Source organism: Dipteris shenzhenensis, chromosome 17, assembly GCF_047967505.1.
Source record: "Dipteris shenzhenensis isolate YYH24624 ecotype China chromosome 17, Dip_SZ_1.0, whole genome shotgun sequence".
Taxonomy (NCBI): Eukaryota; Viridiplantae; Streptophyta; class Polypodiopsida; order Gleicheniales; family Dipteridaceae; genus Dipteris; species Dipteris shenzhenensis.
The window spans coordinates 41,795,057-41,867,145 of NC_141612.1; the positions used below are offsets into that span (position 1 = coordinate 41,795,057).

General features: G+C 42.1%; 1 protein-coding gene across 3 annotated transcripts; it reads left to right on the forward strand.

Moving 5' to 3' along the window:
• The first annotated feature begins 20,799 nt into the window (after positions 1 to 20,799).
• On the forward strand, positions 20,800 to 60,250 carry LOC147892136 (splicing factor PWI domain-containing protein). Of its 3 annotated transcripts, XM_087387860.1 has the most exons (11): positions 20,800 to 21,084; positions 21,243 to 21,332; positions 21,478 to 21,600; positions 21,695 to 21,862; positions 21,991 to 22,074; positions 22,163 to 22,287; positions 24,217 to 24,282; positions 24,491 to 24,559; positions 54,780 to 55,571; positions 55,716 to 55,823; positions 59,395 to 60,250. In XM_087387860.1, the coding sequence occupies exons 1-11, from the start codon at positions 21,064 to 21,066 to the stop codon at positions 60,005 to 60,007; spliced, it is 2,259 nt and encodes a 752-aa protein (XP_087243986.1). In that variant the 5' UTR covers positions 20,800 to 21,063; the 3' UTR covers positions 60,008 to 60,250. The 3 variants fall into 3 exon arrangements, with proteins under 3 accessions (XP_087243986.1, XP_087243987.1, XP_087243988.1); XM_087387861.1 differs by lacking the exon at positions 55,716 to 55,823; XM_087387862.1 differs by lacking the exons at positions 20,800 to 21,084; positions 21,243 to 21,332; positions 21,478 to 21,600; ... (1 more) ...; positions 21,991 to 22,074; positions 22,163 to 22,287 and adding exons at positions 23,327 to 23,722; positions 23,954 to 24,057.
• The last annotated feature ends 11,839 nt before the right edge of the window (positions 60,251 to 72,089 follow it).

The window sequence follows — 72,089 nt, forward strand, 5'->3', positions numbered from 1 at the left end:
AATCTAGAATGTGCATCTCTCTACTCTAGTCCCTTGTGGATCTAAAAACGACTACAACTCCACCTAAACCTCGAATTCCCCTTGTATCCCTCATCTCTGTAGGCAAACTCCCATGTATATTCGCAGACTCTACACTTGAAATGGGTGCTCTAGACTCTGATGTGTCTCTGTATAAAAGACTATGTCGTGACCTGTATAGGATTCCGAGAAGTTCCCTGGTTTTGACCATAAGGTCCCATTATAGTTCCAAATGGTGCAAGATAGGGTCTCGGATATTTGAGTCTCATAGACCATGCTTCTCTATGTAGGGGAGGGGAAAGGTGCCCTATGGGGGCCTGCTGTAAGAAGTCGTCCCTCTCGTACCACTATCCACTTCCCCTCCTTCCAGGCATGAGCCACTGCTACAGCAAAGAGTGCCTCTCCTCAACTTGTAGAAGTGTGAGGTCCTCATCCATAGAGATCACTGGTTGATCTCGAAGGACTAACCTACATCATAGAGCTCAAAGTCGTGCCTGAGTGTCTCGGAACCGTATGATCAGGGGTTGCTCTCAGTTGGTATCTCTCCCCACCCACCATGCCCTCTCTATCCTGTGCTCAGCCACACCTAGGGTAGCGGCCATGAAAGTAGTCGCGTCTGCCATCGGTGCAGCCTCAATGTGTGGGATCCCACGTACGCTGATGTTGAGAGCCATACTGGCTCTCTGCCTGCTACTCCATGAGGGTAGCCAAAATGATTACCATTGTGGGTTCCCATTTGGCCACTTCAACCCATTTGGATGTCTCCTTAATAGCAGATTGCATGCTCGCAATATGTGCCTCGACCACTGGGGTACTCCCTGGTACTATGTGTATGGTTGTGACCTCCTGCCAGAGCTACAAGATATCTTGTCTGAGTCTTGAATGAGACCAGTCTAGTCCCAAATGGCCCGAGCCTACTCCTATATGATGCGGCTCTACTCCTAGTGGTTGAAGCAAACCAACTCCCATGTGAAGTGAGTCAGCTCCATCTCACGCTCATGGAAACTATGTATGTCCATGAGCAAGGTCTCCCAGGCCTCTAGTGTATCAGCCCACCCATGTCCAAGCTGAAACTATGATGGATGTGGCATGAAAGTGTGGAACTAAGTCTAGAAGCTGGATGGTGACTAGGTGAAGTGGGTGAGGAACGGAGATGACAATGGAATGGATGAGGTAGTCCCAATGGGGTGTGGGAGCGTGGGCTGACTAAGAGGGAGAGGGGAGAGTGAAGCATAATGTGGAACAGCGTATGACACCTCTGAAGTATGTGTCATAAGTGGTGCGAGAGCTATAACAGGAGAGGAAGGGAAAGAAACAACCAGCGCCATAAGCATGAGTATGTCACTGATCATGGATGTAGCTGTAGCTAAGGATGTGGGCTGTGGCTATAACTAGTGATGAAGTATAAGTTGAAGTCGAAAGTGGGGATGTAGAGGGAGCTGAGACTAGAACTGGAGCTGAGACTGAAGCGGGATTGAAGTCAAAGTAGAGATAGAGAGAGCTGAGGCTGGAGAGTTGAGGCTGGAACTGAAACTGAAACTGTAGCGGGGCCTGAGGTCAAGGTAGAGATAGAGGCTAAAGCTGAGGCTGAGGCAGGTCCTACCTTTGCTTTGCTATCTACCCCGAGTCCACTTTGGTTGTAACGTGTGTTCACATCCCCAAGTTTCAGTTGTGTCGTTTGCTTTTTTTTTTTGTCGTCTTTCTTGGCTTTTGTCGCCCATTTCTCTTAACTGATTTTTTATCTTCTTTGGTGCAGGTCTTAGTGTCTGATCAGGAGCAGGAGCACCGGCTACCCCCCCCCATGATGGGAGGCACACCCAGTGCGAGGGGGTGTAGTTGGAGGTGGTGAGCTAGGGTGGCAGCCTAAGGTGGAGAGGTAACCAAGAGGTGGAGAAGCTAAGGTGGCATAAGGGGGGGGAGGCTAAGACAAATAAGGGCAGAGGGCCTAGGCCTAGGCAAGGAGCCTAGCCTAGGAGCCCAAGTGGAGGGAGGTTGCAAGCGAGAGGGCCAACGTGCAGCAGCAGCAAAGGGGGAGGCATAGTAGGAGCAGCAGTAGGAGCTACAATAGGAGCGACAGCAGGAATGGTAGCAGGACCTACATCAGCTCTCTGGGAGGAGCTGGAGCAGGGGAAGCAATGCTAGCAGAGGGGCAGTGCCTACGAGCAGGGCAAAGTGGAGGTGGGTAGAGCAGCGTGGGTAAGGTAGGCTGAGCGAAGGGAGGCTAAGCGAAGCAGAGGGGTCTATGTAAGTAGAAAGATGTAGAAAGAGCTAATTTTAATTATATGGTACAGGGGCAGAAACTATGGAAGTAGAAAATTATAGATATCAAAGTGGTTCATAGTGTGTTGTATTGAAGAATGTTAAGGATGAGCATGGGTAATGGATTCTCTAGCTCTACAAGAAATATTCTTGGATCACAATGCAACCCATAAAGTGGGTTAGAAGGATACAATGGACATAATTAAACATTAGAAGGGAAGGATCTTAGCTTTTGAAATTTATCTTTGCAGTAACATATTGACAGAGGTATATATTAAGAATGTCTTCACCTATGCAAACATATACATGCATTCGAATGCAGGACTTCCATATCATAGGCCCAATTGTAAGTTTTTCAAAGTGTACTCGTACTTCATTTGCATTTTAGAGTATTTGCATTTATTTGGGGACTTTGACACAACTGTCTTTTGCCTTGTATTTGTTTTGTGGATTTATATCCATCTGCTTACAAAGAGTGGGAGCCTGCAGCATGTGTAACTAGGGTGTTGCATGCCCTCAATGTTGAGATTGGGAGTCTTCAGTATGAAGGTAGCACACCATCAGAATTAAAAAGGATGGGATCTTCTTCTATTACTCAATGTTCATTGTGTCAGATGAAGAAGGACAATATAGTAGATTATAATCTCTTCCCTTGCCTTCTTTTGATAGTCCAGAATGGCCACTTCCAAACATGGAGATAAGTGAATCATATAGAAATAGAATGTTTACTGATGTGAGAAATGTTATGAAGCCAACTACTACTAGTGGAAGAAATGCTAGGTTGAGTTGGTTCCTTCCATTTCCATTCTTTGTTGATTTCTTTGCAAGTTGTAGGCAATTAAGGAAAACAAAGATTACTTACGCTTGCAAGAGCTTAGAATCGGACTGGCTATCTGAGCTATTTGACAATGTATGGACAACAATAACATGTCATGCTGAAGGTACAATGTTGATTGAACACTTCAGATGTAACATTTCGGTGAGCACATCTTGCAATTCTTGTTTGTATAAAAAATGATTAGGATTGTAAGTATTGATGGATCCCAAATTTTATAGGTATTTCATTGGAAGGAAAAATCTATGCATGACTTTCACATATAGAAGGTTTAGATGGAAGAACCGGAAATGGGAAGCAATGGATGATGATATGCGCAATGGGACTCACAGTCCTGTTGTCAAGGTATTAATTTATTGGCAAGGACATCCTGATCTAATGTTGGAATTGGAAGAGGAGTGGACCATGCGATTTATCAGGGAAGAATTGCAGTTGGCAACAGCAAGCCCTCCCCAAGACTATTATTTTAGACTTAATGATCGCAAAGTTAGATATATAGGGATGAGACAAGTATCCTTTGTAAGAATTGTTGTCCCCCCCATACTCTAGATATAGTAGACATGATGACAAGTATTTCATAATATCCAGTTGCTTGGATCATTAGTGTTTCAACAATGCACTTGGCAATGAGGCGTTGTTACATGTATGAACAAAAATCATAAATAATACAAAGTGTTGTTTCATTTATTGTTAAGATTCTATTTATTAAGTTTGCACCTCTAGATTGATGGATCTCTGTGGTCTATGAATGATAAAGCGATAAATATTTGTAATTTTAAATCTATGGATATTTGTATTGTGCAAGAGAGAGAGAGAGAGAGAAAGAGTGTGTGTGTGTGTGAGAGAGAGAGAGAGAGAGATATAGATTATGCAATTAGAGTGTGCAAGAGAGACTGAGTTAGAGAGAGAGAGAGAGCAATCAGGGAAACAAAGGGAGGGAAAGAGACAGAGGGAGGGGGAGGGAAAGATGGAGATGGAGACAGGGACAGAAAGAGGGAGATGGAGAGTGGGACAGAGACAGAGAGAGAGGGAGAGAGGGAGAGAGGGGGAGAGAGAGAGTTAAGATCCCATTTATTCATTTGCACCTCTAAGCTAAGAAAGAGAAAAATAAGAAAGTTAGTTAAGGTCTTCGAGAGACTATGAGACTGAAAAAAACTGATCCAAAGGGTGGAGCTCTAACAAAATACAAAAAATGCACTCGCTCAAATGATGATATCATCGATGAAGAATTCACTGCCTAAATGGAATTGAGTTTGGATTTTGTTTTGTAATTCGTTTCTTTGAAATTCATTTCTTTAGAATCTATTTCTTTGAAATTCTCGACTTGCATGCTCTTAATTAGAATTCACTTCGAAAATCTATGAATCTCTTTTGGTATTTCTTATATGTGTATATTTTGATAGCTTTTTACAACAATTTGCAAAAAATATATCTTCTCATGCTTCAAAATGTAAGGCTATTTGGTTGCCTTGCAAGATTCATTATCATATTTTTGTGTTTTTAGACCATGTTAATTGTTTTTGTGAGCTTTTTGGCTTATATTCTATCTATTGATGGAAATATTTGAAACTATTTGGACAAATAATTCCAAATTCTTGATTCATTCACTTGCATCTTCATATTTTTTTTAAATATGAAGGTTCTATCTCATTTTGAATGTAGTTCAATGTGGCTTGTGTAGAAGCACTTTCACAAAGAAATTGTGAGCTTCCACAAATCATTAAAAGTATTGAGGTTAGCACTTGTTAATGCATGAGCCCCAATTTGTAGAGGTATTTAAACTGATTTTAGGAGGCAAGTGAGCTATCTGGCACTTGGGCGAAGGAGGTAGAGAAAGAGAAGGCAAGTGAGACACCAATGGAAGAAGCCCAGACTGAAGAGGTTCTCACAAAAGACTTGGAATCCCAAACTAAGAAGGTTCTTGTAGCAGATGGCTTAGATGTTGTGTATGGTAGAATTGAATAGATAGAAATATTTGGATTTCTGTTGAGTGTTTTGTAAATATGTATGCTGTGAATATAGTTTTTTGAGACATTGAACTTGGCCAATGTTTTTAAGAAAGGAGCCAATTTGTTTACTTTGATTAAAATTTTTATTCTTTCTTTATTCATGAACAAAAGTTTTCTATTCTTTCTTTAGGTGATCAAAAGTTTGTTAATCTGTCCTTATGAGATTTCAAAGAGAGTGAAAAGTCCCATTTGGACAACAATGAGTAGAACATGTTAGTATGTGCAACAACTTAAGATAATGAAAGTTTTTTTATGAGAGAGAAATACAAAGGTCAAAGGGAAGGAAAATACTTTTAGACTTTCAGAATACAGAAAATATAAGATATTTCAAGATGTAGTGGAGGTCCCTATTACTTTGCAGGCATGATGTTCGAAAAATGCATGAATTCAACAAGTTTCTAATTTTTGACTATGCAAAATATAGCATTGTTTTGAAAAAGTTGTGATTTTAATGAGTTTTTTAGGGAATCTTAAGATGGGTACCAATGTTACATACCCAAAATAGATGTTACATTTTTTTGGATTGAAGCATGTTCCCAGCCACCCTTTAGAACCATCTAGGCCTTAATAAATATCTAGCACATGCTCGGAGAGATACCAATCGTATGTAGCCAGGAGAGAAGGGCACCTATGCCAAGGCAGAAGAAGCTAGCAGGATTTGGCCAACCAAAAAACTAGAATGATCACAGCCAGGAATGGATGATTGATGAGAACCAATGATGCAAGTGGCACAAGGCCCCTAGTAGTCGAGAGCTCAAGGATGGAGAATGCCTAGTGAGAGTGCTCTCAACAGAAGCGGAATGAAAGAGGGTGAGAAAGAGAGAAATAGAATAGAGCACACAAGTTTTGGTGGGTGCAAAACACCCTAATCTTCTTTGTCATTCATTTATTTATGTGTTTGAGTATTGTACATAATTGAGGTTAAGGCACAGTGTCCTTTAACCCCCACAACCTCCCACTTAAAGGCCAATGTCCTTTAAGGGAGAACAACTAGTGAGCATGCTATCCAATGCCAATCAATACATGACAATACTCAAACCGCTGACTAGGTAGACTCTTCGTCAGCATATCTGCAAGGTTATCATCAATATGAACCTTGAAAATCTCTATGTGCTTGTCCTCAAGTACCTATCTAATGAAATGGTACATGACCTTAATGTATTTGGTCTTTGCATGAAAGACTGGATTCCGTGCTAGCTGAATAGCACTCATGGAATCACTATGCAATGTCAATACATCTGTATCAATCCCCAAATCTCCCACTAGCCAATTAGGCCATATAGCCTCCTTGTACCACTCTGTCAAGCTTCAACATACTTGGCCTCTGTGGTAGAAAAAGAAACACACTTTTGTATGCGAGACATCCACAACATTGCACCACCTGCAAAGGTGAACACAACCAAAAGTGGATCTCTTACTATCAACATGCCTAGCATAGTCTAATCTGTGTACCCAAGTACATGCATCTTTTCTATTCCAAAGTAGATGCACATCTCTTTGGTACCCTTCATGTACCTCATGATGCACTTAACTGCCTCCCAATGCCTCTTTCTTGGATTAGCCATATATCAGCTACTAACAGCTCCCACTGTAAATGCAATGTCTGGACTAGTATCGATCATAGCATACATAAGACTCCCAACTACTGATGCATAAGGAGCCTTGGCCATCATGGCCCTCTCCTCATCTGATTTGGGACTATCTGTGTGACTCTATTTCACATATGGAGGCAATGGAATACTTATTTCCTTCCCCCCCTCCATATTGAAATGGTACAACACTTTTGTAACATACTCCTTCTCTGAAAGCCAAAGGAGTTGGTCATGCGTGATGCGCATACCAAGAATATGACGTGCAGGTTCCAAATCCTTCATGTCAAAGGCCTTAAGCAACTTGTCCTTTAATGCATCCATCTCGTAAGTGTCGTTGCTAGCCAATAGCATATCATCCACGTAAAGTGCTAGGAGTATCAAGTTGTTATCCTTAGCCCTTATATTGTAGAGGCAGTGATGAATCTCACTAAAACCCTGGGACCGAATGAAAGCATCAAACTTATGATACCATTCTCTAGGCGCTTGCTTAAGGCCATAGACACTCTTTTTCATCTTTCAAACCAAATTCTTTTTACCCTTTTCTTCAAAGCCTTTTGGCTGTACCATGTGAATTTCCTCATGCAAGAAAGCTGTCTTGACATCCATTTGCATAAGCTTCATATCCTTTACTCCCACAAGTCGAAGTATGAATCTAAGTGTGGTCATCTTCACAATCGGAGAGAAGATCTCATCAAAATCCACATCCTTCTCTTGCTTGAACCCTTTAGCAACCAAACGGGCCTTGTACTTATGCACATCGTCACTTGTGACCATCTTATGGACCCATTTACATGGCAATGTTTTCTTTCCATGTGGCAAAGAAACCAAGTCCCAAGTCTTATTCTTCATGAGTGAATTCATCTCTGATTGCATATCATACTCCCACTTGTGCTGATCCTCGTGCATCATAGCCTCCTTGTAACAAGAACGCTCCCCGCAATCAGTAAGCATCACACAGTCTTCCCCTGGAACAAATCTATCAAGTGGTCTAGACACTCTAGCTGATCTTCTCAAGGGCATTTCAGCTTTGGCTCATTATCTTTACCAATAGATGATCCATCATTTTCCCTTGATTGTGCACCTAAGGGAGTACTTGGGGGCACCATTTCCTGCACATTTGGTGCACAGACAGCTTGTTGGCTATCAACATATGCGAGTGGATTAACATCCTAGAAAGTAATTCTCCTCATTTCCACATCCCTCATGGGTGTCTTATGCATCTTCTTTTCATTAAAGACTGCATCATGGCTATGTTTGATCTTCTTTGTTTTTGGATCCCAAAGACAATAGCCCCTCTCCACTTTCACCATAACCCAAAAAGATGCATTTCCTAGACTTAGGATCTAGGTTCTTCCAAAGCTCTTTTGGCACATGTGCATATGCCTCACACCCAAATATATGCAAATGAGAGTAAGAGGGATAATTGCTACTCCATGCCTCTTCAAGAATACCACCATCCAAACTCTTACTAGGTGATCTATCAATGATCACATGCACTACATTCTTCATTGCCTCAACCCAAAAACCCCCAGAAAGACTTGCATTGGAAAGCCTGCATTACAACATTTCTTGAATGGTGCGGTTCATCTTCTCTATAATTGGATTTTGCTCTGGAGTATGAGGGGACGTGAGCTCCCTTTTGATCCCACGTGTATTACAGAATTACTAAAAGTCATGAGATATACTCTCCATCATTATCAGTCCGTAGGCATTAAGCATTCTACTTGACTGATTTTCAACCAAAGCCAGCCATTTCTAAAATACCTGGAACACATTGCTCTTCTGAGCAATACATAAGTCTACACTTTCCTAGTTGCATTATCAATTAATGTCACATAGTATTCAGCCCCGTCTAATGACCATGTAGACATGGGACCACATACATCTGAATGCACTAGATCAAGCTTTTAAATCTTTTTCTTTCCCTTTCTTTTATGGGCTGATTTAGTCTGCTTTCTATAGAGACAGTGCTCTTAAAATTCAAAGTCAAAAAAACTCAAATGCAGTACATAACCCAGACGGCATAAGAGTGTGGTCTATTTTTATCTCATTTCCAAGGTATGAGGATGTTGGTAACCTACAATCATGTCATCACTCATTGTAGCATAGGTGTGCACAAGTGTAGCATAGATCCTTTGGCCGTATTTCACTGAGACGTGTAGGCTAAAGCATAGAAAGCAGTTCTTGCATTCGCTAGACAAGGAAGAAGAGTTAATCACATGGATTGATGGAGGTTCTCACCTCCATGGGAGTTCAAGGGTTTAGAAGAAGGATAGGGTTGAGAAAGCTAACTAGGGTTCTAGGGTTGAGAAGGGAGTTCCAAGGTTTAGGAGGAGTTACAGGGTTGAGGAGTGGAGAGCTAGTCTCCTTCATGCATTCAAGGGGTTTAAGGAGGAGGGAGAGAGGAGGATGAGGAGAAGGAAGGAGAACGAGGAGAGAGGACGAATAAAAGGGAGGAGGAGGAGAATAAGGACAAGGAAAAGGGAGGAGGAGGAGGAGAGAGGGGGAGGAGATGAGATTGGAGGAGAAGATGGAGGTAGGAGGATGAGAGATTGCAAGGTTAGAGCATGCTATCACATTGAGGGAGCATGGACCCAAAGGAGAACAAGGATATGAACACCAAAGTGAACTGAACACTGAACCCCAAAGAGTGGGAGCTTCTTTCCATTATGAGATATTTATAATTTTGGCCTCTACACAATTTGTAGGAGACTTCTTGGTGGGACCTCTTTTGTAGGAGATCTCAAGGGTAAGACCTCTTTTGTAGGGGAGTTCTTGGTGGGAGAGCTCTTTTGTAGGGGACCTTGAGGACGGGCCCTCTTTTATAGGGGACTTCAAGGGTGGATCCTCTTTTGTAGGGGACTTTGAGGATGGGTCCTCTTTTGTAGGAGACCTTAAGGGTAGGTCCTTTTTTGTAGGGTACTGTGATGACAAAAATTGATATTTTTTAATTTGGCATTGGTATTGTTTCCCTCTATGTTTGATAAGAGTTTGAGTATCAAGTAATAGCCTAGCAGCTCTCACTTATTTCTTTTTTCCAAGATATTGTATGGGATTGAGAGGATGAGTGGAATGGATCATTGTAAGTACCATAGGTATGAATTATAAATACCTTGGTATGGGGTGAGAGTTATTTGTCTATGGGATATTATGGGGTTTTTAGGAAAATAGTAAGAGTGAGTCATATAAAGAGGTGGGCTCATGTCCATGTGTTCCAATAATATAAGAGAGGCCACATGCCAAGCGTGTGGAAGGCATGTGGAGGAGTGTGGAGTCAAGAGGAATCCTTCTAGAATTCCTATGTGGAATAAGGAGGATGTGGACATATGGAAAACAGAGGGTCCTTATGGGCTCCTTGTGGGGAGACTCTTGACTTTCTTAATATTTTAAGAGTCTTGAGCATCTTTTGATGGGACACATGGCAAGAGTACCCAAAAAGGACATGGATGGTGACATACGGGGTTACGTGATTGATGGGGAGAGGAATCTATAGGCAACAATTGTAACTGGGTGAAAGAGGGTGACAAAATCTCTATAAAAGGAGCCCTCCTCTCCCTTGTTCATTATCTCTTCCACCATTAGGCCTCATATTTATGTAGCTCTAGTCTCCTCAAGCCTCTTCCATGAGCCTTTTCTCCCTCTTGTAGATATTGTCTTATGTAGACTTTTGAGTCCATCTCTCTCTAGTTCACATTCTCTCTCTATGAGTAGTCTTGAAGAATCCGCTCCCTCTTGTATGTATGAAACCTCTTCTTCTCCCTTGTGTTTGTAGTATTTTGAGTTGCATTGGAGTGGAGTCTCACTCTATTAGTAATGAAGGTCACTTCGAGTTCTCTCTCTCTTGAGTGTCTCTTCCCTTTTTCCTTTGTTTTCTCTTTGAAAGTGCTCAAAAGTATTGTCTATTTGGCCACTCATTGCACATACATGCTTTATATATTTCCCAAGCCACAAATGGAGCTCTTCCTTCCCTCCTAAGCGACCTCTATGGGACTTGGATCTCTGATGAAGTCTAAGCATGGAGGTAGTATTCTCCCATGTCGGCACCAGTAGAAGGAGTAGGTATTTTTCATGACAGTTTGACCCCCTGTCAGTATTTTGCTCATAACTTTTTGCTCGATGGTCCGATTTGAACGAAATTATATCAGTGTGAATCTCTCTTCAAGGAGCATAATTCTTGTCTTCAGGTATTGTATTAGATGTCAAACCAAAAATCTATGACTCTCTATGTGTGACTATTTCTTTTTCAAATAGCTTTTACCCCGTCCAGTAAACTGCCCATATCTTTCCGACTGCTTCTCTATTTCTTTTGAAACTTATATCAGAGCGAAGCCCATTTCAAGCTGCATCTAGATATGTGTTTGAATATTTTATATCATGTCTCTGTTAAAAGTTATGGGTCTTTGTGTCTTATGATAGTTTGGAAAGTGTTTTGAGCTATGTAAAGGTGTCTATGAAGGAGGTGCAATGTTTCCTCGGAACTACCCATCCGACCCAATCAGCCCCTTTAAACTCCTCGATATATATCAATTCATGTCATGTTGAGCTGCAATATCTTCTTTCAACAACGTATCACTTTTCTCTTTGGCGCAAACCACTGGCTTGCTAAGATTATGGCCTCCGCTAATCCTTTCCTTCTCCCTATGCTTGACTACAACATCACTTGGGATGTTTCCATCTTTATTCTCATCTAAGGGAGGAAATTATGGTGTGGTCTCCTAGTATAAAAGCTTCTTTTTAATGTCCCTTTCCCAATGATAACTATCTCTATCACTCAGTTCAAAAGTAGTAGGAAGTGAAGAGGTGCATGAAGTTTATTACCCCCAACTTCATGTCAGATCTTTTGGTGGAGACGCCGAGTATGTTTGGTATTGGATTCATCCCACCTTACTAAATGGTCTAGGGTGTACTTGATTGCATGTTATGCCTAGTATAGGCATATGTGTGCCTAGAAGAACTCCGTTAGAAGAGATTGCATCCCATTTAAGAGAAATAAAAGATTGTGAAGGTGATGCTCAAGCTATTCACACAGTCATCATGATCATATCCTTTATGTTTGCACTCTTGAATATGTTGGTGAATCAACAACACTGTCAACAGGCACAATGATAGATTGGGGATTATTTCATGCACAAGCAGCTTGATGTGAAGAAGAGTTGAGTCTTTTGGTAGTTTTTGACTATAACAATGGAGTGGTGATTCTCAATGCTTTCAACTTCTTTTGCTATGCAAATGACGAAGAGTACAATATCTTAAATTTGTTATGTGCACTTCCGATTGTGACAAGGGTGATTCTTGAATGCATGTATACACAATGTTTTCATGGTGCTGGTTGGTCACTTATTTTTTAAGATTTTGTTGAGGATCACATTGTGGAGGGTTTTCAACAAGTGGTTATGCATAATAAGTTGGTCTTGGTATACTAAGGCTCTGTGGGATCTTGTTTGGATCTTGTTTGGGATATTATTTGAATCTTGGTGTTTCCTTTTTGTGTTTCATCATGGTGAAGATTCCAATGTATTGAGGGACCCGAAGGGGAAGACCCAGAGTCTTATCTTCAGGATTTTGTTTGAGGATGCCAGCTTTCTAGATGGTCCATGAAGGATCGAGTGGAGATTTTGCCTAATTTTCTTGAAGGTGTAGCCTTGAGTTGGCATGAGGCCTTGCCGGGGGGCAATGGAGTTGCCAAATGCTTTGATGTTACAGTTGGACCGGTTCTATCAAGGAGAGGGTGAGATGGTCTCTATGTTGGCAATCCGATATGAAACTTTATGAACAAAGTATGAAAGCGCAGCTTTGCGAGCTATGGCATCCTCATCATCAGCCCCTCAAAGTCTCTCAGGGATGGAGCACTTAAAGATGAGCAAATTTGTTATGGCTATGGAGCCTCGTCTTCGCTCAAAAGTAATGAGTAAAGATCCAACAACATCGTAGCGGCACTTCACATTGCGACCAAGAAAGAAGCTTCTCTAAAGATCGAATCCTCTTTTGTGTCTTCAACAACTTCAACTTCTAAGGTAGAGGTAATGGGCACTCCTCGGGTACCAAAGAACTCTGAGTTAGATTATAATATCTCCTAATTGATGGCAGAGTTTGCTGATTTGAAATTGCATTTGGTTAATGCATGACAACCTAGAGCACCAAAGAGTGAAGATAGGCCTCGAGATAAGAGTGGGGTCACTTGCTATGAATGTAATGAAAAAGGTCACTTTCGCCCCAAGTGTCCTAGATTGAGAAATAAAGAAGAAAAACAAGTATCCTTATTAGAAGCTTCTTCAGGGGATGAGGAAAGAGTGGTAATGATGGCTAAATAGGGACGTGGTAAAGCAAAAGAAGAAGAAGAAAGCAACGAAGAAGTAGATGAGGAACATCAAGAAGAGGAATGCCGTATTAAGAAAAAGAGGGCACTTAGAAGGAGAATTAGTCAGTCATACTTTCTTTTAGGACAAGGCATTGGAAGCTATGACTTGTTGTCCAACCTTAAAGAAAAGGAAAATCATATCACCTTTGGTCAATTACTTGCTTTGTCTCCAAAACTACGGAAGGAATGGGGAAAGCTAGCAAGCACAAGAGTGTTAAAAGCATCCCTTTCTCTTTTGGATGGATATAGTAGGTCCTATCCCCCTTTCTCTTCTGTCAATGCATGATGACCATCGGATGCATTGAAAGCTTCTAGCTCCACTTCCCCCTTAAGTTCACTTGTTGACACAAAATCAAGAGCCTTTCTATCTCTATTTTGAACAGTCGGCTTCACAACAATGCGACAGTCTAGGTCTCCTCAACGGCTTTTGCCTAAGCTACTAATCAGTTGGCCAATGTTGGTCCTTTGCCCCGTTGTTGGGTAGATCTATGTTGATTGTCACACTATGTACTTAGAGATGCGCGTATTGCTTTGCCTGCATACGAAAACTCACCCCTTTTGCTTGTTAATTTGCCTTGCCTATTGCCTCATTGATGTATTGTTACATCACACAATCTTAATTATGTAGCCCACGAATATGCAGCCCGAATTGTTGCATTTGCTACGATGATAGTCATCACTTTTACTAATGCTAGATTTATTTTTTGGCATTATGTTTTCATTCCTATCAGTGCTCATGTTTTCACTAGGCTACTCTATTGGAGACTAACTCTCTTTGTGTCTTGATTGCACAAACCTTCAAAAACTTTGGTGGAATCTCTCAAAGCTTCTTCTTCAAGCTTCCGTTTTTCACATTCCTATTGGTAGCATTACCACATTCTATAGACAGAAAAACAAAAGGTCATAATTATACTTCAACTCTTCTTCTTGATGTTCTTCGTTGCCTTATTCTAGGTAGGTTTCTCTTCTCCATCACATACATACATCTTCTCTCAGTCAACGTCGTTACTTATTGAGTTAAAATAGCAATTTGTTCGTTACACCATGTGAAGATACCAATAGAACCATCATCTACCAGTTGGTGATTGTCTTTGTGGTCCTCCTAAGAATGAAGATCAGACCCCTTGACCACCACTGATCCTCTATTCAACCACCTATCAACTTTGGTTTCCACTATATTGAAGTCTCCTACAAGAACTAAGTTGCCAATTAAATCTTTTAATGACTCCCAAGTGTCTAAATTCTAGTAGGGGCATAGATAGAAACCTAAGTGAAAAGAACTTTAATTATTTTGCACTCTAGAGCTATCCACTTATTTGCATCATCTTTAATATCATTCAAAATACCTTCCTTAAAGTGAGAGAGAATGCCTACAGCACAGCCGTACCCCCTTTACCTTCTTCATGTCTTGTGTAGAGTCACACTCTTCTTCTATCCATTGTCGACAACCTCTTTTAAACAACAGCTAGTACAACCTCTGTCCATTGTCAACAACCTTTGTTCTAAACAAAGGCTAGTAAGTTTTAACATCCTGAAAGGAAAGGAAAGTTGGAGAAAGTGCCTTGGACTCTTAACCAACTAGCAACTTCTAACCCTTTTGAAGGGTCAATTAGCCATACATGTTTAGTAGAGATGGGCTTACTTACCATTTTGTTCTTCCCCTTTTTATTCTTGGGGGTAGGGCTCTTAGGTAAAACTGAAGGACCCTTGACATGCAAGATCTTTCTTTTGCTCTAAATGGTGGCAAGAGCTTTCCCTTGCACTAGGAAGTCGTCCTCTTGATGTCTTTCTTAAAATCTTTTGACCAACATGTCTGAGCTCCTCAGTTTTGTCCATATTATCCTAAATCCATTCTTCAGTTTCTATATGAACAAGAGCTTCGAAATGTATTATGGGAAAGAATATTAGTGGGCTTCAAGATTTCTTGGTGCAATAGGGTCTTGACTTTCTTTCTCTCGTTTGTTAAAGGAGCTAAGCTAGTAGAGGCTTGACGCTTGCTCTCCTTTACAATCCATTTGGTTTTATCAGTAGGAGGAGGGGGCTGGGGGGTCTTTAGCTACTTTAGTCTTTCCGTGTCTGCGTGGACAATCTTTGACAATATGGATTGCCACGGCAGCCCACAAAGAAATAGGAATTAGGGAGGTTTTTGTAAACCAATGGTTGCTCCTTGTAAATTTCCCACATTTCTTGTCATAATCATCAAGGTCTCATGTTATTCCTCAGCCAAATCCAACTGGACACAAAATTGAGGATTGCCTCGAGGGTTAAAATTGTTCTTTTTTTACCTCTACTACCTCACCTAGGCTATAATAATGCTTGTCATGTTGATTACAAAGAGAGAGAGGAAAATCAAAAAGCTCAACCCACACAAGGATCTTAGTGGACCTAGGTTTATCAAGGGAAAAATTTGGAGACCACCTCTCAAGGTATAAAGCTTTTATAATAGCAGACGGGCCAAAATTTTTACTGAAGACACCATTACTACCAGAATTAATAATTAAAGCATATGGGCATTTCAATTACCCCAAAATTTGTTTAAATCTTCCAATACAAACAATAAATGCAACACAAACATTAATATTAGTTAGAGTGCCTATGTAGCATAGCGTGTTAAGGTCACAGTATGTCAGGTGGTAGTATACCACATGATAAATGATGTGAAAGTGAACTTTCTAGCACAAGCTATAGATTTGTCTCTCTCTCGCTAGAAGTATGTCTAGATCTTTTTTAGAGAGTACTTTAGCTATCCCTATGCTATTAGATTCACCAAATCTACCTTCCATCTTAAGATATTACAAGCAAAACTTTGTTGCTACTCCACACACACAATGATCTTGTCTTGGTTGGTTTGGCTATGCTTTTGCCATAAGATCAACATTGACATAAAGTATGATGACAAAAAATTTTGCTTTGGTCTTTCTAACATAGAGAGTATTCTCATTTGGACTATTCCAGAAGCCATGTGCAACAAAGAAGTGTATACCATACCCTAGGTCCCTACTTAAGACCATCCAGAGCTTTCTTTAGCCAATAGACCTTATGTCCTTGCCCCTTCAACACAAAACCATGAGGCTAATACTCATACCTCCTCAAGAAAATACTTATACCTCCTCCTCCCCTAAATACTCCATTATGCCTTGGGCTGACTCAAACATGTGAAAGTCTCTGACATGTCATGATGTCTAATGTAGCGCTGTCCCCTATGCAATGCATCATCACTTCTTGTTATCCGATCTGTCTCATTAGGGGTCTCTCTCTATCATTCCATGTTAATTAGGAAAATACAAATATAAACCTGATCATGAAAGTGGATAAACCGAGAAAGGTGCTCGGAATCATGTAACTCCTGAAACAAGCAGTGGTATCATCCACAAAATCTCGTGCTACACTTGCAAGAAATGCTCCTTTGTCTCTACCTCCTCCACTATGCATAGCTTGCAGATCCATTGCTCTCTAGGTGTGCATGTGGCTCTCCCTATCTCGATCCTCAATTGATGGCAGAGACCAATAGCTACCCAATGACAAATCTCAATGAATGTGAGACTCCTATATCCTTTAGGTACCGTGATCTAATAATCATTTCATCCTTTGATACTATCAAGAAGTCATCATGATAGAATTGGATCTTGGTGGGAATCTCCTAGTGCCCCCCCCCCCAAGTCCATGACGTATAGATCTAGAGTAGATTCAAAAATATGAAAGGATTGATCTCATCTCATGGGACCAAGTTGGATGGGAATTCAAACTATACTAAAGGGGTGACCAATCCATGTTAATACCCTAATTGACACAACATCTAGATATACATGCATACCAGGCCATGCTAATCCTACTATCTCCTAGTCATCCGCATAAGGCGAGTTCCAACCTTGGTAGCCTCTAGCTAGGAAAAGCCCAAACCCTATGAACGTATGTCACTTACAAAAAAATGGTATTGTTTTGGACTGGTGACATGGTAGACTCAACCTATTTTACCTGATGAGGGACTCAAGAATTACTCCAAATCATCGACATCCCATAATCACTTGTAGCCACTCAAATCTCCTCCAATAAGTTACCGAGGGATCACCCCCAAAAACTAGCTACATACATGGCTGTCGATCTCACTAGTGTATCAAGTAGTCACCCCTTTGGTGGGGTCTTGGAAGTGCACCTAGAACTAATGTTGCTCTAATCAGACCAAAGCTCCCTAACCTCTCATAGGTTGTGCCTTGGTTGCATGATCATGAAAACTAGTCCCATGAAGACCACCCTAGGTAAGTGTAGGATTGCACAACCTCCATTGGCTCCCCTTGGTAAGTGAGGTTATGTCAATGTAGTAGTGACCGTGGAGTGTGAAAGATCATGAACTTGGTCTTACCAAGGTTTACTAATCAAGTCTCTCTCCCCGCAAAACACCTCTAGAGGCTCTAGGTGTCTCTGCAAGCCTATTATTGTTGAGGAGGATATGAGGGCTATATCATCGGATATAATAATATATGTATCATTAGGTCCACAAGTAGTGAACCCATACCTCCTAGACAGTCAATGAAGGTCATGATCTAATCAAATGTAAAGCTCAAAAAGTGTTGATGAGAGGGGGCGTCCTTGCTTCACTTTGATCGTGCTCTCATCCAATCTCATAGGCCTCCTACTGCATGTACACTCCCTCTAAGTGACTCATATAGGCTCATCACCCCCCAAATCATGACTCGTAAGATCTACGGCTCAAGCATTGAAACCATCATTATCCATGGCCTAAGCTATATATTGGCATGAGGGCTCCGACCATAGATCAATAGCAGGATCGTCAATCATCGGCCATAGGTATGGTAGGTTGGCAAATTACTTTGATGCCTTTCTAGTGGAGGGGGCATCTATGGTATGTGCATGGATGTCTACTAGACTAGGACTACACCATGGACCTTACTCATGATCTCTATGTGCTAAGCTCTATGGTTGTGTTGTCATTTCCAAATGTTGCTTTATGAAGTTTGTTTCCTAATCTTCGGTTCAATGAAGACGATCATGGTTAATTGAGTTGGATTGAGTGTTGTCTCACCTAGGCTACCTATACATACTAGTTATAGTATTAAGCATTGAAAGTACGGACTCAAACTATAAGCTTAGCTCTTGAAGTCAAGTAACATTCTATTCTTCCTCTTAGACTATCATACTTTAAAGGGAAAAAACTTTTAGTAACTTCTTCCTCATAGGTTCTTTGCACTATGTTGACCTTTGACAAGAGCTCTCAAGTCATATGGGCTATTGCTAACCTACCTAACTAGAGTACAATAAGGGTACATGCAAGCACAACCTTTAGTTTCCAAGCAAGACATAAAAAGCATGCTTAAAAATCATGCAATAAGCATTTAACATTTGGAAGAAGATTTCAAGCTTAGAAACATTATGTCCCCCTACTCAACTTCTATTCAAAACTCAACTAATTAGTCTCTCCCCAGATGAAAACTTAATCATATTAAGTTAACTTAGAAGACCCCTCCCCCAAAAGAAGATAAATTTGATTATCCTAAGGTAGTATGGCTCCCGCTCCCCTCGAAGCAAAGTTAGTCCCCCCCCCCCCCCCCCCGGATCACCAAAAAGCGAGCAAGCAAAAAAAAGCGAGGGGTACAAAACAATAAAAGATTTATGAATCCCTTATTTGAGTAGCAAAAAAATATGATTTAATATGTTTCCTCAATGCGCATATAACTTTAAAGTCATAAACACTAATTTCACATCCCCCATAAGAGAGGTGGTATGTTTCACTGCCAAGTCATCATTAGTATCAAAGGCAAGCCCTACTACAATCAAGTTCTCTCTTTCTACCATAGCAATTGAGATCATCAATGCACCATTCCACACAAGCGGGGCGTTTCTATAAGGACACCTTGAATGGATTAGTCTACATTCCATGCATATGTAAATGCTTAGCCCTTTTAACTCTATTCACTTTTGGAACAAAACCCATGTTTCTTTGTTATTGATTCACTCTTATATCCCACTAATCCAACCAGTGCAACAAATTGACCACAAATTCATATTTTGGTGCTTGAAATTTTACTAGATGGTGCAACAAGGTATGATAATCATCTAAATCAAGCCTTGCCTTTTGATTTGATATGTAACATGACCCAATTTGGACTTGTAAATCAAAAGATACACGGATGTGAAAATGTCATCTTTTGGGCCAAAATAGGGAGTGCGTTAATGCGCACCTGTTTTGGCCCAAATGATGACATTTTCACATCCCTATTTCTTTGCAAGCTGTCAAAAATTTGGTTGTTTTGGCCCAAAAGTTGAGTTTTTGACATCCCTACATCTTTTGATTGTCAAACCCAAATGGCATTATGTTACATATCAAATCAAATGACAAGGCATGATTTAGACGAACCATCTAAAAAATTTGTGTGCATTAGAATATGAAAATTTGGTCGATTTGTTGCACCAAATTAAAGCAAGGTTTCCCATAATAGGGAGCGAGAAGACACTTCTATTTTGGGAAAAAAAAAAGTCAAATTTTAACATCTCTACCTTTAATTGCACTCGAGGGGTCACTCTTCATAAACCCATAAAGCATGTGCGAGCAAGCATGTGTAAAAAATTATCCCTATTCTTGCATTTTTGCATTTTCTCATGTAATTGGTTAAAGCCCTATGTTTATATTTTCAATTTTAAAATTATGACACCCCTTCATAAATCTACATATATAAATTAAGTTAAGTTGCTATTTCATAAATCCCCTCATGCACATAAACTCCCCCCATTAAAAAAATACCCCTTGTGCACTAAATTGCTATGTTACATGTTTATGAGTGATCCCCTGGGGTAATTGCCAAACTCAAATGGGGTCATGTTAAAATAGTCCTTGACTTTTCAAGTAATGTGATACACAATCCCCCTTTTGAATACTTTCTACTTCAAGCAATTATTTTATGGGACATTTAGATTATTTATTTGCTTGCTTGATTTTCCTATAGCTTCAACAAATTCTCCTAGCTTTTTTGGGCCCGCTCGCCTTTTCTAGGAAAATTAAGCCTCCCACGCCCCACCCTTCTCCCTCCCCTCTTGCTTCCCTTTTCCCTCGCCCCTCTCCTTCCCTTTGGCCCTGTCTCTCCCTCTTCGTGGTCTTACATTAGGTTAGGTTACGTCATAGGTTAGGATAGGTTGTTTAGGTAAGGTATGTTAGGTTGGGTTGGGTTAGGTTAGGAGCTAAGGTTAGTTTTTTGGGCTAATCTTGGCCTAGGTCACTTTTTGGTCAAGTTGATTGTATTAGATAGTAAGGTAGGGTTGTGTTAGTTGTTAAAGCAATGTCAACGTCGTTTTGCCACTTTGTTTGGCTTGGGAATTTTAGACCTAAGCACAAAAAAAAACTTAGCTTTAGTAATGCTCATCTGAGTTCTAAAGTGAAAGTATAGAGTTTAGAAGAAAGGAGAGCCTAAAAAGAACATTATAACTCAAAAAATCCCCTTACAAAAAATCACATTAGCTGCAAAAAATCCCCTTGGCTGCATGGCCTTCTTGCTACTGTGTTGCTCTAGGCAGTAGCCAGGGAGCAGCTTGACCTTGTTTTGCTACAATCATCTCTTGTATGTTTGATGTTTACCATTCTGAATCTTCATCAACTTCATGATGGTTCATTAGAGATGATAACTCAAAAAATCCCATTAAAAACCTCAATTATATCTCGTATGTTTGATGCTAAATCTTCATCAAAGTCATGATGATTCGTTAGACGATAACTCAAAAGATCCCTATGAAAACCTAGGTGGAAGGTGTATGAGCTGCAAAAAATCATAGGATTGAAGGTGTAATAGCCATGATTGATGAGATTGAATAGATTGTGATGATTAATTAGGATGAGGGTGAGCTGAATTAGCGGGGAGTTCGTAGATTGAACATAAAGAGATGAATGGGGAGGCTATGGAAACCTAATGCTCAGAGCTTTGCTTCGCCATAGCCATCTTTCCTCTCACTTTCCCACCTCCATCGCCCCCTTTCTCGTCTTCAGCCATGTCGGGCGGTTTCTTCCGGGTACGCTTTCTCCCCTCCCCCCTTCCTCGTAGTTCGCTTTGCTTCTTCCTCCCTTCCCTCATCTTCTTTTCCTTTTTTTGTTTCCATTGCATGCCTGCCTTCCCTTTCCCGAATTCGCCCCTTCCATCTCCCTTCCCCTCACATTGGCTCCCTCACAGGGTACGTCGGCCGAGCAGGACACGCGTTTTTCCAACAAAACTGCCAAGCTCCTCAAGACGCAGAAATTTGCCCCCGAGCTTGATCAGTTGGTTAGTTGAAAGGCGATACCCGCCGTTGCAGTTTTTAAGCTGATCAAATCGCCATGCCAGCTTCGTCACTTGTATCACCTCGCGTCTTACTTACTTTTAAGAGCCGTTGCAGTAGCGGGAATTTAGCTTGTTTTTTAAAATGCAGGTGGATATGAGCAAAGTAAAGATGGATGCAGTACGTCCCTGGATTGCCACTAGGGTCACGCAACTGCTGGGTTTTGAGGACGAAGTTCTTATCAATTTTATTTATGGCCTACTTGAGGGGAAGGTATGGGTGGTGCTTTAAGTTTAAGCTAGCCGAGCTCACTTTTTATCAATGGGCGCGAATTTTGAATCAATGGCTGACATATATCATTTTTCAGGACGTTGATGGTAAACAAATCCAGATACAGCTCACTGGGTTTATGGAAAAGAATACTGGAAAGTTTATGAGGGAGCTTTGGGGCCTTCTGACAAGCGCACAAAACAATATCAGTGGAATTCCTCAACAGTTTTTAGATGAAAAGGCTGAGGAGACAAGGAAGAAAAAGGTGGAATTTGGTTGTCCATTTGTCAGAACCCATCTTATCTTCTCCTTTTCACTAACTAGTGACTTGCTAAGAGCTGTCTGGTTTTTTTCAAGGTTCAAGGATTCATAGGCTGAAAGAATTCTTTACAGGCTGAAGATCAACGCATTGTTTCTGAGTTTCGGAAGAAAGAAGAGGACAGACTGGCTGCTGAACAAGAATGGAGCAAAAAGCATGTGAGTTTTTGTGTTGGCTTTTATACTTGGGTAGTTGATTGTGTAAGGAAACCTATCATGCATCCTGTTAACCTGTCTTGGGAACCAGAATGCGTCTTCAGAGGCGGCAAGAACAGTTGTAGTTGCAGCTGTAAAGCCAACATCAAGCAGGTCACCTAGAGGTTACTCTCGAGAAAGATCCCCTGAGGACATGCGCACATATATGAAGAATGGGTGAGCCACAATCTTATTTGCCATCCTAGTTACACAAACCTTTCATGATAGCGTACTACTTGTAACTTTGTTGATTGTGGAAGTATAGCTCTTTCTCTGCTTCTCTATTTCTGTTCTGGGTTAACTTCTGGTTTGGCTGCACGTTAAGTTACAGCTTTAGTAAATTTCAATCTTGACTTTCTCTCAAAATTGCATTTGTTTTGATCTGGTGTTTTCCATTCTATTCCAGAGGGCTCATGTCGCAGCTAACTTTGGGAGTGGTGTAGTTTCTATATGGGGGAAAATTTGAGGCACTGGTTGCATATTATATACACTCGAGAAGATGAATGCATGCAGCGGGTAGAGTATGAATGCTTTCATATTGAAAGATGGGGGTGCCACAATTACTTCCTCAATGTATTGTAATGACTTAATATTTCCTCATCTTAATCATGATCATTGAAAATATTATCCTTTGGTACATAGATGCATTGTGTGAAAACACAAGCTGTCGGGAGAAAAAGTCCTGACTTCTTTTTCTTGTTAAGCCGTCATCATTAATTTCTACCCCTGTTGTTTTGGCCATTTTTGATTATATTTCCTAACGTGTAGCAGGCCTCCTTTGCTGTCAATGAGAACTCATTGTTGCCAGCTTCTTTGTTCTCATATAATATGTCACAGTTTCTTGAGAAGCTGATAAATGGATTTTGTCCGGGTTCCCTCTGAGTGTGCCACATGCATGTGTAACATTTTGTTATGGGTTTATGGGTTGGGGGTTTCCTTTTTACTTTGCAGCCAGAGTTATGGTTTAGTCTCTTTATTTTGTGTTTCAAATCTTATTGCGCTTTTTGGTATGAGAGGAAGAAAACCAAGTGTACATCGATGCATGACCGCGCTTGTAAGTGATAAGTTTGCATTTTTGGCAGAAGCTTGTAGAAGTAACCGACTGTTTGTGGCCGCGCAGGAATTAACTAGTGCCAGAAGTTCAGTTGACTACCTCTGTGTGAAGGCAACCCCTGGGCCTCGGCCTTATCTTCTCCCTTACTCTTTCTTTCCTTTTTAATTTTTGATGCAACAGCATGCAGGTATAGGTGGCCTTCTTTGTTCAACCTGAGAATTTTGTGCTAGGCAATCGCATGTACTTGAAAGGCTATAGAAGGGAAGAGGGCATGTTGTTGGATTAACACACTTTCTGTATAGCTAGGAGGATAATCTCTTAAGTCATTATATTTTATGGATGAGAGGATGAATTATAATCTCAGACCTGTTGTTTGGAAAGCCCTTAACGTCAATGTCTTCAAAGTATTGTCATATGCTTGAAGGGCTTGCTTTTTGAATGTAAAGAACTTTCTAGCAAGATGTGATCACATGCATGCCTTTCAAGGAAGTCCTAATGCCTGGTGTTTTTCTGATTATGACAGATATGGGATTATTACAAATAAAGAAGTGGATAGAAGTGAGATTTCACCTGGTCTTTGATAATGGATATGTTCAAGTAACTTTACTGCTTGTTTGTTTGGGCTTCAATCAAGTAGCATGATTGAGCTTGTCCTCTTCATGGCAGGCAAGGTGACAGATATCGCTTTGTTTCCTGAAAGGGCTTTGTAGTGTTATCTAGAATTCTTTACATGGGGTAGTACATTTTGTTCTTAGCCTTTTGATCTGTGCTCTGGAGTCTGCACTACAGGGTTGCTTTCGAGGTGTGTCACCTTGGTTTGGTGAACAAGGCTTTTATGCTTTTAACATGTGGATTGCATACTTGGAAGCTTATAAGCTTGGTTGTTTTTCGGCGTGGGTAGCTTCCTTGTCAATTCGATCAAACTAGTACTATCTTATCTGATGATTTTAGTGTGAAAAGACTATGTCCATTCAATTATGATGCAGAATCAAGGTAGCCTAAGTCATGTGTCTAATATTGAGACTAATGGTGCTTGTTTGAATTTTTTGTAGTGTTTCTAGACGCAATGGACCTGGTGATGTGTCCCCTAGTGCACTTCGTCATGGGAAGGAAAAACGGTATGCTGTGTATTCTTGTCGAGTCAATTCTCTGTTCTGTATTAGTCTTCGATAATTGAAATAAATATGGGTTTTTTTAAATGGCAGTGCTCATCATGTTTAATAAGTGACCCTAGGCTGTCTCGTTCAAAGTCTGTTAGCCCTGGTAATGGAAATTACTGTTGTTCCTTTGTCAGGGAACTTCTCAACATGTTCTATTTGTTTGCAGAGGTGACCTCAGACTATCACGTTCAAGATCCAGAAGCGGCTCAATAACTTCTTCCCGGAGTGCCTCAAGGTACATTCTTGGTCTCCTTGTTGTGAACTCCTCAAGTGTGCTAGATGTTGGAAGGGGCTTGCTGTCATTATTTTACAAGACGTTTTTATCGGTCTGAGGTGATCAGGTGTTGGTTTTAAGTCCATGTTTCCTATCTTTAGGGCAGTGCATCTCTGTACAAGGCGCAGTTAAATCAGCCTGAGGACTATTTGTTTCAGTGGTGTCTAGTGTTAACCTTTGTTATGGATGACTTTGCCCCAACAGAGTTTAAATTTCTAAGGTCTGAAACAAATTTTTTGAAAGGTATAATTTAAGTTTCAAAGAAAGAGTAACAGACATCCATTATGATCTGTAACAAACATCTGTTATGAAAGAGTAACAAACATCTATTATGGTCTGTAACTTTGATTTGCTTTTCCAGTAATAGCACCTGTTTGGCATATTATATGTCAACTATCTTGCTCTTAGAACTTTGTAGCCTATTTTAGCCCATAGTCTGAAAGTGCTACTACAGTCTTTTCACTGATATAAGAGTCTGCGATCCGTTCTCTGAAAGGTAGCTTCAAACGGAAGCATTTTCTGGCTAAGAGTAACAGTACCTTCATGATGTTTATTCTGATGTTTGTGCAAGAAGCCTAGGTCGTTAGAATGCAGAATGGATACTTATGCTAGGCTTGTGCTGTTCCATTCCAGAGCTGCTGTTTCTCAGCATTTTTCCCTCCAAATGTTTTTTGGGAGAGACTTACGTGAAAAACTATTGCCTTCACATTCCGTTGTAGCTTTAATGCAGAGAATCTGGCCTGCGTCTGATTTGCCTTCTCTTTTAGTGCAATGCTTTTTCATGGCTGAGTCTGCTTTACAGCTCCTGTAACGAATACCTCTGTATAAACAGATGCTCAGGTGGGTGTGTGAGAGCATACCATGGTGTACATGCACTGTTGTTGCTGATAGGTCATAGGAGCATAGTCCTGCTATGCATGATGGAGTTGATGGTTTCAATTTTGTGGGTGATTCTCATGATATTAGAAGTGCACTTTTTAGGTCTAATGGCTGTTCAGCTGTGTCTTATGGCTGTCCTGTTCCATTGATTTTAAGCGTAAGTGGCTGCTGTTTTCCCTCTTTGCTGGTCTCAGTCCCATATGTCTTATCAAATACCACATCCCTAAGTTTCTCCTCTGCATCTCGTAAAGATGATACCATGGTCTAGACGCATGCACTGTTGGCGCTGATGGGTCATCAGTCCTTGCTATGCATGATGGACTTGATGGGTGATTGTCATGAGGTTAGAAGGGCACCTTTTGGAGAATGAGTTTGGGTGTATTCATGGATTCATTTTGATCTTTGCATGCATTGTAAAGCTATCAGCTTTATCCTTATCTTGTAGTATGCCCATTCTTGGAAAGGCACATATCTACACCTAAAAGATGCATATTTGCAACATAACAGGCTATTCGAATGGAAAATCGACGCTTTGTTTTCTTATGTGAGGGTGAATTGACGATTTCTTGCTCCTCTCTCTCTCTCTCTCTCTCTCTCTCTCTCTCTCTCTCTCTCTGTGCACACGTGAGGGCCCAGAACCAATTTGGGCTGGACTCATACTAAGGAGATTAGCCTTCTCCTTAAGTGCTAGCCTTCATCATGGCTGAGTCTGCCCTTCACCTCCGGAGTGCTGACAGAAACTCAGTACGTAGACTTTGTATAAATGGATGCTCAAGTATGTGTGGGTGTGTGGATTTGTATGTGTGAGAGCATATTTTTATACTATGGTCTACCCCCACTGTTGGGCACTGATGACATCAGTGGGGATGTCATATTAGCTAGTCCTTGCTATGTGTGATGGAGTTTTATGGTTTTCAACCTTATGAGTGACTATCATGAGATTGAAATTGCACTATACTGTGATTTTAGAGGATGAGTTTGGGAATGTTCGTGGATTCATCTAGGTATATGGACTCATACTAAGGAGAGTGGGCTCTCTGGCACATGTCAATTGCCTATCCATCCCTAATTACATTCCAAAATAGATTGGCAGCTGTAGAGGCTTCCAAGCATTGGGTCACATGCTGTTGTGATCTTCTCTTGATAGGCAGCCTTAGCCCCTAAAAATAGGGCAATTTACCCCTCTTGTACCTGCAACAATTAATTAAAGCATTAATTGTTAGCCTTTGCATGCAAAATAAATCTCTAGACTAATTCCTACTCTTTCTGGGCTTCCCGTTGGAGATATCACAGCCAAAGAGTGTGTGTGTGTGTAGTACTAGGAGTTCTAGTACTAGTTCAAGTGTGTGAGTGCCACATGGGACTTATTCCACTTGCATTGTGTCTTCATTTGAGTATCACTTCTCCACTCCCTAACCTCTCTCTCCCCCCCTCACACCATGTTTCTAACATGGTATAAGAGCAGCCTCAACCCTGCTCTTTTTTGCCTCAGCCCAGCTTCATTTCGCCTCTGTTGTGCAGCCCATTTGTCCTCCTATGTGCCCTCTTAGCTTCTCCATAGCCTGCCTCTTCATAACCGCCTCCAACCGGACTGTTCAGGAGCTATTTTCTGCCTCTGTTTGGGTCTCTACAGCAAATCGGCCAATCCCAAGCAGTTCCAGTGCCACAACTTTCACCTCCGAGTATTACCAGCCCTGCAAGTGCTGCGTGGAGGCCACCCTCTACTTTTGGAGCATTCTCCAAGGGTTGTGTGCATTTCGGAGCATACCAGGGCATTGAATCTCTGCTGCAGCAACATTTCTTCAACCGCCTTTCAAGAGCCCCTTGCACATGTGGAGATTCAAGCTATTTCCGAGCATTTTCCTTATTGCGACGGCCCTTCTCAATGAGTTATCATCAAACGTGGTAGTGGCAAGGCGAAGGACTTCAAGAATTTGCTCAAAGCGAGAAATTCTGTACATATTCTTCATAAGGACAGCCTAAGAAATCTTCGTCATTTGGTGCACTTTTCAAACTTGAGAGTTGTTGAATAAGAGATTGAAACCGTGCTAGATGGTCACTCAATCCATCACTCTCTTCCATTTTCAAATCATAAAACTTGAGCTTTAGAAAGACTTTAGAGTTGGTGATTTTATTACTAAACAAGGTCTCGAGGCCATCCCAAATCTCCTTAGCTGTGGACTTGAAGACCACATGATGGATAAGAGTGTCAGCCAAGCAAATACTAATGAGGGCAATGGCCTTAGCATTCTGCTGCCTCCAAATCCATTGGTGTTATTGACCAATTAGTTCTACCTTGTCATCCTCTACAACATCCCAAACACCTTCATGCATAAGAAGCAGCTACATCTTCGTTTGTCATGTGGGAAAACCTTTCCCTTTGAACTTCTCCACGAGCAAAGAGTCGGAAGACAATGAAGTCATGATGGCAAAGATCTTGATGAAGGCGGACAACAAGCCTGGGATTCAAGGAGGAGGCAAAAGAGAGCCAAAGGACTGCTCCAAAATGCAAAGCAGCTACGTAGAGCAGCTCCGGGATGAACGAGAGGCAAGGAGCAGCCTGGAAAAATGAGTGTGAAGGAGGCGGCTCTGCAACAGCAATCCCAAAACAGCTCGCAAATGCAAGCAGCAGCTCCAAAATCGGTCGAAGAGGCCTCCAAATGACCCGAGAATCTGCAAACGACGTGCGTGAATGGATAGTTCTGCTGCAGCGGCCTGGAAACCCTAAAATGGGAATGTAAGCCTCTCTTGCCTCTCCTGGAGATCAAGCATTTGCTGCCACAAGCAAATGGAAGACCAACAAAAACATTATTTGCAGGTTTTGCTAGAGGAAAGTGTTATAATTATTATTATATTCTAGGTAGTGGCCAATGTAACGTAATAAGTGGGTTAGGGGCACTTTTCCCTTTTAGAGGTTTTTCCCCCTAACCACGGTCTAATCTCTAACTATGGTTAGTGATTAGATAGGGTTTTGTCACTTAGACAAAACCCTCATCTCTTTCATTGTACTTCACTTCATTTAGTACACATTTGGGGAGTGACTTACATTCATGTCACTCTCTCTTTGCACACTCTTGCTCTCTTGTTTTCTCACATTTGGTATTAGAGCAGCTTTCCTTCCCAGACTTGCTCCTTGCTCCCAGCTCCCGCACTTTAGTTCCCGTGCCATTCGTCTGTACAGCTTCCTTGTTAAGCCTGCAGCAAATCGTCCGTACAACGTATGGATTGTCAGTCCGTACTTTGATGCTGCACGTGTGAACTACAACGCCAGCCGTACATCTCTATGCTCGTACTTCGTACAAGTGTACGGATTTCGTACGGTCAGTTCCGTGTAGATCTGCACATGTCAGTCTGCATCAGCCGTACTGCTCCGTATAATTGCGAAGTACTGTTCCGTACACCTGCGTTGTATTCCGTACACTTGTCATCAGAACTTTCGTACATCTCTTGTACTGCATTCCGTACAGTAGGTATGCAGTGCCATACTGTTAGTCCGTACATCCTACACTTCTGTCCATACAGTTTAGTACATTGCATGCATTCTTGCAGGGTTTTTCTTTGGCACGCATTTTTGCAGGTAGCCATTGTTTGGCTTGTATTCTGGGAGCGCAATTTGGGCATTTTATTCTCTTGCAGACTTTGCAGTTGGTTTGCAAGTGTTGAGAAAATTTGGGGCTTTTGCAATTACATTGCAATTTTGCAGTGAAATTTGGGACTTTTGTAGGCAGAGTGAAAATTGTGCAACATTTGGGGCTTTCAGACCATTTGCCCTCTTTTGTATGCGATTTTCCACAAGAAATTGGGGCTTTTGCATTTGGGTTGCAATTTTGCAGGTAAAAGAGCATTTTGGAAGTTTGCAAGCATTTCTGGACTCAGTATGAGTCAATCAATTTGCAGACTTTTGCCACTTTTTGCAGATTCTATTTGCAGATTTTTGGGCATTTAGCAGAGCATTGTGGTGCATTTTGAGCCTTTGATAGGTTGTGATAGTATTTGTCACTGTGGGCAGATTTTACTTGTGCATTTTACATCCTAGAAAGGTATCTTTTTCGTGATGAAATTCGAGTTCTTGGTGATAAAAATTGTCCCCAAGGGCCGAGAAGGTGAAGTGAGGTGTGTGGGAGCGAGGGGTGATCTGCTTTGATACCAATGTGAGGTTTGGAAATGGAGAAAGCTAAACAACGTAGGGATGAGCTGAATTGAAGGTGCAAGAATGAGATACAAGAGTGCTATCAACTTGACAAAATCCTAAAACCGTCACTCATTTACTAACTGAGCCACTAATTGTACTAAGGGAGAAAAACCTTATCAAGAAAAAGTGCTCCTAACCCTCTTAACTGACTAACATATTGGCTGCTGCCTTACACATTAAATTTTGGCAGCTGCCTCACACATTAAATATTTCCAACAGTTGTGTCCCATATGGCTTATATCTCTGCTAAGTTTGTTCTCTCATCTCGTAAAGTTTTTAGACTTCCAACGCACAAAATGCATTTGATAGGGAACCAAGGTGAAAGACCATAAGGTAACTACGATGGAAAGTCATGAAAGTTTAGCTAGCAGACTTTGGAGCAGCTGTGACTCTTCACAATCCATTGAAGGTCTAATAGGTGCATCCCATGCAAGTTGAGAAGAGAAGCTCTCAAAACATGTGCGTTTTTTCTAGAATTTAATATGTTTGTGTTTTGAATGTCCTTTTTACTGACTTCACTCGTATTTCTCTTTGTTCACTATAGCTTAAATATAACATATCTTTTCTCCCCTATGAGGGTATATATTGAGTATCAATTCGAAAGCCTTCCGTGTCGTCCGAAAAGTCGAAACGAAACGAAATGAAACTTGTCGAAACGGTGAAATGACGAAATAAATGAAACGTACTTGTGACTGTGCCTCCTCAGACCCATCAATAGTTGCAGGAGATGAGCCTCTTGGGTGCATCACCCGAGGGGGTTGTCTAGTTATCACAATTAGCTCTCTTGGGCCTTCCACCCAAGAGGCCACCCCAGATGCAACAGAGGGGTGATTAGTCTTCCACCCATCAGGCCTCTTCATCAAGTACAATCAGTTTAGGGCCTCCACCTCTGGAGCTTAGTTGGCCACATCAGCTTTAGCCAGGAGGACTCACGTCTCACCTTCTCATCTAGAGTGTTCAAGACTAGTGGGCTTAGTGTCCAGTCCCACTGGCCTTGACACTGAGCAGGAGGGGGCGTCTCAGGAGTTTGCCAGACTAGTTTTAAGCCTAGCATGAGGGAGTACCCTCATAGCAACAAGTGTAGCTATTAGTAGTACAGAGGCTAACGATTCCTCGACAGTGAGTGAGGATAGTCAGTGAGGGAGGCAGTAGTTGCAGTACCTGTCAATAGAGAGGTTGACAAGGCCTTCCCATTATTGTGTCCTTCACTTCGAAAGGTTAGTCATGCAGTCTCCTCTTCATCATATTTTGAGCCACCATGATCAGTGTCTACACCTGCAGTTCCCTTGGTGATGACAGTAGTTGGGTCGATTCATCAGAGGTGTGCTTAGTAGTCTTAGTCCTTCTACAGTACCTTTGGGGGACATGCTTAGTCCTAGTAGCCCTTCGGAAGAATCCATCTCGCAGTTAATTTGGAGAGGCATACTAGTCAGTCATTATGATGGAGGTGTTCTTTGCAGTTCCAAACATCTCACAGTCCTCTTAAGTTGGGTCTCATTCAATAGGTACATTAGAGGGGTGCAGCAGCTCCATTCGTTCGAGAAGCATCCATAATAGTTTCCCTTGGAGGGGTGCTCTGTAGTGCCAGTTGCCTCTTAGCTCCTTTGGGAGGCATCCACAGGTCCACCTCTCTCATACTTTTAGGGAGACAGCTATGGTTTCATTAGCTCCAGTTTCAAGTTCTTTGAGAGGCACTTACATCCACAATTCCAGATTCTAGGAAGGTGGCATAGTTTTTACCCTCAACAGTTATCATGCCAGGAGAGGAGACGGGTGTATTTCAACATTCTCTTACCACAATCTTGCAAACAACTGCAGGAGTCTGTGTGAGTATTTTGGAGTTTCTTGGCTTTCAGTTTTGGTTGCCTAGCCTCAATGACTTTGTCATGACCCCAACAGTTCATGGAGTATCACTAGCATTTCTCTGTGGTGATCTTCCGCAGTGGGTAGGGTGCATGCTAGCAATTGGTAGCCAATTTCATGGCACGAGCCCTCCAGAGTGCAGTGCCTCTGCATCAACAGCCTAGCTAGTCCTCATCGGATCACGAGGACAGCATACAGTTCATACATCTAGGAGCCTATCAGAGTGCAATACCACCTGAGGATTAGGAGTTCGCAGTAGTAGTGTGTTTGTATGTTTGGCCTCAACAGTTCAGCTTGCAATCTTCACAGGAGTATCGATTCTCAGGAGTTTTTATTGAGTCGCCGTACTATCATAGCAGAGCATTCGTTCCTCAGCCTTCCGGAGTGGTACCAGGTCTCCTGGTGCCAGACTGTTATTCTCTAGTTCTTTGGGAGGATAGTCAAGTTTCGAGCAGCAGTTGGTGGTCATCATGATCACAGTCGCTTGGCAGATTCACTCAGTCCCTCAGCAGCTACCATCATTCAGAATTTAAGCAGGAGGGAATGTCACATGCACCCTCGCACTAGAGAGCATTGTGACAGAGTCTGACCCAACATATGTTGTCGTATGCTGTGACCTCTTTCGAGTTAGGCATATGTTGTTGTATGCTGTGACCTCTTTCGAGTTAGGCACAAGCTACGTGCGTTCATTCCTATTCTCCAAAGTCATAGGCCATGGCGGAGTAGTTGGGTTGCTAGGGCAATACCTAGCAACATGTTCACAAGAGGGTAATGTCACATGCACCATGGTCAAGCCCAGGTTGCAATGACAATTGGCTGTCTTGTCAGCAATTTGCAGCACTCCTAGCAGCATATTTGCAAGGTTTTGGGGCCCCCAAAGGCATGCTCGAAGCAAAGGAAAGAGACTGGGTAAGGCAACTTTTATTGGCAGCCTTGACCCTACCAGGTCGGCCCCTAGGGCTGGTAGAAGGAGCCCTACCAGCCAGCCAACCAGCCGATTGGCTGGTCGGCCTGTTTGGGCTGGTCAGGTTGGGCCCTACAAGCTTTGCCCTCCATTTCGTCATTCAGTTTCGAGCCAGCGTTGCAGCTCAGTTTTGTATACCCGATTCGGACACTCATGTACAGAAGTAGTCAAGGCATTTATGCGAGCATCATAAATAAAGCGGTGTACTATAGTTAGGAAGATCGGTGGGGTCTTTCATGCTTGAATTCTCCTTGTATGTCCATCTATTTTCTGCACAGCTAGTCCCCACATGCTACACTTCATATTCTTGAATTCGCATGCTGTAGGTTTGATATAATCCCAAATGTTGATATCACTTTGGGTGGTGTCACGACCCCAGCACACTCCTGAAACCTTTGATCTGCAAGCAAACACAAGAACACACCAAACGTGAGGAATCTGAGCAGGCTGCTCTCACCACCCAACCATGACATCTACGGGATGCGATCACAAATCAAGAGATGTCCCCTCCGAGCCACGAGCTGAGCTACTGGCACGAACTCTTAACTAGATCCTAACTAGCCTGGTGTCCCATACCACCAGGTGGCATTGCGAAGCCTGGGGTCTGTTATTGGGGCTCGGGCTACGCTAAGATGCAGGCGCACGTCCGTGACTCAATCCAGGATTAGACCTAGCACTTGGGAACGAGACTTGCTCCCATTGGCTCTCTGAGCACTGAACCTCTGGGCCACTTATATAAACTCGGGCCCCAAGCGCGAAAAATAGCGAAGACCTCTAATTGGTTTGTACCCTTGCCACTCAACCCGAGAATCAAGCTTGCCTAACTCTAAGCCCCTGAGCTAGTCTTGTGTACCCTGTACACGTGAGATACCAATCCGTGCACATGACATACTTCCCCTCCTCTAAGAACTCACTCCTGAGCTCGCTAAAAAACTCGGAAATGTTCTTTGGAGGTTTTGTAGTGTCTCCCATGTTGCATCTTTCTCAACACGATCCTTCCACTTGATCTTGTATTCCGTGATAGATCGATTACGAATTTGTCTGTCACGAAATTCAAGAATACACTCAGGTTCGTGTGGAATAAAAGTCAAATCTTATAAGTGATTTAAGTGGACTAAGTTATTTACGTGAACTACGTGGTATAAGTGATTTACGTGGTTTTCAATGGATTAGGTGGACTTGTAAAGTTAATGCAGAAATATTAAAATATATCGACGTGAATTAGTGCACATAATAGCTAGATCAACTCATCAGACTTGAAAATATAAACTTCGATTGCGCATATTCGATTATTCTTTCCAACTTTCTGATGTTCCCTTCGATGTTGCCTTGAAAGTATTTGAACTTCTATTATCTATTGAGGAGAAACAAGTTGATCATTCGCACCCAATACTTCTTTCAGTCTACTGACATGAAAGACTGGATGTACTTTAACATCAGGAGGCAATTCTAGTTGATATGCAACTGGTCCAATTCTTTTAATGACCTTGAACAGACCACAGTATCTGGGGGATAATTTTGGAACCAAACCAGTACTTAGGCTCTTGGATTCCTTGGGAATTTGCAAATATACCATCGTTCCTTCAGAGAACTCTCTTGGTGAACGATGTCTATTAGCATAAAATGTGTCCCGATCTTAGGCAGTTCTAATAGACTCCTTGGCAAACTGCAACATTTCCTGCATGTCTAGCAAGAAGTTCTTAGCAGCATCATTTTGAATGCCTTTTAACCCAACCATAACTGGTGACTTAGGTTGAAACCCGTACATAAGCATAAAAGGACTGTAACCAGTACCAGAATGTTTTGCACTGTTGTAGGCAAATTCTATCATAGGTAGATAATCTTCCCATGAAGACTGTCTCTTAGATACATATGCTCGAAGCATATCTTCAACCAATTGGTTGACCTTCTCTGTACTGCCATCGGATTATGCATGATCTGAGGAACTCATACTTAGAGTAGTTTCTAACTTCTCAAAAACAAGTGTCCAAAAGTTACTTGTAAACTTTGAGTCCCTGTCACTGACTATGTCAGATGGCAAACCATACAGCTTAAACAAGTGGTCCACAAACTCGTGAGCTAGCTGAACAGCTGAAATAGTTGTTGTAGTAGGTAAGAACCTAGCCATTTTTGTCAAACGGTCGACTATGACTCAAATGGAGTCATGACCCTTGCGCGTTTGAGGCAAACCAGTAATAAAATCCATGGAAATACTTTCCCATTTATTACCTGGGATTTGTAATGGATGTAATAAACCGGCGCTTCTAAGGAGTTCTGCCTTAGTAACCTGACAAACCCGGTAACCTACTACATAGTTTTCAAAGATATGCTTCACAAGAGACAGAGTCCGATGTATACTGGATGTCTAGCACTAGGAGCATCATGATAGTCCCAGAGAATCTTGGATCTAAGGTCCAGAACATCTGGCACACAAATCTTTCCATTTCGGAACAACAAGCCGTTCCTAATCATCCACTGACCTCCCGTCGCCTGTACCGTAAGTGGCAAAATCCCTGAGTCCTGGTCAACCATGGAGCTCCCATCCTGGACTCTTTGCCAATAAGAACTGAAATGACTATCAGTTGCGTATAGCCCTCTCAAGGATTGAAATAGGTCTGAGGATATTTTCGTAAATGACAGAGCATTTACAAACTTGACTCGACTTAAGGCATCCGCCACACTATTCAACGAACCCTTACGATAACGTATCTCAAAATCAAAATCTTGCATTAATTATGCCCATCTCGCTTTCCGTCCCCTCAATTCAGATCCGTCACACACATACTTAATTGACTGATGATCATTCAATACAAGGAACTTCGAACCATACAAGTAGTGTCTCCAAACCTTAAGGGCATACACTACAGCATAAAGTTCCTTTTCTAGTATGAGACATCGATATTGGGTGTCGTCTAGCTTCTTACTCTCGAAAGCTACAGGTCTGTCCTCTTGGAATAGAGCTGCCCCAATCGCAAAATCACTTGCATCGGCCTCTAGAACATAAGGCCGGGTAGGATCGGGTAATGCAAGAACGGGTGCTTCCTTGATAGAAAACTTCAAGGTTTCAAAAGCCTTGTTCAATGCATCATTCCAAGAGATCGGTTGGGTAGACCTGCGTCCACGACCTTTGAATATGTTAGTGAGGGGTGGCGTGATGTGTGAATAATCACGCACAGACTTTCGTAGAAATACTGTAAATCCTAGGAAAGAACAAAGTTGTTTCACAGTCTGATAGATAGGCCAATCTAAAACCTTCTGGATACGATCCATATCAATGCTAATATCTTCAGAAGAAATCTTGTGTGCTAAGTAATTGATCTCCTTCATAAAGAAGTCACATTTACTCATCTTGGCATAGAGATTATGCTGTCTTAGAATAACTCAGACAATCCGGAGGTGTCCTATGTGATCCTCGAGCGTCCGGCTGTATACCAAGATGTCATCTAAGAACACTACAACGAATTTTCCCAGAGAATCTTAGAACAAATCGTTCATCATTTGTTGGAAGGTGGCAGGAGCATTGGTCAAACTCGTAGTGGCCATACCTTGTTCGGAATGTGGTTCTATCTATGTGTTTAGCATAGATACGGAATGCGGTTCTATCTATGTGTTTAGCATACAAGAAACTCATAGTGGCCATACCTTGTTCGGAATGCGGTTCTATCTATGTGTTTAGCATAGATACGGATTTGGTGATAACCCGTACGCAAATCAATCTTAGTGAAATACTTCGCTCCGGCCAATCGGTCTATTAGATCATCGGAACGACGTAGAGGGTATCGATTCTTAATTGTCACTTTATTCAATCATTTATAATCCATACACATTCTCCGTGTAGAATCTTTCTTCTTTCTTAAGAGGACAGGTGCTCCCCAAGGTGATTTACTTGGGCGAATATAGCTAATATTCAAATAATCTTGTAGCTGTGAAGCTAACTCATCCTCCTCAAGCTGGCTCATCCTATAAGGTGGAACACTAATAGGTTGAGCCCCAGGTACTAAATCTATGTGATGGTCTACTGTCCGTTCTAGAGGTAAACTTTTCGGCAGTTGAGCGTTCTAGAGGTAAACTTTTCGGCAGTTGAGTAGGGAATACATCCATGAAATCATCTAACAGCATTCTCAATTCACGGTGTTCAAACACACTCAAATCATTCTTGTTATTAACAGAGACAACAAATGAAGAAAGCGGAATCAAAACACACTGATAGACATCATAATGAGAAGTGTTTAATATATTCCGAAGCTGCATCGCAGATACAATAGGTCCCTGAGAAGAGAGAATGTTATCACATTGAATACAAAATTGGGTGTCCTTATCCAAAAAAGAAAGAGTATGGTCCTTCTATCCAATCCGAATATCGTGGGTTTTAAACCATTCTATTCCGATCAACGAGTCCACATGCTCCAAGTGCATGACATAGCATGTAAGAGCCGTTGTGTAGTCTTGAATCCGGATAGAAAGGGCTTCAATCTTGCGATCCCAAAACTGCTTCCAAGTTGGAAGTTGCAGCTCATAGGTGTGATCACGAGGTATCGTGGACACCCCCATCTTCTGCACAAGTTTGTAATTAACAAAGTTGTGAGAGCCGCCCGGGTCAAAGAGAATGTGAACTCTTTGGTCCCTAACTTCTCCATAAACTCGGAAAAGATCATGGGAACCAAATAATGAAGTATTAAAAGTGCAAGTACAAGAAAGTGGGCAGGTAATGACATTTACAGAAATACCTGTCATCGCAACTTGATTAGCTCCCTTGGCTTTGGTACCCGGACCCGCCTGGAGCTTCGATCCCGGTGCTTGCTTTTGGTTCTTGTGCTTAGGACAATCATTCTTAGTGTGGCTCCGCTCCTCGTAGAAGAAGCAACGTCCCTCCTTCTTGAGCTTCAAGGTACGGAGGAAACGGGCATGACCATTCTTCGCCTGAGTCAAATGTTTCTTGGAGGCGTTGTTTATAGACTTCGACTCCCCGGTACCAGTGGTAGACTGGAAGAACTTCCGCTTGTTCTTCCCACATGTGTCGGCAACTGTGGTTCCCTTTGCACTGGCCATGGTATCATCATGAATACGCGCGTAATTCATGGCCTCTTGCAACGTGGTACACTTGTTGTTCTTGATCTGTAACTTGTAGGAGTCAGGCAAACCATCCACAAAGAAACCTAACATGGTCACTGGATCCGTCTTTGTAGCTTTGGTTTGCAAATCCCGAAGCCTCTGAAGATAAACCTCAAAAGTCAAATTCAGGTTGGACATATTGAGGGCTTTGAGCTTGCCTACGATATTGTAATCTTCCTTCTTCTTTAGAAACTCTTTCCTGAAGACCCCTTCGAATTCATTCCATGTTGCAAGATTGGGTTGGAGTTTCTTCCACCACAATAAAGCCTTTCCAGACATAAACCCGGCTGCAAGCTGTATTTTCTTGTCATTTGGATAAGGGTGAAACTGAAAGTGTACTTGCCACTTGTGCAACCAAGTGTCAACAACCTCCTTGGTACGAGACTTGTGGTCTCCGGGAAAAGGATCTGGAGTGATGTTTGGACCTAACATTGAAGCCATGGCATCCACATGCGCGAGCGCCTGAACAGTGCTAGTCAAAAGTGTGAGTGTAGTTTGAATCCCTTGGAGTTGCTTTGTCAACCCCGTTTGATTCGTGTTAACCTGCTCAAACTTTCCATCAAGAGCAGTGGTGAATTTACTGAAGGCTTTTTTCGTAATCAGATCATCGTAGAGACCCTGGCCATCCTCCGCATGGTAGTTCAAATCCTGGTCTCCCATCGTAAGCTCAGGGTCTACAGAATCAGCCATGACTGAAATCTGATCTGAAAAGAAGATAGGCTAGAGAAGAGAAACAAGCAGGTGGCCTCGGAGCTAGGAGGTAGAAACGAAGTGGAAACTAGCCAAGAAGGAGGCGATGGAAGAAGGGAAAGCTGGTCGATGAAGAAGGTAAGCTGGCTGAGCTGAGCTGATGATTCAGCTCCCCGGCGTGAAGGTGTAGAGGGCTGGAATTCTGCGCAATCTGCAGGCTATGGGAGAAGGCAATTTGGCCGAACTTATAGCGGGAGAGCAGGCTTTTAGTAAAGCCCTGCTTTTCCAAAAGCTCACCCTCCAAAAACGGAGGGGTAGTGCTTTTTTTAAGCCCCCAAGCCCCCCCGAAAATCAATTGACTCAAATTGCGATCTATCCCTATCCTGTTGCGCACCTTCCTAGGCTCCCCTTCTACCTGCCATCACAACCCCTGAGCAGCTAGCCGACATGCAGGATCCCCTTGAGTTCGCCCGAACTTTACACTCTCTCCTGACTCCCTTATGACCCCTCTACTTGGACCCCACTACTTTCTCCTAACTACACCTCTCCCCCTCTCTCTCAACGTGTCACTTCTTGCAACGAAATCACCTTGCACTCTCTCTCTCTCTCTTTTTCCTTCTTTCCCTGAATCTTAACTACTTCCCAAAACCCGATGAACCAAACAAACACTTGCAGGGTTTGAGCACGATTTTCGAAGTTAGGGCATACATGGAAAAAGAATCGTCCAAAATTCTCGCAACAGAAGTTCCTACCTCAAGAGTTGGCTCTGATACCAACTGACACGTCCTAGCACTCCCGAAACCTGTGATCTGCAAGCAAACACAAGAACACACACAACGTGAGAAAATTGAGCAGGCTGCTCACCACCCAACCTCGACATCTACGGGATGTGATCCCGAATCAGGACATGTCCCCTCCGAGCCACGAGCTGAGCTACTGGCACGAACTCCCAACCAAATCCAAACCAGCCTGGTGTCCCATATCACCAGGTGGCGTTGTGAAGCGTGGGATCTGTTGCTAGGCCTTGGGCTACGCTATGATGCAGGCGTGCGTCTGCGACTCAATCCAAGATCAGACCTAGCACTTGGGAACGAAACTTGCTCCCATCGGCTCACCGAGAATTGAACCTCTGGGCCCCTTATATAGACTCGGGCCCCAAGTGCCAAAAATAGCGAATGTCTCTAACTGGTTCGTACCCTTGCCACTCAACCCGAGAATCAAGCTTGCCTAGCTCTAAGCCTCCCTAGGCTACTTGAGCTAGTCTTGTGCACCTAGTACACGTCGGATACCAATCCGTGCACATGACAGTCCACAAACTCGTGAGCCAGTTGAACAGTTGAAATAGTTGTTCTAGTAGGTAAGAATCTATTCATTTTTGTTAGACGGTCGACTATGACTCAAATAGAGTCATGACCCTTGCGCGTTCTGGGAAACCGGTAATAAAATCCATGGAAATACTTTTCCATTTACTACTCGGGATTTGCAATGGCTGTCATAACCCCGCGCTTCTAAGGCATTCTGCCTTAGTAACGTGACAAACCCAGCAACCTACCACATAGTGTTGAATAAATGCACGCATCTTAGGCCAATAAAAGATATGTTTCACAAGAGATAGAGTCTGATGCATAGCTGGATGTCCAGCACTAGGAGCATCATGACACTCCCAGAGAATCTTGAATCGAAGATCCAAAACATCTGGCACACACATCTTTCCATTTCGGAACAGCAAGCCGTTCCTAATCATCTTCTTTTTTTAGTGTGGGCCAATGATATTGGGTGTTGTCTAGCTTCTTACTCTCAAAAGCTATAGGTCTGCTCTCTTGGAATCTGTCCCAATTGCAAAATCACTTGCATCGGCCTCTAAAACATAAGGCTGGGTAGGATCGGGAATGCAAGAACGAGTGCTTCCTTTATAGTTAACTTCAAGGTTTCAAAAGCCTTGTTCAATGCATCATTCCAAGAGATTGGCTGGGTAGACCTGTGTCCACCACCCTTTAATATGTTTGTCAGGGGTGCCGTGATATGTGAATAATCACGCACAGACTTCTGTAGAAATACTATAAATCCTTGGAAAGAACAAAGTTGTTTCACAGTTTGAGGGATAGGCCATTCTAAAACCTTATGGATACGATCCAGATCAATGCTAATATCTTAAGAAGAAATCTTGTGTCCTAAGTAAATGATCTCCTTCATAAAGAAGTTACATTTACTCATCTTGGCATAGAGCTTATGCTGTCTTAGAATAACTAAGATAATCCAGAGGTGACCTATGTGATCCTCTAGCGTTTGGCTATATACCAAGATATCATCTAAGAACACGACAACGAATTTGTCTAGAAAATCTCATAACTAATCGTTCATCATTTGTTGGAAGGTGGCAGGAGCATTGGTCAAATCAAAAGGTAATACGAGAAACTCGTAGTGGCCATACCTAGTTCAGAATGCGACTCTATCTATGTGTTTAGCATAGATATGGATTTGGTGATAACTCGTATGCAAATCAATTTTAGTGAAATACTTTGCTCCGGCCAAACAGTCTATCTGATCATCGGAATGAGGAAGAGGGTATCGATTCTTAATTGTCACTTTATTCAATCGTTTATAATCTATACACATTCTTCACGAAGTATATTTCTTCTTTCTTAAGAGGATAGGTGCTCCCCAAGGTGATTTACTTGGGCGAATATAGCGCATATTCAGATAATCCTGTAGCTGTAAAGCTAACTCATTCTCCTCAAGCTGGCTTATCCTATAAGGTGGAACACTAATAGGTTGAGCTCTAGGTACTAAATCTATGCGATGGTCTACTGCTCGTTCTAGATTGACATAGTTAAATCATTCTTGTTATTAACAGAGACAACAAATGAAGAAAGCAGAATCAAAACACACTGATACACATCATAATAAGAAGCGTTTAATATATTCCGAAGCTGCATCGTAGAGACAATAGGTCCCTGAGAGGAGGGAATATTACCACATTGAATATAAATTTGGGTGTCCTTATCCGAAAAAGAAAGAGTATGTTCCTTCCATCCAATCCGAATATCGTGGGTTTTAAACCACTCTATTCCGATTAACAAGTCCACATGCTCCAAGTGCATGACATAGCACGTAAGAGCCGTTGTGTAGTCTTGAATCCGGATAGAAAGCGCTTCAATCTTGCGATCCTAAAACTGCTTCCCAGCTGGAAGCTGCACCTCGTAAGTGTGATTGCTAGGTATCGTGGACAGTCTCATCTTATGCACAAGTTTGTAATTAACAAAGTTGTGAGCTGCCTGGGTCAAAGAGAATGTTAACTCTTTGGTTTCTAACTTCTCCATAAACTTGGAAAAGATCATGGAAACCAAATAACGAAGTATTAAAAGTGCAATTACAAGAAAGTGGGCAGGTAACGATATTTATAGAAATACATGTCATCGAAACTTGAAAGTATGGGCTTATGCTATAGCTCGGAAGAGCGATGTGTTCCAGCTATTTCAAAAATGGTTGGCTTTGGTTGAACATCAGTCAGGTAGAACGCTTAAATGCCTACGGACTGATAATAGTGGAGAGTATATATCTCATGACTTTCAATATTTTTGTGATACACGTGGGATCAAGAGTGAGCTCACGTCCCCTCGTACTCTAGAGTAGAATCCAGTTGCAGAACAGATGAATCACACCATTCAAGAAAGGTTGCAATGTATGCTTTCCAATGCAATTCTTTCTTGTGGTTTTTGGGCCGTGGCAATAAAGACTACAGTACATGTGATCAATAGATTACCAAGCAAGAGTTTGGATGGTGGTATTCATAAAGAGGCATGGAGTGGCAAGAAGCCCTGTTACTCTCATTTACGTATATTTGGGTGTGAGTCATATGCACATGTGCCAAAAGAGCTTCGGAAGAAGCTAGATCCTAAGTCTAGGAAATGCATCTTTCTGGGTTATGGTAGTGAAAGTGGAGAGATGCGCTATCGTCTTTGGAATCTAGAAGCAAAGAAAATCATACGAAGCCATGATGTGGTCTTTAATAAGAAGAAGATGCATAAGACACCCATGAGGGATGTGAAAATGAGGAGAATCACTTTCTAGGATGTGAATCCACCCGCATATGTTAATAGACAACAAGCTGTCTATGCACCGAATGTGCAAGAAATGGTGCCACCAGGTATTCCCATAGGTACTTAATCAAGCGCAGATGATGGATCATCTATTGGTGGCAATGATGAGCCAAATGTGGCTGATATGCAAGAGGGAAAGCAAGCTTAAATGCCCTTGAGAAGAACATCTAGAGAGTGTCTAGACCGCTTGAGAGATTTGTTCCAGGGGTAGACTATGTGATGCTTACTGATTGCGAGGAGCCTTCTGCCATAGAGAGGCTATGATGCGTGAGGATCAACGCAAGTGGGAGTATCCTATGCAATCAGAGATGAGTTTACTCATAAAGAATAACACTTGGGACTTGGTTTCTTTGCCACAAGAAAAGAAATCATTGCCATGTAAATGGGTCTACAAGATAAAGGTCACAAGGCCCGTTTGGTTGCTGAAGGGTTCGAGTAAGAGAAGGGTGTGGACTTTTGGTACCTGGACCCGCATAGAGTGTCTAGATTGCCTGAGAGATTTGTTTCAGGGATAGACTATGTGATGCTTACTGATTGCGGTGAGCCTTTTGCCACAGAGAGACTATGATGCACGAGGATCAACGCAAGTGGGAGTATCCTATGCAATCAGAGATGAGTTTACTCATAAAGAATAACACTTGGGACTTGGTTTCTTTGCCATATGAAAAGAAATTATTACCATGTAAATGGGTCTACAAGATGAAGGTCACAGGTGATGATGTGCTTAAGCCGCCTGAGAGATTTGTTCTAGGGATAGACTATGTGATGCTTACTAATTGCGGGGAGCCTTCTGTCACAGAGAGGCTATGATTCGCGAGGATCAACGCAAGTGGGAGTGTCCTATGCAATCAGAGATGCGTTTACTCATAAAGAATAACACTTAGGACTTGGTTTCTTTGCCACATGAAAAGAAATTATTGCCATGTAAATGGGTCTACAAGATGAAGGTCACAGGTGATGATGTGCCTAAGTACAAGGCCCGTTTGGTTGCTAAAGGGTTCAGAGAAGGGTGTGGACTTTTGGTACCTGGATCTGCATGGAGCTTTGGTTGCAGCGCTTGCTACTGGTTCTTGTGCTTAGGACAATCATTCCTAGTGTGGTCCCGCTCCTCGCATATGAAGCAACGTCCTTCTTTCTTTAGCTTCAAGGTACGAGGGAAACGGGCACGATCATTTTTCGCTTGAGTCAAACGTTTCTTGGAGGCGTTGTCTATAGACTTCGACTCCCCGGTACCAGTGGTAGATTGGAAGAACTTCCTCGTGTTCTTCCCACCCGTGTCGGCAACTGTGGTTCTCTTTGCGTTGGCCATGGTATCATCATAGATGCGCGCGTAATTCATGGCCTCTTGCAAAGTGGTACACTTGTTGTTCTTGATCTGCAACTTGTACGAGTCAGACAAACCATCCACAAAGAAACCTAACAAGGTCACTGGATCCATCTTTGTAGCTCTGGTCTGCGAATCCCGAAACCTTTGAAGATAAACCTTAAAAGTCAGATTCAGCGTGGACATATCGAGGGCTTTGAGCTTGCGTGTGATACCGTAATCTTCCTCCTCCTATAGAAACTCTTTCCAGAAGACCCCTTCGAATTCTATCCATGTTGCAGGCTTGGGTTGGAGTTCCTTCCACCACAGTAAAGCCTTTCCTGACATAAACCCTGTTGCAAGCTGTATTAAGGGTGAAACCGAAAGAGTACTTGCCAGTTGTGCAACCAAGTGTCAACAACCTCCTTGGTACGAGACTTCTGATCTTCGAGAAAAGAATCTGGAGTGATGTTTGGACCTAACACTGAAGCCATGGCATCCACACGCGTGAGCGCCTGAACAGTGCTAGTCAAAAGTGTGAGTGTAGTCTGAATCCCTTGGAGTTGCTGTGTCAACCCCGTTTGATTTGTGTTTACTTGCTTAAACTTTCCATCAAGAGCAGTGGTGAATTCACTGAAGGCTTTCTTCGTAATGAGATCATCATAGAGACCCTGGTCATCTTCTCCATGGTAGTTCATATCTTTATCACCCATAGCAAGCTCGGGGTCTATTGAATCTGTCGTGAAGGATGTGGAATGAAGGAGCTCTGAAGGCCAAAGTGAAGGGAAAGAGAATCGTGAGGAAAGAAGTAGGCAGCAGTGAAGGCGGAATCCCAAAGCAAGCTGCAAGCAACGATCTGCTTGGAGATTTTGCTAGGGGGGAGAACGATGAAGCAGAGGAGCAGCAAGATGGCGAACTGGAAGGCTATGAGAGGGGGGCTGTTTCGAACTCAGAATTGCGATGAACCAGCTCGAGCTAACGGGTCGTAACCGGAGATGGCGGGGGGATAGTTAGTTGCGCGCACTCATGGATTGCGAGCTGGAGCGTGAGAGATGGCCGCCTGAACAAAGAGTGCCATAATCCAAGCTTATAGCAGCCTGCACGCCAAAAAAACAGACCCCTACTTTTGGTTGGGCTTTTGCTTTTTTAAGCTTTCTAAGCCCAATTTGGACTCAGCTTTTCTAGCCTGATTCACGTCCAAGCCAATCCCTGGAGATTGTCATCTATTACGCATCACCATTTTCACTTGTGCCATCAACACCCGCTCCCTAATACACATCCTGAAGGATGCACTCGGCCTTCCATCCCGTCCTTGCTTTCGGCTTCCATTCTCGATCTCGCTCCTACTTCTTCCCTGTGCCAACTCCTTCAACTAACGATCTACTCCCTAGCTCTTCCCCTTACAGACGACCTTTCTCATGGCCTCTCTTCCACTCCACATTGCTTCCTGCGAATTCACCCCCTCTCTCTCTCTCTCTCTCTCTCTCTCTCTCTCCTTCCTTCTTTCCCCATCTAACCACCACCCTTAACCATGAACCATAAGGCACGTGCAGGTTAATGAACATGAATTTCGAAATTAGGGCATACCTGGAGAAAAAATTGTCCAAAATTTCTCGCAACAAAAGTTCCTATCTCAGGAGTTTCTGATACTAACTGACACGACCCCAGCACTCTTGAAACCTCTGATCTGCAAGCAAACAAAAGAACACACTAAACGTGAGGTATTTGAGCAGGCTACTCACCACCCAACCATGACATCTATGGGATGCGATCCCGAAAGATGTCCCCTCCAAGCCATGAGCTGAGCTACTGGCACGAACTTCCAACCAGATCCTAACCAGCCTGGTGTCCCATACCACCAAGTGGCGTTGCAATGCTTGGGATCTGCTGTTGAGTCTCGAGCTATGCTAAGATGCAGGCGTGCGTCCGCGACTCAATCCAAGATCAGACCTAGCACGTGGGAACGAGACTTGCTCCCATCGGCTCTCTGAGAATTGAACCTTTGGGCCCCTTATATAGACTCGGGCCCCAAGCGCCAAAAATAGTGAAGACCTCTAACTGGTTCGTGCTGGAATATGAAAAAGAACTAGAACTAGAAACTGGAAATGGAAATGAGATGACAAGACTGAAAGATAAGAAATACCTTGAGAAGAGTGTAGACAAGACACAAGCTAGACAGATAGATTAGAATGATGTGACCCATTGAATATATGGGCCAAAGTACAAGACATAATGCAAGAGTGTTTATGGGATAATTGTAGAAGTGCCACATGGCACACACTCAAGACATAAAGACTAGACTTAGACTTAGACTAGGAAATAGTACACTTAGTGTGCACTTATCTCCAACACCCTCCTTAAGTGGACACTAGGAGTAAGAAAGACAAGACTAGAGGACAGACATAAAGAATGATAGACTGAGAGACAAGATAGAAGACACGACAGACAAAAGATCCTGAGACACCCCTCCTCAAGTGATATCCTCATATGGGTCCACAAGGGTAGGGACAAGATGGATCTTAAAACATAGTCAGATTGATAGACAAATAGACAGACAGACAAGACTAGATAGACAGAAGACTGACTGTAGACCAATAGAAAGACCAAGACACTAGAACCCCTTGACCTACATCATCGGTGGTCAAGGTGGTAGACAAGACATAGAAGTAATCAGAAAGCCCATTTTTCATCATGTAAGGAAGGAACAGCAGGATCAGCTGATGGAGATGTTGCAGCAACATGGGCTGAGGTAGATCCAGGAGCTGATGTAGAGGTTTTGGAATAGCAATCCCTCTCCCGGTGATTATCACGGCCACAAATGGTGCATGGATGAGCCTTGAAACAGTCCTTCTCCAGATGATTAGTCTTCCCACAATGGGTGCAAGGCTTTCTTACCTTAGAACTGCCTTTCTTTGCTAAAAAGGCAGTGTCAGTTACCTTGCGTTGTTGAGTTCTTTCTTCCTCTTGGAGAGCATTGATGATACCCTCAAGAGAAGGATTATTATGATACTTGAAGGTAGTGACAAGAGTAGCATAGGAGTCAGGTAAGCTTTTGAGAAGCACGGCAATAGCAATATCTTCGGAGATGGGAGACTTGACTGACGCAAGCTGAACCATAAGACTGCGAAGATAATTAACATGAGAGGCTATAGTAGCTCCTTCCTGCATATGTAGATCAAAGAGTGAGATCATAAGTGCAATTTTAGAGTTTTTAGATCGGGCTCCAAAAAGAGTATCCAGAGTGATCCATGCTTGAGGAGCTGACTGTATGTCGGAGATGTGATGAATGTAATCATCTCCAAGGCCAAGCAATATGATAGCATAGGCTTTGTCGTTCTTGGCAGTAACAATTTGCTCAGATGGACCTTCGGGGGCATCACGGTGAACAATGTCCCAAAGGCCTTCTTTCATAAGATGGCACTTGAGTTTGATCTGCCAAGTATGAAAATTGGACCCATTGAATTTGTCGATAGACATGAGAGAATGAGAGGAGGATGCCATGTGGGAAGGTCTTACCTCTTGCTAGGATGCAAGGGCAGTGTCTATTCCCTTACAATATTGTAGAAATAAATGAGAAGAAGAGATCCTAGAAGCCAGTTCTCTCACCACTTTGTCAGGGCCATAGCATATGACAGCCCATCGAAGCAGGAGGAACCAGCAGTTTGCAGATATGAGGATTAACAAAGACTGCTCAGCAAACTGAAAGAGACAATGTACAGTACCTTAGTAAGAACTGAATGCAGAACTGAATGCAGGTTGGGCAGAGATTAAAAAAAAAACTTCAGCTCCTCCTTTATTTCGAACGGAAAAGGTACGGGCAGCAGCTTCAAAAAATCGTGGGCAGCTCCTTCAGCTCAGAAATCAGGGCAGAAATGGCAGACAGATCTGCAGCAGTAGAGGCCAGATCTGCAGACAACGGGTGCAGGTACAGATTCCGTACAGTCGTACGGACTGTACGGACTGTACGGATGCTGACGAAGACGGCGTACGGACGAAGACGAACGAAGTACGGCGGCGTACAGCGGCGGTCGTACGGAGAGGAGAGATAGATGCTGCGTGGCGCTCAGATCTGGCTGAGCGACAGCAGGAGCGGAAGCAGCGCCAGATCTGCGCAGATCTGACGTGCAGATCTGGAACTGCGCAACAGATCTGGCAGCGCAATGGCGTGCAGATCTGGAACTGCGCAACAGATCTGAAAGACGCGCAGATCGGGAAGAGAGATGGCGGGCAGTTTTACAGCGGCAGCGAAGTACGGCGTGGAGAAGACGGGAAGAAGAGGAAGATGGCGACCAGCTGAGCGGGGGAGAAATCTGAGAAGGGGCAGCTATGGCTACAGCAGACTGAGGGTGGAGAAGAGGGATCAAGCTGGCTCTGATACCATGCTGGAATATGAAAAAGAACTAGAACTAGAAACTGGAAATGGAAATGAGATGAGAAGACTGAAAGATAAGAAATACCTTGAGAAGAGTGTAGACAAGACACAAGCTAGACAGATAGATTAGAATGATGTGACCCATTGAATATATGGGCCAAAGTACAAGACATAATGCAAGAGTGTTTATGGGATAATTGTAGAAGTGCCACATGGCACACACTCAAGACATAAAGACTAGACTTAGACTTAGACTAAGAAATAGTACACTTAGTGTGCACTTATCTCCAACAGTTCGTACCCTTGTCGCTCAACCCAAGAATCAAGCCTGCCTAACTCTAAGCCTCCCCAGGCTACCTGAGCTAGTCTTGTGTACCTAGTACACGTTAGATACCAATCCGTGCACATGACAGGTGGACACACACAAAGATTTGCTAGTAACCTTCTCGGCCTCAGAATCTGCCGTGGTGGTGAAAGCTGCTCTATACTTAGCTTCATAGGTACAAGTGGCAACAATGGGTTGTCTTCTGAGAGCGTCTTGAAATGGCTATGTAGAATGGGTGCCACTTTAGTCCTAGTCCTTCACAGTATTTATTCAATTCACGCAGAGAAATTCAAGGCAGTGGACAAGTTGAGGGGCCCATAGGCTAATTTTATTCCAACACAGTCTACCTTCAGGTTTCACTTGAACAAGACTTAGTGACCAAGGCAATCAAACAAGAACTGACCAAATGTAAGACCTCGACTGGCCGGTTCAACATGGGTGAGCCATCCCCATTCAAATATGGTTAGTGTGGATGATAGAAATAACGCATGCATGCAATAATATGGAAAGATGAAACACAAAAGGTGGCAATTCTTTATTCCAATCTTCTTGATACAAAATCACTCCACTCACTCTAACAGATGCTCATCCCTACGGTGCTTGTTGCTTTAGTGTACAACCAGTTCTCCTATTACAAGAGAAATTAAGAGCTTCTAGCACTACAAGCTCTTCCACACAATATATGCAGTCGTGAAGAGCCAAAGACTCACGCCAACGTTTCCATCCAGTAGCATGAAGAGGTGCGACACCTTGGCCGCCCTAAGAGACTCGTGAAGGTCGACTCCCATGAGAGCTGAAGGGCTCACGACCCTTCCATGTTTGCATACGCCTCAGAGAAGATGACCGCCACCTTCTTATGGAACCACGTAGCTCCTTTCAAATTGTGCCACATGGCACAATGCCTCCATCCCTTTCATGACCTTAGCAATGACCTCTACTCCTTAGAGGTTTACTAATTCATCACAAAAGCTAATATACTACCCATAAACCGAGAAGGGGTGAAACACAAAATACTATGAACTATTACGCACACAATTGCCACCTATACCAAAAGAGCTGCTCTCAATCAAAAGGTAAAACTATTGTCATGCTCCAAATCAATCACTGGCGTTGCAGATGTACTCCCTTCATTTTCTTCTACCAGACACGCTTGTTTGCTTGTACCTTGCTTCAGATCAAAAGCTTTCTTGTAACAATTTTTCTCGGTGTGTCCTCGTCCATAGTAGTTGCATGTAAAGTCCTTCTTACCTTTGGCCTTGTCTTTCACCGAGAAGGCTTGATCTCCTACAACTTGTTGAATCATTTCCACCCGTCTTTCCTCGCTCAATAGCATAGCAACAATATCATGAAAGGTAAGCGAATTTGAATTGAGCCTCAGACTTGTGACAACCTCTGAATATCTTGATGGAAGACTTGTGAGTAAAATAGCCTTAGCATCATCATCCTCAATACGTACGTTGAGTGCCTGCAGTTGCTTCATAATGTCTTGCATTCTATTCAGATGAGTAGCCAGAGAATCTTCATCACCCATTCGTAATGCAAACAATTCTTGCTTTAGCATTATCGTCGAATTGCGCACTCTAGCTCCGAATAACCTCTGAAGCATGCTCCAATTTTGAGCTGCAGTCTTGGTAATATCAACATGATGAAAGAAATCCATTCCAAGTGCTCGACCCAGAAGCCCTAACGCTTTTTCATTCTTTAGATTCCTGGCTTGCATTTTTTCGAGCCCTTGATTGTTTGCAGGCTTCTTCTCTGACCCAGACACGACCCCCCACAAGCTTTTCTCCATGAATAGCAAGCGAACAAACAATTGCCACGAGGAAAAAGTCTACCATCAAACTTTACTACCGAAGTATCAAGAAGACCAGTCTTGGTGGGCTTTGATCAGGCATCCATTACTGTAATAGTAGTTGTCCACACAGACCAGTGAGTATGTCAATTGTAGGAACCTTTCTCCTTCGATTACTTCGGGGCCTCTTGAGATGTCTAGGAACTTTGATAATCTCAAAACGCGGTGACTTTCTGAGAACAGTTTTCTTCACATGTAGATGTCGGCTTCTCAAGCGCATGAGGCCTACTCTCGACTACTCAGAGAATCCTCAACACTCTCCCTACAAGTCGTCCTGCTCTGATACCATATGATAGAAATAACGCATGCATGCAATAATACACGAAAGGTGGCAATTCTTTATTCCAATCTTCCTGATACAAAATCACTCCACTCATTCTAACAGACGCTCATCCCTACGGTGCTTGTTGCTTCTGTGTACAACCAGTTCTCCATCACAAAAGAAATTAAGAGCTTCTAGCACTACAAGCTCTTCGACACACACGAGACGACTGCTCCAAGGTCGCTATATAGAAGCATGGAGATCTGTATGCAGTCGTGAAGAGCCAGAGATTCACGCCAGCGTTTCCATCCAGTAGCATGAAGAGGTGCGACACCTTGGCCGCCCTTAGGTCGACTCCCATGAGAGCTGAAGGGCTCACGACCTTTCCATGCTTGCATACGCCTCAAAGAAGATGACCGCCACCTTCTTATGGAACCATGTAGAAGCTCCTATCAGATTGTGCCACATGGCACAATGCCTCCATCCCGTTCACGACCTTAGCAAAGACCTCTACCCCTTAGAGGTTTACTAATTCATCACAAAAGCTAACAGTGGATATATAAAAATGTTGCAATCATTTACTGTTTGCTTTACAGTGAACTGCATATTAATCTTACGCAAATAGGGCCTAGATTGATAAGAGTAAAGTTTCACTCAACCAATCACCTTTACCCAACTAGGGCCTGGTGATTGTGTGCGGTATCAGAACAATACTGCATCAGTCATTCCCATTGAACTGTTCTTGGGGATTTTATTTCAGCAGGGAGTAATCTTGCAGTAGAGGCTATATGACAGCTGCAGGGCATAAAATACTTGTAGATTCTTGTTAGACCAGCATTTTCTGACAGAGATTTATGGCCAAAACTCAGCTCTGCATAGATATTACTGTCAGGGAATCATCAGCAAGCGGGAATGAGACTGAGAAGCATTTTGAATGGCAGCGTGTGAGTGTTTGACGTTCAGCGCTGAATTCTCCAGAGTTTGACGATCAGCAGCAGCAAGGTGTTTGATGATACTTCAACAGGGCATGGAAATTCTTCGGTAGGGCATGGAGAGGGAGTAGAGGGCGGCAGCAAAGCTGCGGCAAGGAAATGGGCTGGAATCCTACGTTGGAGCTGATGAGAAATGGGCTGTAGAGGAGGTTCTTTTATAGAGAGGAGAGGGGTTGAGGTGGAGCTAGGGCCCCATACACTTGTCCCACATATATGAGAGTGTGGAGCAAGTATTTCAGTTCACCCAAGGCTCTCTCTTGTAAGGTTCTATCAGTGCCCCATGGGCCTTGTCTTCAGCAACCTTTGATTTGAGTATTTTGAAATTGCGTCTTTTGTTGTCCCTTTGGAATAAGTTGATCACCTTTTATAGCTCTTCAACATGGTACCCACTGGGGGAGTAAACTGCCAGGTGCATCAAATTTCAGTCAAAATAAATCCTTAAATTTATACAAGGACGTGGGATGCAATATTATCAAAATCTTGGCGAGGTTGTCCCTAGGAATAACCTTGAGTCTTGCCACCTTGTGGATTGCGTTGGCTTTCAATCCTATAACCTTGAGTCTTGCCACCTTGTGGATTGTGGTACACGCCCCAAAACCTTTACCCAAATTACTCCAGGTTAGGCTATCTAGCAACACCGAAGTTCTAGTGCTCGGAGAGACTTGTAGATGGACATGTGTACTGATTGCATTACAGGTCCTGACCCAAATATTGTCGTCCCACCTTATCAAAATGGGTCACCTAATCATGGTGATTCTAGGTTGGGCCTCCCTTTAACCAATTCCAAGATTTGATTCTTGGTTGTGACTCCATTCGCCAATTCCAAGGTTCTCATCCCAAAATTACCATTGGGTGGAGAATAAGTGCCTGTCCCCACATAATCACATATATATGATGAAAAATATAAAGAAAATAAAAATGATAACATAATCACTTGTAAAAGAAAGGATATCTTATTGCTTTGGGTCATGACAACTTGTGAGGTAGGTGCTTGACTTTGACCAGACATCTGGCCATCTTCATCAGTATTTCATTTCACCCACACCATATTTCGGTGGTGTGTAAGGCCTAGTGTATTGAGGTTTGATCCCCTTGTTTGCCAAATATGGTTTAAATGCAACCAAAATATATTCCCTCTCTCTATTTGATTAGAGGGTGAGCACCTTGCACCTATTTCATGTCAGCCGTTTTTCACACCTCAGATTTTACTTTCAAAGGATTAACCTAAACAAATTTGGAGAAATCATCTATAAGGTTACAAAATAAAGATGCTTTTCAAAAGGTGGTGTCCGCATAGGACTGCACACACATCATTGTGTACGAGCTGCAATTTCTTGGCAGCGCTGATTGATCCATCTTTTGGAAGAGCTTTCTTGTGCATTTTTCCTAGTATGCACCCTTCACGTACATGTTTTGATGGCAGCTCAACATGAGGCATATCTTACACCATACCATGTTTTAACATCAACATCAAGAAGCCCAAATTCACATGTGCAAACCTGGCATGCGATAACTCTGCCTGTTGCATGGCAGAACTTAGAAGTGGGTGCTGTATTGATCACATAGGGATCTTCTCCCCTCTCTCAAAAGAGTCTATGGTGTAAAGTGCCAGAAGTGACTATCACATAGTTCCTCCTCCCCCTGACCCCCCTCCCTCTGTGCATCGGTCATCGTCAAATTTTATTGCAAAATCTTGTTTGGCAAAGGAGGATACAAACAACAGATTTTATTTGATTCATGACACAAAAAGCACAGATGAGAGGCATGAATCTGTCCCATCTGCAAAGGTTGTGCTCAGTGTGTGGATAACAGTCCCTCCCTTGTCCATCATTTCTATTCTTATTCCTCCTTGTTCTAGTTGCTCTCTCAAACTTCTCTCCTTGCAGCTCTCCCCCTTTCTTTGTCTCATCATTCAACCTCTTCTTCTTTTCATTTTGTCAAGGTAGTTGTCTTCTCTTCTTTTCATTTCCGCCCGCCCGCCCGCCCGCGCAAAGTTTTTTAATGCGACATGGAAGGTGTTGAGGTCGTTCTTCCTCGAGAAGGGTTTTTGAATGCATCCTTGCTTTATCTAGAGGTGCTCTCACACTAGCTCCAACGACTCCTGATATTGGTCCAACTTTGTTTGACCAAGCTCCGATAATATTTTCACCTTTTTAAGATGCCTTGGCTTTAATGCAAACCTCTGGTAGTTCTGACACTATAGAGTTCTGCCAGCTAGTCCCTAGAACAACACCAATGGGTCACAGTGTGGTTTGTTGGTACACTCTCTATCTTCAAGTGATTCATTCATTATTTCCTTGTTGCTGTCATTTCTTAGGAACTGTATGCTTTTCGGCTCTGTATGTGTGCTTGGATGATAATAGAACTAGCATTTTTAATTCGAGGGTTGCTCCCGCTCTGTTCTGCTTATTTCTTTAAGCTTCCGGGAGACCACTCAAACTGTGTTTTGTCATGCTACTATGTGCTTGTGGAATCTGTTAAGAGTTTTTTATACCTGAGGCCACTTCCATTTGAAGGGTTTCATGTCTCAACCTGACTGTGGCAGATGTAAATGGAACAAACTTTTAGGTGTAGTGAGGGTGCTCCACAAGCGTATGTAATGATTGCCATTCAGCATGCTTATCTTATATATAGCATGAATGAGGCTTTAACTTTTTCAGAAGAGGTGCCATTGTCGAGTGTTTTCATTTCTGTTGAGTGGCGTTGCCATCTTAGGTGCATAATATTGATTAGGCCGTCCCTTCTGAATTATCATACTTGAGTGGTGTTGCCATTGTAGGCGTGTATGCATTGACTTGATGATCCCATTTCCATAATGATTACATCTTCCAAAACTTGACCAAGCCCCACATGCAATTTCAGTTCCCCTCTGTAGAATTTTATAAAAGACTTATGCATTGTCACCAGCTATTCATTTGTTGTGATGAATAAAGCCTCTGCTTGCTTTTGGCCATGGTGAGATTTTTGAATTTTGGGGTTCAATGCTTTGCAGTTTGCATTTCATACCAAAGCGTAGAACTTCTATTTGCTTTAATGTGGAACGGTTGAATCATCTTGGAGACAAGGTTGTCTACATGTCTCAGTTTTGATTGAAAAGCTGCATTTATATTGGGAAATATTTCAGTTTGTATGTCTGGCTTATATTACTTATCTAAATACTGGTCTGACACATTGGTCCGTAACATCTGATTTGCTTTTATTGATGCAGTCTTTTTAACACGCACATTCCAGTACATGATATCTGAGCTACAACTCTTATGTCTTTTGTGCTGCAGGTCTCCTCGTCCTGGTAGACATCATGTGCCTCGAAGTGTGTCACGCTCGCCAAGGCGGGCATACCGTTCTAGATCTCCACTAAGACGTGGTCGATCTCCTGTAAATGTTCGGTCCCCAAGGAGGCGGCGCTCACCTGCATATTCTCGTTCTCCTCGAAGAAGAAGAAAATCTCCTGTTGCTTTGTCTCCCCCAAGATCTCGACGAAGGTCCCCAAGATATATGCGGTCACCCCCTCGTCGCCGCCCACCACCATCACCATCCCCTCGAAGGCGCCAGGCTCCATCACTTTCACCTCGGCGACGGGCACCCCCCCTCTCACCTCGACGGCGCTCTTCTCAATCTCCTAGGCGGCGTCTTGGTCCTTCGCAATCTCCTCGACGGCGTCCAGCTCTCTCTAAATCTCCCCGACGGCGCCCTGCGCCTTCTTTATCACCTCGGCGGCGTACAGCATCATCGGTATCACCTCGGCAACAGGCAGCACCTTCTTTATCATCTCCACGACGTCATAATCCATCTCTTTCTCCCCGTCGGCGCTTGGGACCGTCCCCTTCTCCTCCTCGGCGGCATCCAGCTACTTCCTTGTCTCCCTCACGGCGACCTAGGCCTCCCTTTTCCTCCCAACGACAACCAATACCTGCTTCTTCCCCAAAAGTTCTCATGACTGCACTCTCTCCTCCTCGGAAAACTCAAGCACCGTTATCTCCTTGGCAACCATCTCCATCTTCCTCTCCATCACCATTGCAGAAAAGATCTCCAAGTTTATCTGATCGCTCACCCCATAATATAAAAAGGTAATCTCAGGTCAAATTTCTGGTGCACATTGATGGATGTGTTACGGAAGGCTCATTTTTGCTATGTCTATGTTCACCAAGCATACATAATTTTGAGATAAGTGGAACTTATTGTCTGTCTAAGTTGAGTGTGATGCTTTACAGTCCACTCAAAAGTCCGTTTCCGAGCCACACAAGCTTGAGTAAGGAACGAGTAGAAGTCTTCAATACAATTGAACACAAGAGGGAAAGAAATCTTCAGAGTGGTCAAAGGTATGCCTATTATTCATAGTTCTCGCTGAGAAACATAGCTAGCTCAGGCACATAATATGACTGCTAAACCATGAATAGGACAACAGTTCATCTATATCAGTGCATCTCATGGGCCTGGGGGGACACTTGTTGACACTAGAGGCAAGTATCTGGGAGAGAAAAGTAGCTTGTGCACATCCAAGTCTTTCTAGGATTGCTGATTTTCTTGAAAAGTGTGTAATTTGTTGTTGAAATGAAATGTTTTCAACTGTGTTACAGCCTTAGTTTTGCTCACAGTTGGTTGCAATGTCATCTTTATGTGATCTACTTGTGTATGGTCTATTTTATTTACCGAGTAGGATTCAGGCAACTATATGGGTGTATACCCTTTGCCTCTCATATTGTAAACAAGTGACACATATGGCTTTCTCAGCCTGACATTTTTCTGAATGTAAGGCTATTCAGACCATACAAAGGATGTAACTGAGGCATCCAATTATGCTAAGTATATGTCAGGAGATGCTATCCCTTGTTTGGAGTTTGTACACTAGTGAAAGATATGGCTTGTTATTGCTATGAAGCGTCCCCGTTGTTACGCACCTCACCTCCTACCGACTTTCCTGTCTACGTCTGTTTCATTCACGCTTCGTCTCCCGATTTTGTCTTCTCCTTACCCATCGGCATCATCATGGGTTCTCGCTCTTACTCCGTTTAGTTTTCTCTTTTCAGATCTACGTCCTTCTTAGTTCCTTCCGTCACCCCTCCTTCTTGCCTTCTTAGTTCCTTCCGTCACCGTTCCTTCCGTCACCCCTCCTTCTTGGTTTTCTCTTTTCAGATCTACGTCCTTCTTAGTTCCTTCCGTCACCCCTCCTTCTTGCCTTCTTAGTTTGGTTCTAGTCCAACCTATTCATTGCTCATGAGGGGGACAGCTAGATGGTCATCCTTTTGTTCAAGGATGGCATGGCCATCATTGGAGTTGACAACTTCGTGACTTATTGGATGGACCTGGTAATCTCAGATATTCTGGTGGGTTCGTGACTGCATCCAGTGGTTTTGTGAATTTTAGTGGACTGGAGAATGGGATTGCAGCTGGGCAGATGGTTATGGATAGAGTTTCTTGGCCATCTACTGCCTTGGCAGGAGATGTCAAATGACAGTTGAGCGATGCTAGTGGCTTGGATGCCTCGTGCATGGTGCAGAGTGGTTTTCAAAGGACTGGGTATTTTTTGATTGGCTGGAGCATGCAGAGATCTATCTGGACATGTGTTATATCTATATCTATCTGTGTGTGTGTGTGTGTGTGTGTGTACCTACATATATAATATATATACCAATATAAAATATAATAATTTTATAGCTACACACACACACACACTCACTCTCACTCTTTTTTATTTTTTATAGCTACACACACTCTCTCTCTCTCTCTCTCTCTCTCTCTCTCTCTCTCTCTTGTTCTTTTGCTTGTTCTATAAATTGTGTCAAAGAATGTGTGTGTGTGTGTGTGTATGCTCAAGTATGTGTAGGTATGTGGATTTGTATGTGTGAGAGCATATTTTTATACTATCAAGGGCGCTGATGACATTGGTGGGGATGTCATAGTAGCTAGTCCCTGCTATGCGTGATGGAGTTTATGGTTTTCAACTTTATGAGTGACTATAATGAGATTGAAACTGCACTATGTTGTGTTTTTAAGGGATGAGTTTGGGAATGTTCTTGGATTCATCTAGGGGTGTGTGTGTGTGTATACATAGTGTTTTTAGACGATGAGTTTGGGCGTGTTCTTGGACTCATCTAGGTGTGTATATATACATATATATATATATGGTGTCAAAAAATGAGAGAGAGAGAGAGAGAGAGAGAGAGAGAGAGAGAGAGAGAGAGAGGTCCTCGGAAGGTCTCTATATATGTGTGCATGTGTGTGGTGTGTTTTTAGACGATGAGTCTGGGCATGTTCGTGGACTCATCTAGGTATATATATATATACAGTGTCAAAAAATGTGTGTGTGTGAGGAGAGAGAGAGAGAGAGAGAGAGAGAGAGAGAGAGAGAAGAGACTCATACAAGCCCTACGGGCTGAGCAAACGGCGCGCTAGGGCCCTTGCTGAGTGCTATGCTAAACTCAAGAGCTCAAACTCAAAATTGAAACTGAAAACTAAGTCTCAAAATCTGAAACCCGGTTTTGTGGTGGCTCTTCGATGGTATGCAAATATGTTTCCTATCTGTGTCGGTTGAGCTTTCTCGTGGCGGAGGACGTCGTCTCCTCAACCTTTATTTTGGTGACTTCTAGTGCTTTTTGCTTGAGCTGAGTCGGAGTGTTCTTTTGATATCCGATTTTGTTTGCTTCTTCCTTTACCTAAGTGACTTCTAGTGCTTTTTCTTTGAGCTGAATCGGATAGTTTTGATATCCAATTTTCGCGCCCCTTGGTTTACGAGTTTTTCTTATCTCTTCTGCCCTGTTTCAACAATAGATTCAAGCATGTGATACCTTCTGATAAACCCTGCATATATTCTCTCTGAGGTTGTTGAACTTCTGTATGTTACTGTCTTCATCATACTGCTAGATTCTTCAGTTCCTCAATTCTTAGAAAACATGATTGCTGGACCTTGCTTTATGTTCCACGATCTCCTCATGAAGATTGACTTTATTGACATTGTTGTCTACTTTCACTGTCATTTTATCCTTTCATTGCTTAAACTGAGTGTTGATTACTCCTGAACAATAGAAAGAAGCTCTAGTGTCAAAGGAGACTTGTTGCATGTTCAAATATTTTCTTTTATGACTTCTTGCTTACTAGTACTTCACATATACTTGAACTTTCTTCTTGATTGTTGAAAGTCAAAGCTTGAGTTCCTCAATCTCCTGCTCAACTAAAAATCTGCTCTTGTGGTCTGGATGTGCTCATGTGATTGTAGCTTGTATGTTTTCTCCAACGGGACTGGTGTAGGGGCTGAAGCTACGAATGAGTATGAGTATTTGCCTTTGGAGTCCAGGCAGCTAATTTTTTTGGCTTAGAATGCTCCATTATCTCTGTGTGTGCCCTCCTCACGTTACCACTTGGCTTGGAAACTAATGCTGACTGGCTCAATCCAACTCAAAGTCAATGATTAAAGAGACCCCCCGCCCTTTTCTTCCCTCTTTCTCGCAATGGACTTCTGAGCAGAGGGGTACAGGAGGCTGAGTGGGGCTGGCTTCAGAGGGATGTATGCAGGGTGAGCAGAGCGGAGCGAGAGGTGTAGGGATGGATGGATGGATATATATATGCATGAGTTAATTGCATCATGTATCTGTGTTGGTTGTTCTCATTTGAGCAAAAGTGCTTTGTTGAAGAGTTCCATCTATTCTGAAGATATGAGATCCCTCACTCGTTTACACAAACACAGTGGCATAAAATCTTTTGTAAGATGGAATGTTGCACTTTGTCAAATATGTTTTCCAATTTCTTTTTCTTGGCCTCTTTGTTGAGCTGATAGACTTGATTCTTGTTTTGTATCTTGATGGAATGGCAATTTAGAGGGCTGTTTTTCTTTGCATGCACTCTTTTTAACCTACTTCAATTTACTGAGTTGGTATGTTGAATGGTGGGATGCAGTGGGGCTGCTGATAATCGAGGTCAAAAGAGACCAAGATCTCCTTCAAGAGAGAAGTCTATCTCTGCAGAAGAGAAGCAAGTTGGTGCGAGAAGATCTGATGGATTAGATTCCAATGCGGTCACTTCTGTTGCAATCAAACATGAAGAAAATCTGGAGGAACTTGTTCGTTTGACCTCAAAATCTTCTGACGATGATCACCTAAGAATCCGTCTGGAGAGTCAAAAGAGTAATAAAGATCTAGGAAGTGAGAGAGAAGATGAGGATGCTGCATCACCAACAAGTAGCACAGATGAAAGTCGAAAAGCAGCCAAGAAACGGAGGAAAGAAGAGAAAAGACTTCGTAAAGAAGAGAAGAGACGAAAGCGAGAAGAGAAGCAAAGGAAAAAGGAGGAAAGACGTGCTGTAAAGGCTGCTTCCAAGGCGATTCCCTCAGTAACTCCTCCTCCAGACCTTGATAATAACAGATTAGTCAGGACTGATGACTTTGACAGTGCTGGAGAAGGCCATAAGAGTGATAATGATCGGACAGAAAGTGAACAGCGGAGGCTGGAAAATGAATTGAGGAAGAAAGCTCTTGATTCTATAAGAGCTAGGAAAGCTGTAAGCTCATGAAATTCTGAGCTTCACTTGCGATTTCATACGAGAAGAGTTCTGTTTTTGGCAAGGTGTTCCTGTATATACTAAACTGAGACTTCTTGGTATGAATGGAGCTTTTGAAAGCAGGGACATCAGTATGCTGGGTTTTAGCGTGGCAGTTTGGGTTCAGTCCTATCAATACAATGAAATTGTAACTTGAGATGTTTGTTTAATCCTATATTTCAATAAATCGTCGCCCTGTATGGGATTTCTTGGCTATTAAGGCCTTCCATTACTGGAGTGGTTTAGGTTAATAGATCTATTGTAAGAATGTAAAGCTGTCATGGGGGCAATTATTCCATGGACGCCTTATGTAGGTGGTTCTTCTTAAAGCTTAGGCACAAAGGGAGATTCTGTGCTGTGAAATAATGATACTGGCAGGATGGATATGATGTCTGCATGGTTGTATAAATCTGTGTGGGTGTGTCTCTCATAGAGAGTCTGCACAGTTGTGTGTCTGTGTCTGTGTCTGTGTCTGTGTCTGAGTCAGAGAGAGAGAGAGAGAGAGAGAGAGAGAGAGAGGGAGAGATGGAGGGAGGGAGCGAGAGAGTTGTCTGCGTTGGACCATGTAAAGTTTTCTTTCAGGGGGGTTACTCTGCAATCAAGAGAGAATTCTATATCTGATAACCTCAGCATCCTTCAGCTGCAATGGAATGAGACGAGATGCCCAATCTATGTGGTTACAAGAGATCTAAAATCTTGGACATCCCTTTCTCCTGTGAGTTGTCCCACTTGAAGTGAAATTTCAACATTGTTGAGTGGGAGTCACTGGTTGGCAATGGATTATTAGAATTAAAACTAAAAAAGCAAGTGCAATACTATGCAGCTCTATCTGCTCTATGAGATGTCATGAAAGGCATGTGATGTCATTGCAGTCAATAGAAAGAATGTATTGCAGTCAATAGAAAGAAAATGTAAAAAGGATTTTATGCAGGGGAGTACCGAATAGCTCCACCAAAGAAAAAGGTGTCAGCTGGACAGAACAGAGGCACAAAGACCTAAAACACTCGAAACACTTTGCAGATATAAAACTTGCTTCGAGAATCCACGTTGATCATTGGCCCAGGAGATGGGATGGGTAAAAAAGATGTGCATTTCTGGATAAAAAAGATCACATATGTGCATGAACAATGACCGGGGAACAGTATGACAGGTCGAACATCACTGTGACAAAAAACCCTGATCAACCACCTACTAAGGTGGTGCAAAAGAGACAGTCTGAAATGCGGAAAAAACTCTGCTGCAAGAGACGAGGCCGAAATGGATGGCTGTGTGATTTGCCCCTCGACTTGCGTCCTAGCTAACCTAGGTCTAGTAGTCTTAAAGAAAACATGTGCCATCCAGTCTGTTTGTTGCATTCAAGAACCCTGAGATGAGACCAAGAGTACTCATGGCCCACTGTATCTCTAATATAGGGGGGTGTGCACTCACTCTAACCATACCTTCTAGCATGGTATCAGAGCTGACGTTCATCCTACGCTCTCTTGCAAGTTGAAGGCAAGAAGCCATCCCCTTGCAAGTCATTCCTTCATTTTCTATATTGTTTGTTTTGATCTCAAAGGTCCTTGATTTGAGCTCTATGGGTTAAGTTGTAAAATTCATGTACTTCTGAGATAATTCTTGTTTAAAGTATCATCATGCTTTTCTTAACGTTGGTCAATGTAATAGTAGTTAGTCCAACTATGGTTAGCTTAAGTCTTAAGGTTAGTTTTCTACAGCGACAAATAATTTTCTATAGAATATGCTCTAATCCTAAAGATGATTCACATCCAAGCATGTCTTTTTGCCCAAAAAGCACACATTTTGGCCAATGCTTGAATCTAGCTCAAGTTTTAGGTATGTGTGCATCTAAAAAGTTCATAATTGCCACCTTATTTCGCCAAGTCTTCTAAAATGCAACTACTCGTTTATAAGATAAAATCATCTCCATCCCGGAAACAAACTTTGTAGCCATCTCCTTTGCGGTCTTCATTATCTTAAAAAACATTAGTCTTTATATTTTGGCTCAAATACTTTTCCAAGTTGGGCTGCCTTGTCAATAGTTTGAGGGTTATATGTCTTCACAGTTGCAGCCAGTCAGGGAAGGACTCAATCCATGGATGAAATGCAATAGCTTCCCCATTTCAGGTACGTCTTGCATAAACAAGGAAAGCCTCCAAAAGCGCTACAAGTACTCTTGGACCGTACCGGTCTTACATAAGGAGCTTATGCAGTTTCATCGGCATTCGAACAATTAGGTGGCAATGAAGAGGTAATAATTTCAAGAAAGTGACATTCAATCAAGATAAGAAATCATTTTCAAAGTGGCACATTCAATCAAGGGCAAATCAAGATCAATAAAAGTTTCAACAACTATGCAAGCTCAAGGTAAAAAACAAATGTCAAAAGTCTACTATTGACAAGAAAGTTTTGAGGTACGTAGGATGCAATATCTACATCAATCAAAGATTATTCTATTGATATCATTCTATCACATTTTCATCAAATGCCAATCTGCAAGCGACTTTATTAACACTCAATGTTCAAAAGTACTAGTAATACTTGCTTTTATCATGCACATTCATTTGGTAGGTCATATGAAATGCCACTATCAGAAGAAGGCATTATAGGTTTTAACCAAGATTTAAGATGATTCGATAAGAATATGGGAAAACTATTGAGAAGGAACAAAATACTTTCAATGCAAAAGAGGTTGTACTTAAATGAAAATAGTTTAGAAGTTCACCGATATTGCATAGTGCAAAGACTCCTTGTAGCATACATCATGACAACATTAGGGTTGACAATCATTGCAATCAATGTAATTTTGAAACTCATTAGATGTAGAAGAACCATTGAACCACCAACATTTTTTTAAAATTGGAAATCCTTAGTGATAATGAGTGTCAAACAATTCAGCATTGACAATGTAAGGAGATTCAATTATGTAGATATTCAATTAAGGAAAAAGTTTGAGAATGTCAAACTCTTTAGCATTGACAAATTAAGGAGACTAAATTATGTAGATATTAGCTAGTAGACCCAACTTATTCAACAATTTTAGAAGTGCAATCTTTACAACTAGTTGTAAAGAAATTTTCATTGTGACAATCAAATCTAGGAACATTGTAAGAAGCCACCACATGATTCAAAGTTTCAAGCACACATGCATTTAGATTCGACATAGACAATTTAATCAAATTTTGAAATAGGAGACTTCCATATCCAATTAATCATGCAAATTATTTAGAAGCAGATATTTCAGCCAAAGGCAATCAACTTACAATTTTAGTCCAAGCTAGTTATCAACAAATGAAAAGATGTGATTTGATACATAATTATGTAAATGGTGGTCAACCTCAAAGTGAAGACACATTCAACTCTTTAAAAGTTCAATTGGATCCCACTAGAGATCATAATCAAGTCAACGATAAGACAAAAAATCGTGACATTACAAAATATCCAATCGTAGAATGAGAGAATATACTCAACAAAGTTTCTATATGATCAATTGACATTTTCAAGATAATATATATTTGAAAGGCATGTTAATTATCTCCATAGGCTTTGCTTAGGCTTTGCCAATCATGGCACTTTTCCATACATCATCCATTGGCTTGTGGCAATTTTACTTATGACCTATGCAAAACATGAAAGTAGTTTGTACTAGTTGTTGCAAGAAATGTACAATAGCTCACATCATTCAGATATAACTCTATCAATAGACACGAACATGATAAAACCAATCTCAATTATAGGTTTGTAGACAATACCAATTCATTCATCACTATCTTAGACTACATGAAAGTTAGTAAAGACTGCACAATTTCCAAAGGATTGTTAAGGATGGTTGAAATTGCACCATAACATAAGGGAGTAGGATCAACCCTAACCCTTATCCTAAGGGGTTGGTGTATGTATTTCATGTTTATGTACACTACCACATAGTGCATAGCGCATAGTTTTTTCTACCTATTTTGTGCAGTCCACTCTTTTCCTCAATCCTCCAACATGGTATTCGAGCCATGTGGTAGATAGGTCAAGCTAGGGTTAAAGGTAGGCGGAGAAGGTCAAAACCACTCCTTGAGATCACATTTCTCACAATGGTTAGCCCTCCCAAAGCCAAATTAGTAATGCCACATCAGCATGTCTAGTCAATAGTGCCACATCATTATTGACACATCATTAGTACCACATCAACATATTCTATGTCATCATGATGTATCAAATGCCATGTCATTAGTGCCACATAGGTACATTGTGTGAGATAGGCAAACTTTTGTAAGCAAGATATAAACACACACTGGCACCACAAGTGCCACATCATCATTTTTTACCACTTGGACAAAGTTTGGCACAATTTTCAAATGGCCATAACTTTTGATCCTTAAGGAATAGTGTAGTGGCGAAAATGGTCTCATGCTTTACATATTAAGCACATTAAATTTTCGAGGCTAGTGAGCTTGCCTTAACAAAGCAAGCTAGGAACACACCAACTCGAGTACCACCAGCCATGGCGCATTCGCAATTAGCAAGCTTGAAATGTAAGTTCATTGAGTTCTGACGACAAAGAAGATCTAAGCAGCCATGTGGCACAGTATGAAACACGATTGCAGGTGAGTAGCTTTGACACATTTTTTGGAGATCTAGTGAAATGGCAACAGTTCAAACGAATACTCACAAAAGCAATGAGTTGTTTTACTCATTACAGCATAGGTAATTTTAATAACTACAACCCCTAAAAGAAGCATTCTTTGCATGATTTTGTAAGGAGAAATCTAAACAGTGTAAGCTCAGGGAGCTAAGGCAAAAGAAGCCTCAGTGGAGGATTATGCCCAGCGATTCAACAACCTAAATGCAAGACTGGATGTACCTGAAACACTGATCAATGAGACATTAGTGGAGTGTTTTTGTAAAGGGCTAAATGTAGAGATTTGAATTGTGGTTGGAGGCATAGAACTACTAGCAGATGCCAAAGGGTCCAATGCCTTAATAAAATCAACAAAAACATGTAGAACGAAGGATCAGCACAATCAAAAAGGGGAAGAAGAAAGATGGTGCAAATTCCAATAGTGAGTTTGAATCTGATCAGGAGGACACGCACAGCTCGATGAAGATTTCAATTCTAATAGCAACTCATGAGACTACGATTTTGATGATGAAGACAGCACGAAGAAGAATAGAAAAAAGAAGAAGAATACGAAGAAGTCTAGAGGTGACACTAAAAAGGCTAAGGAGGAGAAGTCAAAGTCCAAAAAGGCATTGACATGCTCTAAGTGGAAAAGTTAGTGGAGTAGAAGTTGAAGAGTTTGGGTGTGGTCACCCAAAGTTACAATGCTAGATCTATCAACAGAACCATCCTATACAGATATGTTGGTACAACCCCAATGCTTGAATGAATTAGGTTTAGCAAGTCCAACATACTCTTGCAACAGGAGCAAATTAGGTCATTGTGGACCCAAAGCAACATCACGTGCACCTCAACAACAAAGAAATTGGAACCAACAAATGAACTGGAACCAACAAATGGATTAAAATCAAGGAAGGACCGCCTAGGGGCAGAATTTAGGCAAGGATAAAGATTGCAGTTATTGCCTTGTGAATGGACATCATGCTGAATCGCATTGTTTGCTACAAGTGAAGCACCACATGGAGAGGGGTATCCCAATCATTTGATATGGCAATAATCCTCAATGATAGGAACCTCCACTACATGAGCAACAACTCACACAAGCCAACGTTATCATTATATAGGAGCTACCCTATACATCTAGAAAGAGGATATCTATCAATATGGTCAATACTCATAATGATCCACATGAGCATTGTGATTGCTTAGGATGTATTACAATTGAAGATGTGTAGGAAGGTCTCAAAAAAGTAGGCATTCTTGCAGTCACCTATTCAAAGGACCCAATCTGAAAAAGATTAAAAAAAGGTAGTTTCAAAAGATAAATAGCTTCAATGGAAGGACAAAGAGGAGGTGAGAATAGAAGTACACAAAGAAGTATTGAAATCAAAGATAAAACCAGCACAATCTGGCAACCTCTGATGACATCATTGAAGGAGGGGACTTAGTCTAATAAAGAAACCAGTCCAGTGCTAGAAAGAAAGTCTAAAGGGCTAGAGGTGAGCTTTCTACATAAGAAAAGCTATCAGAGGACCTATGCAAAGCTGTAAAGAATACATAGATTCAAAGTACCACCCCCAAAATAGCAATTTGAGCAGAAATCGAGGACATGGACTATAGGGTTTTGTTGTTAAAATTACATTTTAGTGGACTGGTACATTACTTGATGGCCGATCTAGAGTGAATATCCCACCTAAATTCATGTATGAAAGAATGGGATTGATAGATCTAGATCCAATGCCCTTTCGACAAGCAAAGATGCTCGATCATAGGAAAGTGCAACCACGTGGAATAATTCAAAATCAGCAAATCACTATGTAGGGGGTGATGTTTTGAGTAAACTTTGTAGTACTCAAAATGTATATACCATATCGCATGTTGCTGGAAAGACCTTGCTTTCAAGGCAGCTCATGTCAAACAAGATTGGGGTACAATAAATTTCACAGTACAAAGTCTAAAAGGAAGCTCAAACTAGAGAATAGTTTGCTCATTACCCAATGTGTCAACATGTTATCATGATTGGATGACAATAAGGAACAACAATTCCTTGATGCTAATCCTTGCTCTTTAGGTGGACGTTAGTCAAGTTGTGCAATTATATGTCAGAATGGAAACATAGTAGTTTTGGTGTATGAGGTTTCCACAGTGAGTTCCAATCCGCATAAAAAAAGATCTAAAAAACATGCGATAGAAATTATGCCAGCTAGACTCTATCATCGGTGGGAAGAAATTATTCTGTCACTGAACATGAATGTTTGTGAATGATTTATTTAGTTCAAAAGTTTTGCCATTTTTTATTGATTTTTTTTTCATGTGGATCATCAAGAATTTCTCTATTTAGTGAATAAGCCATGGACAATAGGAAGGCTAGCATGCTAGATACTACTACTATAGGAATTTGACTACATAGCAGTTTAGATACTTAGGAGCTAGCACTTGATTTGCTGATTATCTTAGTAGGTTAAAATATGTTGAAGTTTTGATGGCAAGAATACCTGATGATTTGTTGGATGCAGTGCTATTTGAGGTGCATGCTATCTAAGGGATATGTTGGTACGATCAATTGCTTCAGTTCCTCACACGTATTGTCTTTCTAGAGGAAATGATGAAAGATCAAAGGAATAGATTAGCGTTGAATAGAAAACCATTCTTGGTAGTAGCAGGTGCACATTACAAGTGTATAATAAATCATATAATCTGTCCCACATCACGCCATACTATAGGAAGCACATCAAGAAGTTTTTAAAGTTTTTTTTTTGGGTGAAATAACACCTAGGAAGATTTTCCAAGGTGGATTATAGTGGCCTACTACATTCAAAGATGCTCGTGAATTTGCCAGGTAGTGTTGGTACTGCCAGTGAGATGGACGCTAGTAAAATGCCAATTGGATGCCTCAAAGTTTGATATTTCCATTGGAACTCTTATAGAAATAGGAACTTGATTTCTTCGGCCTCGAAACCACAGAGAGCTAGGTACATATGCAACTTACACAAAGAGGTTCGAAGCCCAATCACTTAAGGATAAATTCTAGGATTGCACAGCTAACTTCATCTACCCAAATATATGACTCACTTTGGCTATTCATCTAAGTTGGTTTTGGACTAGGGAGGTGACTTCTAGAATAAAGTAATTGAAAAGCTCCTTGAGGTCCACATGATTGCACACAAGAAATCCACAACATATGTTCTGCAAAGAAAAGGCCAAGTGGAGAGTAGTAATAAGTTGATCAAGAAGACTTTGAAGGTTATAATATAACAAAATTAGAAAGATTGGGATGTGAGTTTGGATTCATTGCTTTGGGCATTCACAGTAGCTTTCAATGTAAGCACATGACTGATGCCATTTGGGTTAGTTTACAGCCTAGAGGCTATAGTTCCAATGGTTTTTATATCATCTAGTCTTTGAATTGCAGTGGAGAAGCTCAGTCTATAGGATTTTGATGAATTCCAGCAAAACCAATTATTGCTATTGGAAGAGGATCGCTTGATGAGTAGATACACAATACAAATTGTACAAGAAAAAAGGAAGGCATGGGTACATAAAAATATCAAATTCAAATTAAAAAAGAAGATGATTTGGTACTAATATATAATTTGGCACTAATATATAATTCAAAGTTAAAAAGAAGATGATTTGGTACTAATATATAATTCAAAGTTAGGCACATTTCCCAAAACCTGCAAACTAAGATATGATAGACCATTCTAGATTGTCCAGAATCATGGGCAAGGCACATTCCAAATCACAGATTTGCATGGAAATGTGTTAGAGAAGCCAATTAATGGGTTTTGAATAGAATTATTGGTCAAGATTTGTGGTGTAGCCAGTGAGTTTTGGTGGTGGCTTTAGATATGTGGAAAGTGTAAAAGGGGGCAAGATTCATTGGAATTCTTTGAAAGACATTCCTACATGTGGAAAACGTGGATCTACAATTACAATCTAACTATCACTTAGTTTTTTGTGAGTAATAATTCCTTGCCTGCCCTAGATCCTTTCAGTTTTGTGTGAAAGATCATCTATCCCACTTCATTTCAAGATGACAGAAGATTTGAAAATAGTACATGAAGATTATCTAAGTAAGGGAATAGCTGAAAAGCACATCTTCTAGGCTGCATCTCATCTTTGAATCAAACCTCTTGATAGCCAACGATGGGCCACTGAAAGGTATCATTCATGGTGCACAAGAGGCTTTGTAGTTAGGCCAATCATGCATAGAGCGATGACAAAACTACAATGCCCAAAGAGGTGGCTATGGAAAGTTTTACTCAATTTCAGGATTTTAAGCATGATTTGGATCATTTTATTACTTAAAGGGTGTTATAGCTTGAAAAGCCAGGATTACATCAATATCATAAGCTACACTAGTGGGTCGGGGTGGTAAATCTTCATGTTGTAGATCAACTTAAGTACCTTCAGGAAACAAAAGGTTTCTAACAAAGCAATCGATATGCCTATTACGATTCAGTTAATTTCTCAAGTTGTCTCTAATTCCTAATATATTTTTGAAAGCCCCAAATAAATGTCCCAATCCAATTATGGTTAGCGCGAATTTGGCAAGTTGATGCATTCTTAAGGATATTATATGTTTTGGAATTACTCGAGTGAACACAAGAACTCAGTTCTATTGGTTTTTGGAAAGAATCCTCCTGCTCATTAAATACAAGTTTACATGTGAAGGAGAGCTATTCCTTACTTCATTATCCAAAGTTGGGAATGCAATAAACTAGGCAACAATAGTCCATGAAAGAATCACGAGGGACATTTTTGATAAAGACAAGAGAAGGAGCATTACCCATTCCAACTTAGATCTATTTTTGGCGCTTTGTTTTGTGTCATTCCTAATGCTGCTAAACCACTACAAAATTTGTTATCACCTTCTAAATAGGATGAAGAAGAGGGAAATCCCCTTGTTAAAGATATGCTCAAGCCCAAGTAATCCAGTCATTGTTGCAGGATTGTAGATATAGTCAAGAGGAAGTTGATTTTAGTATAAGAGAAAACAAAAAAGGAATGCATGAAGCTGTTATCTTGATGCATGGAGCTGCTCAACAAAGGTAGATCGCCCATAAAAATAATTTTGAAATTAGACTTTAGAGAGGCAATTCCTCCAAGGTGGTGGATGCATAGAAATCACTGGGGGTAGTGGTGCCAGTAGAGATCCCCTTCCTACGGTGGAAAAAGAAGCAAAACTCATGCAAGAACAAGGAAGAAATCCTTGTGTTTTCAATCAAGGAAGGGTACTAGGTCCAAGAAGAGCAGATGCCTATGCATAGACTGGATGACGGAAAAGAGGAAGTTCAACACACTGATCAGTCTTAGGAATTAGCAGAGATTTCTTTTTTAGAAGCAACCAAGGATATAGAGCTATTAAAAAAGTGTTTAAAGGACCAACAAAAACATAAGCATGTTGGCATGAAGCATATATATATATATATATATATATGGAATGGAAACAATGTAAATGGATAACGAGAGTATTCTATAGAGATATTAAAAAAGTGTTCAAGGATCAACAAAAACATAATCATGTTGGCATGAAACGCATATATATGAGCCTATTTTTTGAGCTCCCTACTCATATCCCTCGCTTGAGCCCTAATGATCACATTCATTGGGCAATCCTTAAAGAGGTGGTCCAGCCCACAACCTGGGCTGCAAAATGGCCTGTTTGTGCCAGACATAGCTTTTGGGGGCAAGAGTTGACCATCTTTATAGGGGCAATCTCTGAGGAAGTGAGGTCCTTGGCACTTGAAACAGGCAATTGACTGGTTCGCTTGATTCTTGTAGGGACACTCACTGGCCCGATATCGGCCTTGTCATGTATAGCATTGTATGGCCTGCCTGTGCGTTAAGGTATTCATATCCCTAACCCGTTGAGGGGCAGGAGCTGCTTGGTACACTGGAACATACTGTTCATCCTGAAGGATGTAGTGACTTATCTAGCCTGATTGGTATGAGGACCCTTCATATGGCCTAGAGTCACCTATCGGTGGAACATAATCCGGTTCCTCCCAGTCACGTGGAAGTTCTTCAATGATACTTGGTTCATAGGGGTGATCAGAGGTGGGGGTTGAGGGCCTAGAACTAGTGGTGGCAAGGGTAGACTTTGGGCCCTATATTGCCCTTCATCGGTAGGAGGGGCTCCTTGTATAGCAAGTTGACCTTAATTGAACTGGTTGGGTGGGGTGATTAAGGTCAGGGATTGCCTTTGCTGACACATCAGCACAAGGTTGACCCTCGAAAAATGACACTAGGAGGTCTCATGATTCCCCTATCTGGCATAATGGGCACGATAAAGCGACGACCTTGCCCGAAGGCATGGACACTCGTTTGTAGGGTGGTTGCCTATGCACAACCCGCACCACACATTATCCCTTCTAGGAAATAGGTGAGGATTGCTACGACCTTCTCTTGCTAATCCTTCCTCTAGTTGTAGGACCACTCTGTTTAAGAGATTGGTGGCCACCTCATCTACGTTTGCCCCCTTGGGCATAGGGGCTGTCTCCTTAGACTCCCTTGGGCTAGTTGCCTTATGCATCGACATGGGGCTTTACAAGTTGGTTCTTATCCTTGATATTATCATCTAGGAGTATAGCGATTTCGCTGCGCAACCCGAATTACATGGGGTATAGGGTGAATAGATGGTCATGCAATTTTGCATCCCTTAACCCGAGAAGGAATCGATGTGCAGGAGCCGTTCGTCGCTCATTCTCTCACGAGGCTCACAATGGGAATTTAGATGTTTAATCTTGGTGATGTATTCCCATAGGGTTTTGTGCTCCTTTTGCTTAACCTCATACAACTTGTTGATCGAACTCCATCTTGGGCCAATGGGATCAAATCCCACTACAAAGGCCTTCCTTAACGTCTCCCAGTTGATTTTTATGTCAGCCTCTAAGCCCTGTACCATTAGCCCGCCTTACCCCTGCCGTCAAGGCTGAGTCCAAATGCGTTCACTTTGTTCGTAAGTTCAAGGAAACCTTGGCATGGCCTTCTCAACAGTGCTTAGGCTATAGTATGCCAACAGCAAGCTAGGTGAGGAAGGCTCCTTCAGATCGTGACAGAGGAGGATCTTGAGATGGATGGTAGCCTAGATTCACTCTATTGGCAGTTGATTAGGGTGGTGGGCCAATTGTGCAAGGCCTAGTTTACAGATCCTCCCAACATCCCAGACTAGGAAGTGCCTTGATGACAACTTTGGCTTTGGGAGGGTCGGCCTCTTCGTTAGGTGCAATGGGATCGAAGAGAATGGTTCTGTCATCCCGAGTAGGCCACATAGAGAGAGTGGAGGGGTTTCCCTTCTTCTCCTAAACGACTTGGATAGGACGACGACTACGAATGAAGGCATCACCTATGACCCCTTCGAGGGAGAGACACTAGGTAGCATAGTAGGTACCTCAGGAGATCCGTCACGTTTTTGGATGAGGCTCCTAATCTAGTTTGTGACGT

Coding starts and splice junctions, on each gene's coding strand:
- LOC147892136 (XM_087387860.1), top strand. CDS start 21,064: ATGTCGGGCGGTTTCTTCCGG. Junction 55,572..55,715: donor TCACCCCATAATATAAAAAG/GTAATCTCAGGT, acceptor GATGCTTTACAG/TCCACTCAAAAGTCCGTTTC. Junction 55,824..59,394: donor AATCTTCAGAGTGGTCAAAG/GTATGCCTATTA, acceptor GGTGGGATGCAG/TGGGGCTGCTGATAATCGAG.